Raw genomic sequence first — 71,589 nt, 5'->3', positions numbered from 1 at the left:
AATATGTCTTTATTGCACATGTGCTGGAAGCAAAAGGAATAAAATCATCTTTGGGCCCTCATGTGTATATTTTGATCCATTAAGGAATTTTAAGGAAAAGAAATATCCAAAGGATCAATCTTTATCAACAAGATACATGACATCATCAAATGACATCAACAAAAGTCATCAAGTGGGCAGCAAGTTTCAAAAGGCTTGATCACAGCTCATCACCAACTAGCAAGCACATGCTCTACAATTTCGTTCAAGATTGGCTGGGACTGAGAGAACGTTCTGGGCAAAAGTGAAGAAACATTCTCTACATGCTTTCTCCCCAAGTTTCTTTGGAGCCAAAATTCGAATTCAAAATGGAAGCACAACAGCTCTTTGACAGCTTACTTTCCAAGGGATTCCAGCTCTATAAATAGAAGAGGTCATTAAAGGAAAGAGTTTGAAATACAAAGCAATTATCTCTCTCAAAAGCAAAAAGCAATCAATCTCTTCATCATCACTTTCGACATTCATTTTTATTTCTCATTGAGAATATTGTTCTAAATTTGTACAAGGATAGTTTGTTTGACATATAAAGTTCCAAACAACATCCTACATATCTTTTGTTTGAGACATTCGATCCAAACAATTATCTTACAAAGAGATAACTAGATCTCAAGTCTATTGGGCTTAATAGTTTGAGATAGGAAGAGTTCCAACCTTTCTTGTGCGAAAGCAAAGAATTGTAGAAGCCTGCTGAGGTTGATAATACAGGGATTACGGACTGATCTGGTGTGATCAAGACCTTATAGTGTTGGTTAGAAGTTTCTACCAACTGTATACTATAGTGGACAATCTCACACGAAGTGTGGGGACTGGAAGTAGCCGGGTTTGGTGAACCAGGATAACTCTCCTGTGTTATTCTTCTTTCTCTCTACTCTCTTTTATTTTTACACAATATACACACACGATCACAAAGCTTTAATATTTATCTCCAGAACATTCTGGTCCTAATTAATCTCAACCATATTAATCCAGAGTTCTCTGGTCCTAACTTAAACTATACTTAATTGATTAATTACACTGCTTCCAGAACATTCTGGTCCAAGATAAAACAACTGCTTAATATTTAACTAAAGTTTAAATTCAGTCTATTATATTGTTTTATCATTCTACCTTTATATCTCTCCAGAACATTTTGGTCCTTGCTAATTTAACCTTATAACTTAAGATCAAATATCATATTATTATTCTACTTATATTATCTCTCTCCAGAACGTTCTGGTCCTTTATACATCAATTAATTATTTATCTGCCTAACTAATACTAACCAAGAATTTTCTTGAGTATCTACAACCTAAATTAAAGTTTCAGGAATAATTTTAAAGGGTCACAATTCAAACCCCCCCTTCCTTGTGACATTTATTGCTACTTCAGTATGGATTAGTACACCAAAAAAAAACTTGTATGGATTAATTTGACAATAGTATGATAACTATTAATTTACTAATAAATGATATAGTTTAGAGAATAATTTGCTAGTAAATTAAATAGAAGCAGGGCCGGCCCACAGCCCGTCGAGGCTGGGCTAGGCCACCGGACCTCAAAATTTTAGGGGCCCATAATATTTTTTTTATAATATAAACCCCAAATTAAAAATATTAGCTATATACTAGCAAAGTTAAGATATAATCAGAAGCGCTGCTATGCTCCAGTGGTATAGCATCCTGGATTCTGCTGTTAGGTCTTTGGTTCGTTCAACACCCACGAGGTACTTTTTTATAATTTATTTATGGGTCATGTTAACTTGTGCCCTAAGGATCTAAAAAAAGAAATAAAACATGAGTTTCGTAGTGAAAAGATAAGTTTTTAAACTTTCAAAGCATTGAATGCACAATTGCCAAAAATTAGTTTCTACAATTGGCTTTTGTAACATCCCGCTCTTTGCTTAATGGAATTTTATCTGTTAAATGTATCAGAGGACTGATGTTCATGGAAAGCAAGCATGATGAAGAATTATATGTACGATGGAAGATATTAATATGTTTGTCAGACGATATCAATTAAGTATGGACTTATGTACCAGAGTCAAGCTAAATTCGACTAAGACGAAGGTCATTTAAGTATTTACGCACAAGGGAGTATATAAGCATTTTTGGGGTGGAAATCTTCATAATTTCCTTCACTTTCTCTATCTAGGTTTTTGGGAAGAAAATTCTCTCCTCCTTCTCTCTATGAACCGCCCTCCCTCTCCTCTCTAAGTCATCCAATCTTCCTTCAATACATGATCAAGTATGGTTTTGGTAGCTTAACAAGCAAGAAACAAGTGGAGGAAGAGATTAAAGCATGGTTTGGTGGAAGGGCTAAAGATCAAGAATGAAGAGGAAGCTAGGGTTTGATGATTGATGCTTGAGAAGTTGCAAGAAACATGTTAGGTGAGTTCCATAGATAGTTTACCTACCTTTGATTGTGTAAATTCATGTTAGAAATGATTGATTTATGTTTATGAGGGATTTAGAACCCTAATGTTCTTTTGAGCAATTCTTGTTGATTCCATGTTAGTTTGCCATGAAATATGTTATTTAAAGTCAATATATGTTGCTGGATGATTATGGTACATTGCAGGATCAAACTGGATGAGTTTTTGGGGTCAAAATGACAAATTTAGTACCACAGACCCAAAGAACCACGCTATTAGCGAAAATTTCGCTAATAGCGAAATTCTTCAGGCAGGCCACGCCCCAGGTGCGCTAATAGCGCAAGGCTCTGTGTTGACCAACATGCTTTTTGGTTGTTGGCTCATTGTAGGGTCGGTGGTGCGTTCCGATGCTTTTCTTTCATCGTTTTACAACTTTATAACCCCGAAACAACATCTAGGCAATGCACATAACATCAAACGATTCTTGAAATGAAAATCATGGCAAACTTAATAAGAATGGCAAGAGTGAATCAAGAGAGTTTAAGCTGATATTACTCGGGTGGCAATGATTTAAGAAGGGAATAAATGTAGAGCCTCGACATAGTTGTTGAGAACTTGTAAGTTAGCATGAATCCCTAAGTATGTCAAGTATAGGAATATGAAAGCATATGTAAGTAAGACGCGAAGGATAATCTCTTTGCACATGAGCTAGAATAACTTAGCTAGTATGTAAGTTGTGGATTGATAAGTTAATTCTCTCCACCATGTTAAGTATGAATAAGTATAAGTTACCGCTAATCGGATCGATCAAGGTTCCGAGGTAAATAAGCAAGTATGTATATGTTTAACTTATGTGTACGACAAGACTATGACTTAATAAGTGTAGGTGACATGTCTCTTGATATCCACAGCAGGGGGATACAAGGGGTTCTCGTAATGGGAACGATTCAAGCCGTAAGGGATCTGCATGTCACTGAGTAAACAAGACGTAGGTGCTCGTGTCTCTTGTTATCCACGCCAGGGGGATACGGGAGGTTCTCGACCTAAGGGGAACGGTTCAAGCCGCAAGGGACCCGCACGACACCGAGGGAGTCCGATGTACGTACATCGGTCAATTATATGGATTCCGTGCATTGTCCAATGGCCAAAACTTCTCTCTTGATTAACAGCCATCCATCAAATTTTCTAGACTAAAGTCTTCCGTTTTATTATGATCAGTAAAATCCGTTCCTATCAAATTTGTGTCAATTCATATGGATGTCTCAATGATTTTAGTGAACATTTAACAGTTATATACTTATGACTGACCGGAATGGGTAGAGGCTGGAAACAAAATGTTTGTTTGCCCAGGAAAAAAATTCCATAATGGTTTTCGCGTAGTACAAGAGGAGGGTCAATGTTTTTCTGGTTTTGCAACAAATTTGCTGCTATTTCTCTATGTCTTGTTATAGAACTGGCAGATGAGCACTCTACCAAGTTCAAGTTTAGGCCTAGAGTATTCATCAATGGCAATAAACAGTCCCCTAGATGTCAGAGAGTTTACGAGTTCATGATAGAAACGATCATATTAACAATAACAACAAGATCTCACTAATTTTGCTCCCACAGAGTTAATCGACTGTGTTTGTACTTAAGTATTTTGGGTTCTGTCTTTGAGGGGGATTGGTAATTTTGTCTTGTCATTTAGCTATTTGTGGTTTTAGATCACCATTCTTGTATTCTCTTGTTGCTATGGGTGAACACTTTCTGGTACTTTACAGTCAATTGGCATTTTTAATAAATTGCTTTTTTTTATGCTTAAAAAAAACAACAGTGATCGATCAAAAACAAATTATCCACCACAAAAACAAATTCGAGTTAAGCAAGAAGTTGGCAATCATAAAGTAAGCTATATAATGTTTCTCAGCTTCACAAAAAACAAACAAGAAAATAAGCTTGCATTGTAGCAAAGAAATAATGATCAAATATCACAGGATCATTATATAAGTACAGAAAAAGAGAACGTACTAGTGTTTAAATGCAGCACATAAACTACACATGGATCAATGCATGTATATAATTTCCAAAATATTAGAGTAAAAAAAATTAGCTGAATGACGCAAATAAGATGCAACACAAATATCAGATCATGCACCAAATTTTCTTCAGTTACAGCTACCGGAATGGCTGTAAAAAGAAGCTTCAAGTTCAATAACTTTTGGAACCGGACCTGATCGATCATGTGTGCACAGGCTGGTAACGTTATCAATAATAAACATCGTCGGTAAAATAAATTATTGCATAGAAGACGTGGACGTTTGGAGTAAAATCCAATAAAAAAAAAAACTTCCAACATGCTAAGACCATAACTATGCATCCATAATAAGTAATTAATTAATTAATTTGGGAATTTTTTATAAAGGGAGCTGCAGAATCAAAGTTCTATACTACACTTTTGTCTTTGTGACAAACGAGATATGAGGTTCCTTCCTTGTATTCTTGGACTGCTTGATAAACTTTTTAGTTAACTATCTAGTTCTCGTAGTTTGACTTTCAATATGATATACATTTTGTTGATATAGTTGGTGCTAATCAATTCCTTTAACAAAATTAGACATAAATACTTTATTTCTGACTTTCAATTCCCTGATAACCGATATGGTTGGATGCAAATCAGAATCTAGTTAGTACTACATAAAATTAACAATAACAAACATGCAGGAAGTACAATCCAACATAGAGCCCAGCAAACACATAGCATAACAAACAATCCACTAACACACATGATTCCAACCTTTGATTGAAAGTACTTTATTAGTAACTAATCCAACTTTCAATAATCGTCATTCTTTCTCTTTTTCCCTCTTCTTTTTCCCATATCAGTTGCCACAGCCCTATCAGCCTCCAACTCTTCCTTCTTCTGGTTAGCTAAAGGTCTTGCCACGAACCAGTCATCGTCCGAATCTTCCTCCTCCTCCAGCTTAGCTAAAGCTTTGTTTCGCTCATTTTCATAGTGTGCCACAGCCTTTAACTTTTCCTTCTCCTGATTAGCTAAAGGGCTCATATTAGTTGCCACGGCCCTGTCAGCCTCCGAATTTTCCTTCTTCTGGTTAGCTAAAGGGCTTTCCACGAACCAGTCATCGTCCGAATCTTCCTCCTCCTCCAGCTTAGCTAAAGCTTTGTTTCGCTTATTTTCATAGTGTGCTATTATATCACGCCTTCTCGCGGCCTTGCTATTCCTGTTCACTTCATGTTTCTCCTGCAGGTATAGAGATTGATATACTTAAGAATTCAACTATGCACATAGAAACTAGTAAATTTGTGAACCTTGTATCAAAAGCATTACTTGCCTCGAAGTATTTAGGATCACGTTCCCATGACGTATAATACTTAGTGGGGCTTTCTACTACGAATGTAGCATCTTTATCCAGAAGCAAATAATCATCAACACCATCTGTTTTGGTGAATGATAAAAGCGCAAAGGGTGAGCTCGTTGTATTAATATTCAGCAAAATAGAAGAGAGACAGAACATGAAAAAATAATATAGGGTTGATTTCCCAAACAAGAGTTTGCAGATTCATTCATCATATAATAGGTAAGTCAAAACAAAAGATATGTATGGTTCAAAAATCAAAATCATGAGAGATGGGTGAAATGCATGCTAATTGAAATGGAAAGAAGATATTAAATACATGAATATTCAAGAAAGACAATAAAGAACATAGAATTGAGTTTACCCGTTGGCAAAATGACTTCTTCAATTTCCTCATATGACATGATACACTCGATCGGCTGCAGCTGGAAATATGAACTATCAAAATTCATAAAAAAAAAAAAAGAGAGAGAGAGAGAGAGAAGCCCTAATTCAAAGGTTTTAAACCCTAATCGGACAAGATTTGATTGAATATTTCCAACCATCAAATAACAAATTCGAATATTTAGGGTTTAATTTCATCAAAACACACTCAATCAATTTCTCAATTCATCAAAGGCAAAATAATTATGAATCAACTAAAATTGAAAATACCTGAACGTGAGAATGCAAACAATGATTATTCAAAGATTTGATCTCAAAACGAACGAGGGAAAGGATAGAAGAAGAAAACGCTATGAATGACACCCGTTACCATATTTTACACATCCCACATAATTTCTACCTCATTATACCATTATAATATTATTATTACCATATTTATTTAATTAATATTTTTTTTTGAAGGATATTAATTTAATTTAATTAATATGACGTCTTAATGTCATGTAATTATTTTACACATGCAATTCAATAATTTTTTGTGACAGTTAATTAATTATAAGAATTAGATGGAGTACTTGAAGAATTCATGTTGACTTAGGACTTCTCTCTTAAGGTCTTATATTCAATTATTATATGTCTCTTTTTCGATGAAGTAGTTGATACATACTTCCTCCGGTCACATTTATAAGCAAAAAATAACTTTTTAGGTACATTGAACAATTAATGTACCTGACCTATAAATGTGACTAAATACATTAATTATTCAATATATATAAAAAAGTGTTTTTTGCTTATAAATATGACCGGGGGGAGTAGTTTTGTCTTGCTTTAAATGGGATCTTCAAATGAATGGTAAAATTTTAACCGATCGAATTAGTCGGTTCTTGGACTAGATACCGATTCATACATATTTAATTTTGAATCTCATATGAATAATTTTCACATACTCATTTGTTCAATTTAGTTTTTACCCAATTTTCTTTAATTTATTAGTTTAACAATTTTTTTAGTTTAGGACTAAATCATGAAAGAATTTCAAAGTTGCTTCTTTCAACTATATTGAGAGAAATTTGCATTGAATACTACAATTTACCTATGATATAGAGAAAATTTTATGTACCAACTCTTTTCTTAGAACTTGATTCTCTAAAGATGAACTTACCTATTTTTCTTTACTGTCCAAAAGTCGTAAAAACAATTTAAATTTCGAAACCGTTCTTCAATATTTTGACTATGTTTTTTGTGCCAATCATGAAAGCAACACTTTATCCTTCTAAATTTTTCCTTCAACACAAAACAACCCTCACCCAAAAACTTGACAATCATTTTAGATGTCTTTTATTAAGTCCTGATACCAAGCAAAATAGCCCCAACACTTAACCGTCCTAAAATGATGTTGTCCCAAATCCCCAATTAAGTTGAAACTTTCACCACTTAGTTTCAAGAAACAAATTATAAGTTTGTTTTTCTCTTGTTGTTTTTATACTATGAATTATTATTTTTTCCTTTCAAAAATGAATTACTCACGCACATGACTGGATTTTCTACAAACTTTGTTTGTGAGTAGAGTTTTGTGGAAGAAGGAAATAGGTACTTCGAAAAAAAAAAGACAACGTAAAATATTTTTAAAAACAAACAAGTACGATTGAGATATTATATGATCAATTCCTATATTGTCGTTTTTTTCTTCCAAATGCCAAATATATACCAAATTATACACTTAGTCCTCCAAAGCTCTCTCTTCCAAAATTCAACTCACCTTATTGAATAACTACAGGGTTTAGTAAAATTTTAGCCATGGAAAAGATAAAAATGTGAAAGAAAATTTAAATGTTAAAATATGAGAGATAAGATATTAGAGTGTGTAGATTTTCAAAGGAGAGTATTTGTTTTCATACAATATAACCCCCATTCCAACTAGTTATGCTATGATTGTAAGTTTTTCAGCATCCAAGCCTATTTCCTATATAAAGGGGGCGAAAATAATGAAGAAGATAGAAAATTTTGATAAAAAAGTCACTTTATGTGAATTTGGAAGCTTTGCTTCTTTTTGGTTCTGGATTGAACCATGCATTGATCTTATCAAGAAACCACGTTTCTTGTGACGATCTTCTACCAAATTAAACATCTTCCTTGGATTGGGAATTTGTTTGGTTACCATTTCAGTCTATTTCCACCATTCTTCACTTTTTATTATCATATTTTATCCAACATTCACAAAAATACAAAATTAAAATTACAACATTTTTTATCCTTCATCAACTGGTATTCAGAGCACGGTTTCGTTTGGAAAAAAAAATTGTTTCAGTTTTGAAATCTGTTTCCATTGTTATGATTTATTTTCTTCATTTTAATCCATCTTTGTTTGTTAGAAAAAAAAATGGAAAGATATAGTGACAAAAAAATCAAAGTTCTATTTTTTCGAGGTCAAAGAGATCCGGATGCATATTTAGAGTGGGAAACAAAAATTGAACAATTTTTTCAATGCAACACTTACTCTAATGTTCAAAAAGTGCAGGTTGCAGCTCTTGAATTTAAAGATTATGCATTGGTGTGGTGGGATCAAACTATCAAGGAAAGAAGGAGGTATGGAGATCCACCGATTGAAACTTGGGAGGAAATGAAAAGAATGATGAGGAGGCATTATGCACCTTCTTATCATCTTAGAGAAATTCAAAGAAAGAAGGTGGAAAAGATAGAAGGTGAAAAAATATTGCAAAGAGAAAGGGAAAGACAAAAAAGAAAGAAGGAAATGATGGCAATAATTGATAGAGGAATGACTGATATATCTAAAATACTAGAGGAAAATCTCCTTCAAATCCAAAATCGTTATATAGAGCCTAAAATAAATGTTGAAGAAAAAGAGAGTCTCATTGTAAAGGAAACTCGCGAAGAAGAATGTGAAAAGGAAAGAGAAGAGACAAAAGAAAGTGATGAAAAAGAAGTAGAGGAAAAAGGAGAAGAAAAGGAGAATGAGAAGGAAAAGGAAGAGAAAAATGTTGGGAAGTTTTGCCCTACTATCACATTAGTACCTTTTTCTAAGTTGGTTTGTGTTTTCAAATGTTGGGATTCTTCTTCTAATATTATTCAATTGCCTAACATTTCTTTATGTCATGAAGGAAACAAAGTCAATGAAGAAACTTTTTCTCAACAGGTGGAAGTAAATTATGAGATTTGGAACGATTATTATGTCCATAAATCAAAAGTTGATGAAAAGCAAACAAATTCTTCCAATAAAAGTGAAGAGCTCTCTAAAGTTAAAGTTACATGTGATGGATTCTATATATTTGTTTTTGACCCAAGAGGTATTCAAGCTATAAATTCGAGGTCGAATTATCTTGAAGAGGGAGAGTATGATGTGATCCTAAAATTCTCTCTCTTGACAGGAAGAATAAAGTCATTGTGGAATAAAGGAACCGAATTAATTTTGGGTTCAATGTTTTATTTTCGTAGGTCATGATATGTCTGTCTTGTTTTGGCTATATCTGGAGCTCTGGATGTCTGTTTGAGGTGATCTTTAACTCGTTGGAAAGCTTACGAAATTCTTTACATTTGGTCTGTTTAACTCAAGAGCAAATTCGGAATATTTAATGGTGTAGAATGATCTGTAAGTTGAAGACGTGGTTAAAGTGTGTAAGCTAAAGAATTAAAGGTGGTGTTTGTGGAATTGTAACGTCTAGACATAATAAACCTTCCCAAATCAATGTGCAAATGAATATGTAACCTCCTCATGCATTGATTAGCCACCAACTTTAAAGATCCAATTAAATTGTAACCTCTTTTGTTATAACACTAGTTATGCTATGATTGTAAGCTTTTCAGCATCCAAGCCTATTTCCTATATAAAGGGGGCGAAAATAATGAAGAAGATAGAGAATTTTGATAAAAAAAAAGTCACTTTATATGAATTTGGAAGCTTTGCTTCTTTTTGGTTCTGGATTGAACCATGCATTGATCTTATCAAGAAACCACGTTTCTTGTGGCGATCTTCTACCAAATTAAACATCTTCCTTGGATTGGGAATTTGTTTGGTTACCATTTCTGTCTATTTCCACCATTCTTCACTTTTTATTATCATATTTTATCCAACATTCACAAAAATACAAAACTAAAATTACAACCTTTTTTATCCTTCATCAGAATAGATGTAGATTAGCTTCATATGAGAAGTATGATTGATAGGAAGAAACATAGGGAAAACCCTTAGAATTCATTATGAATTGTATTGAAAAAGATTAATGAATGAGTACATGGTTGGTCCTTTTATATACCTCAATTACCCTAACTACTTGTAACTAACTGTAGTTCTCTCTAACTAACATTTAACCAACTCTAACTACCTTAACTTACTCTAATTATCTCAACATACCCCAAAACCCATCTTCCGTCTTTCATTCTTCAAGCAAATTTACCCCTTCTATGCAAGATTTCAAAGAAAATTCGAAGCAAATAAGGTTAGAAAGTTGTGTTCTTTGATCGATTATGTTTTTGTTGTTATGGGTTCCTAATTCTAAGCTTTTTCTGAGTTCAATTTATGTTTTTCTTGTTTCTGGATTTTACTGTTTTGCATGAATCATTGAACAAGGTTGAACTTTTAATATTATGTTTTCAACCTTGTTGAATTCTTTCAATCTTCATTTTTCTAACTCATTAGTTCTTAATTTTTTATTTATTTTTGTTGGAAAATACATTAATTGTTTATTTTCCTAGGATGTTGTTCCCTATGTTATTTTCTCTAGTCAAGTCTAGAGAATTCCATTGTTATTTTTCCAATGTAACAAGTTTGTAGGCTAGTCTAGAAGAACATTAATTGTATTCTCTCTATAAAAACCAGCCTTTGGATGAGGAATAAACCATAAAAGTATTCACCCATTAATACTTTCAAAGAATGTCTTCCTAGTACTCGTTTTTCAACTGATTTGACATTAAAAATCTTTGGTTGCACAGCCTTTGTTCATGAACATAAAAATGTTGGAAAACTTGAACCACGTGCTATAAAATGTGTTTTTGTTGGATACTCCCCAACCCAGAAGGGATACAAATGTTTTGATCCAAAAAACAAGAAAATGTTTGTCACTATGGATGTTACATTCTTTGAAAATAAACCTTTTTTTGATGACCCTCATCTTCAAGGGGGGGTTATAATGGAAGACTCGTTTCAAACTGAGGACATGAATTTTTTAAATAGTTTGCCTGTATCACAAAGTTCTAAGACTTCTACTTCTGCACCAACAAAAAATGGCCATGATTCTATATCTAATCCTACTCCTGTTATGAGTAAGGAACTGGGTGAATCCTAGCCTACATTTTCTCATGTGGAAAACAATGAGAATCTTGAAAACGATTATAGTGATGATCTAGTTGAAATGCCACAAAATAATGAGTCACTTGAAGATAACAGACTTGAACTAGGAAACAGGATTTGGAAAGGGAAGGTTTTTGTGAAGAAGCACCACAAAGAAAGGGATGAGTCCACATCTCAACACTGTCATGAATCTGAACCGGGGAATAATCAACCTCCTAAGAAAAGGAAAGGTAAGTGTAACACCCTAAATTTTTCATAATATATATTCTATATGTTCATTCTCTATTTATTATTTTAAGCTGTTTTAATTTGACATGTATGATGCTTATTATTGGGACATCGTGTGAATTAATAAGAATTGTGTGCATATTTTATTTTAACTATTTTTAACTATCATTTTATTTAATTATTTATTTTATAAATAATTATATTGGTGTCTTAGTAGTATTTTGATTATTTTTCCTTATATGCGTAGTTGCTATGATGTGATAATGTTATACGTATTTATTTGATTTATAAATAATATAAAATGTTAGAAAAATGATAGTAGTTTATAATAAGTATTTTTGGGATAATTTTAATTATGGGTGAGTAAAATAAAAATAGAAGAGTATAATGCGGATTTTCAAATGGGCCTAATTGCTTATACGATGTAAAGGATCTAGTAAAATCTAATAGGTATAATCTTGATATGTACCTATACTAGTGTGTTAACCCGTGCAATGCACGGGTGCTAGGCTATTTTTTTTTTTAGTCTCTTAAATATATTATATTTTTTGCATAGTAAAAAAAACAATGGTGTCCTTAAAAAAACGATGTTTCAAATATTTATTTAGATAAGCACGGGCTATAATTTCGTCATACTTAAAATATTTCAAGAAGATGTAGTATATTCTCATTTGTTTAGTTGATTTTTGTATAATAGGCTGGTCCACACCAGTGTTGACTTCCCCGTAAAGATCAACGATGGTATCATAGTTCGGTTTGATCTCGGATGCATAAGGCATGACAATGGGGTGCAATTGAGAAGGGTTTTATATTTCCATTCCAATGAGGATCAGAAATTGAATATTATCCCCTTCTCTGGCGGGTTTGGGTATCCACGCCTTATCCTCATCCCCGTTGTGAATCATTTTTTTAATACAAAAAGAAGTTTTTTCGAGCACCGCGGGTAATGTTATATTGCATTATTCAACAATATGCCAACATTAAGTAATAAAGTAATATCGAGAAATTTGGTTGCTCCTTTAAATTTCAATAGCAATTATTATAACATTGAAAATCTCAATAGGTAATAAAGTCATTTTCTTCGTTTGAAATGAGTTTGAATTTGTGTTCGGGTGGGTACTTATATCCATGTTACCCGTGTTGAGAAATCATTGATAACCTAAACCTATACCCAAACACACTCAAATCGGAGGACCCCGTCAAATCATGGTGGGTTTGGGCGGGTAACTGCGGGTACGTGTTTTGTTGTCATGCTTAGTAGAAAGTCTTATTATTTAAGGAGAGATGTTAATGTGTCAAGTTTAAGTTAAAATTCTACATTGAATCCAAGAGTGGATGTTGAGAAACATATACTCCCTCCGGTCTCATTTATAAGCAAATTTCTACTTTTTAGATCCATTCAATAAATGATGTATGTAGTCTACAATATAGACCACATACATCATTTATTGAATGAATCTAAAAAGTTCCCGTGAGCTTAGCTCAGTAGGTATGGACAATGCATACTATATGCAAGGTCCGGGGTTCAAAACCCGGCCACCACAAAACAAAACAAAATGAATCTAAAAGTCAATTTGCTTATAATAGTGGCTAGAGGGAGTAAGTGATATGACCTATATACCTAATACCTTAAGGTTTATGGCGAAGATGTGGCGTCAAACTCACTTGTGTGGATTCTCCTAGTTTGATGTGATGATCAAATTCAGTGTAGGATCCCCTGAAAGGCACAATATTATGATGAACTTTTTTTTTTTAGTTTTTGGATGTCATTCTTTTTCCTATGAATTTGTTCATTCAACCTCTATTGTTTTAAATTCATTAATTTTTTATTTTTGGTGGCAAGTCATCATGGAAATTTGCATATGTGTTGCGCTAATTTGACAAAATACATGTTTATTATACATTTAAAATTATGTGGCGTTATTTTTAATTGAATCTATTTCTTAGTAAAATAACTACATAAAAATTTCAAACTCTATCAACAAACTCATAAAATTACCGACAACTCACTATTTCCTATACTCTCACGAACAAACACACAATACTTATTTTTTTCTCTTATCTTGTTTCATGTCCAAATTTCCTTTTCATATATGTTATTTTTATTTGAATATACTTTCTTTCTTCTCTTGAAAAGAATGAACAAAAATCTCCCTCCATGAAACACCACCAACCAACCTTTTTGAACATGTTGTGCCTCTGTTTGACCTTATACGACTATGCCACATGATTATAGACGCGGAGAATTACACAGTTGATTAACAAATGTTAATGTATCAAGTGTGAATTAAAGTTCTTTAAAAAAAGTATGAATTAAAGTTATATATTGGATGAAATAATAGAATTTGAACAACAAATAAGTGAGATGACTCATATAACTAATGTCTTAAGATTTAGGGTGACTATGTGATATCAAACTCGATGTAGGATACCCAGAAAGTTCCAAAATTATGATGAACTATTTTGTTAGCTTTTAGATGTCATTTGTTTAATTTTTCATCTTAAATTTTAGTTATTAGATGTCATTCGCTTTAATGCAAAAAAATTTTATTCTACCTCCATTATTTCAAGTTCATTGGTGGAATCTGACAATGAAAAAATATAGATGTGTTTTGTTGAGTTGAAAAAATATACGCTTGTTTGAAATTTTAAAATGATGTGACGTTTTATTAATTGAATCTAATTATTGATAAAATAATTATCTCAAAATCTTCAAATCCTTAAAAAAAAAACTGCAAAATTATCATCAACTCGTTTCATTCCTTAAACTCTCATGGTTAAAACACACTTTTATTTTCCTTATCATTTTTCTCATGTTAAATTTCTTTTTTCACCGTCTTTATTTTTCAAATTTAATTTCTTTACTCTCATGAAAAAAAAGAAACATAAACCTACCACCTTAAAACCATCACCAACCACCTTTTTTAGTATATTGCGACTCAGCTTAACTTTATTTGGCAATGTCCCTAGATTAAGAGAAATGTGTTACGTCCCCGAATTAAGTTCTACATTGGATGCAATAGTAGATGGTGAGGAAAATATAAGAGAAATGACTCATATGCCTCTTGTATTTCATTGATACTGACTCAAAAATTATACATGATAAAGATAACCTCCTTTTTCAAAGAAAATTCGAACTTGTTAAAAAGTTCACTATCAACCATTGCATGTATTTTGTGACCCTGCATGTGAAAATAATTAAAAAAAAACAATCATGTAACATATTAATCTTTTATAATTGACGAAAGCATAATAGTATTATAATAAAAAATTTAAAAATCTCACATAGTTATCCGTTAAAATTAAATGGATTGTCATTGGTTTTTCAGAGTTAGTCGAATCGATTGATGTCCATCGTCTGACAACTCTTGCAAAAAAGAACCACTTGGTTTTGTTGTTGTTAATGTTAATGACAGAATCATAGTTGGGAGCCATTTAGAAATTTAGAAAAGAAAGGAATTCTATAAGAATGTTTGAGTGGCACAAAATCTTAAAGTACGAAAACTACTTATAGCGTGAGTGATAGATAAATTTACGTTGACAGAAGATATATCAATGTGCATTTATTAGAAATATGTATGTTAACATATGGATTTGAATGGTTTTCTGCAGTAAAAAAATTGATCCAAAAAAATTTGTTTGCCTGCCTGAAAAAATTTGTAATATAATAGTCAACTGTTAATTATTGTTATAACTCCAAATCATAGGAAATCTCATTCTATTTTAATGTTAATTAATAGGCATAGTCAACTGATTTGTAGAACCAAAACTTGTATGTGATTTGTTTTCTTAAAATAGGACACGTGGCATTTGTATGTATAGAGGATGCCATGTGGATTATGCATTTTGAACATTTGCATTTGTATGTATAGAGGATATATCGTATATACAATCAACTTAACCTAATAGCCAATACACATGAGATCAAACAAAAATAGAATAGTGCCGCCTATGTAAATGAGGAGAAAAACAATTATCAACGTTAAAGAGAAGAGTCACGGTGAGGAGAAACAAAGTTAGCTACTTCATTGGATAGGTTGCCTTTATGGGTTCGTTGCTGCTACGCTGACCAAAAAGGAGATGTGAAGTTGCAGTTCAGTTTGTTATATATTGTGAAAGCTCCAATTCAGGTATTGGGTGAGAGAGAAGAGTTCGAGATCATGAGTGTAAATTAATTGGGATGAACGGGAAAGTCGTATTTCCCAAAGTTCATTCGGGGCTCACCGCGACGGTTGTAGCCCTTTGAGGGAATAATTAATTAATGTGCAAATTTAGATGTGGGAGGTTAAAAGAAGAATTAGAAACATTATTAAGGTGTTGTTTGATTTAAATTATGTGAATATGTGGTATTTGAAGTCATGGATAAATTTGTGGGTGCTTATGCTTGATTTGCTGCAACTATTTGGATTGATGACTTATTTAATGATTGATATAGATGTGATGTTATGTATTAGAAGTTGGAATTGTAGTGGTGCCGTATGCCTAGTATAAATAATAGTTTATTTTTTTAAGTGATTTTATAGAGATAATAATTGAAATTATTCTTACTATCTTTGAATGTGTTTGAAATAAGATTTATTCTCCTTATAGATGTGTCTTGGATACCATAGTGCTTAATGTATTATTTTAAGATGTGTAAATGAAATATATTATTTGACTATGTGATATTTGAAGATGTATATGGTTTAAAGATGTGGTATGTAAAGATGTGAAATTGATGTGTTAATTGATGATGTATAACTGAAGTGCTATTTAATGATGTGTATTTGATAATGATGCTATTTAAAGATGTGTTATATAATGAAGTGTTATTTGGAAGATGTGTGATTTAAATATGTGTTATTTATGATGCTTATGTTGATGCGATGTTTAAGATGTTGATGTTTGTCGTTTGATGCTGTTGACCATTAATGTCATAAAGTTGTAAGTGTCGGTCTAAGTTGTGAAGTCGTAAGAAGTTGTCCAAATTATTGGAATCATATAAGTTGTTTAAGAAGTTCAAGATGTCTAAGTTGTAGGAGTTGAGTCCATTGCATGCTCATTAAAGTTGGGGGCTTTAGGCCCGGCAGCCTTGTGCTCATTAAAGTTGGGGGCTTTAGGCCTGGCAGCCTTGTGCTCAAATACGTTAGGGGCTTTAAGCCCGGCAGCTTTATGCTCACTTGTTGAAGAGCCTAATTACGCTCATATATGTTGTTGAATGGTACCACATGCATTTGCATATCAAGAAGTTTCACGATGATTTAAGTTGTTAAGTTGTTAAGAGTGCATTGTCAAGTTGAGCCGTGTTGTCGAGTCAAGTTGTTAAGTTGTAATGTTTTAACGAATTACTTTGTGATGTCTATTAATGTAATTGTGTGAGACGATTAAGGTGATTATTTGTTGATGTTCTTATGAAGATGGTTATTGGTGACTACATGTGTTGTTACTAGTTGGAATTGAATTGTGACATTGTGTTTGTGAAGTTTTTTTTTGGTTCTTAAGTTGTAATGATATTTTCTACTAATATAGATTGAGATGATATAGTATATTCTTCAAGGTTCTGAATATTATGTTTGTGATGTGAAACGACTTTGACTTAATTGCTTACGTGTTCTTCTCATTTTTTTTATATCATTACATGTTCTCGGAACTCACCCCTTCGTTGTTTGTGTTTGCTGGCTTGGCCCTGCGGTTGCGAAACCGTAGTTATATAGGTTATGAGTCTTGGAGTCAAGTGCATGCCTTTCGTGAGGACTTGTCTTGTGTCGTCGGTTATTTTGGGGAAAAACACCGCTCTGATAGTGACACGGGAAAAGGGATATGCTTACTTATTTAATTTTGTGCAAGAAAACCATTGTCTATGATGTAAAATGAAATATTTTCAAAAGAAAAAGATTCGATGTTATTATTACTATAATTTTTAATGAAGTGAAATATGAATTATGTTTGTTATGAGTCAATGTGATATCCTAAATTTTGTGGAAGAATTCCTATATCATTAGAGAAGTTTTTATTTGACATTTTCCGCTGCGAATCAAACTCTAATTTTAATTGAATAATAGTAATAATTATTTTTGGGATTTAGGGTGTCACAGTAAGTCTGTCTCTGTTTCTGAGAGTCGTATTTTGTATCCTGATATAGATGATCTTGTAGCCATTAGAAAACCTGTTAGATCTTGCACTAAACACCCTATGTCAAATTTTATATCATATTCAAATTTGTCTTCACCCTTGTCTGCCTTCACCTCAAAATTGTCTAGTGTAGAAATTCCAAAAAGTGTACAGGTTGCTCTAGAAACTCCGAAGTGGAGGGAAGCTGTACTTGAGGAGATGAAAGCTCTTGAAAAGAACAAAACTTGGAGTGTCACAACACTACCAGATGGCAAGAAGACGGTTGGATGCAAATGGGTGTTTACTGTGAAGTATAATTCAGATGGGTCAATTGAAAGGTACAAGGCTCGCTTGGTGGCTAAGGGCTTTACTCAAACCTATGGTATAGACTACTCTGAGACATTTGCTCCTGTTGCAAAATTGAACACTGTAAGAATTCTCTTATCTCTTGCTGCTAACCTGGATTGGCCTCTACATCAGTTGGATGTTAAGAATGCCTTTCTCAATGACAATCTAGAAGAAGAAGTGTATATGGACATTCCTCCTGGTTTTGAAAACAAATTTGGATCAAATGTTTGCAAACTAAATAAGTCTTTGTATGGATTAAAGCAGTCTCCTAGAGCTTTGGTTTGAAAAATTCACTCAATCCATGAAGAAACAAGGGTACATTCAAGGACAGGCTGACCACACCTTGTTCACAAAGTTCTCCCACGATGGAAAATTCGCTGTCCTGATTGTTTATGTTGATGATATTGTACTTACTGGAGATGATACAGTGGAATGGGAAGAGTAAAAGAGAAATTAGCAGTAGACTTTGAAATCAAGGACTTGGGATCCATGAGATATTTTCTTGGTATGGAGGTTGCTCGATCAAAGAAGGGTATTGTGATTTCTCAGCAAAAATACATTCTGGACTTATTGAAAGAAACAGGAATGAGTGGATGTCGTCCAGCAGATACCCTATGGATCCTAATGCTAAACTTTGGGGAGAAGGCAGTGTTCCTATTAATACTGGAAGATACCAGAGATTGGTTGGGAAATTGATTTATTTGTCGCACACCAGACCTGATATTGCCTTCTCAGTTAGTGTTGTAAGTCAGTTCATGTATTCTCCTTTTGAGGAACATCTTGAGGCAGTCTATAGGATACTGAGATATTTGAAGGGGAATCCTGGAAAAGGTTTACTTTTTAAGAAGACTAATGAAAGAAATGTGTCTATCTTCACCGATGCTTATTGGGCAGGTTCAGTCACAGACAGAAGATCAACCTCTGGATATTGTACCTATGTTTGGGGTAATCTTGTGACATGGAGAAGCAAGAAACAAGGAGTTGCAGCAAGAAGCAGTGCAGAAGCAGAGTTTAAAGCTATGGCGCATGGTATTTGTGAAGGATTATGGATCCAGAGAGTCCTAGAAGAACTTAAGATGAAAATTGAGCTTCCATTAAAGTTATACTCTGACAGTAAAGCCGCTATTAGCATAGCTCATAATCCAAATCAACATGATAGAACCAAACATATTGAGATTGATCGACATTTCATAAAAGAGAAGTTAGACGCTGGAATCATATGTCTACCTTTTGTGACTTCGAGTCAGCACACTGCAGATATCTTGACCAAAAGCTTGGCAAGACCAACCTTTGAGCATTTAATAGACAAGTTGGGCATGGTAGATATCTATGCACCAACTTGAGGGGGGGGGGGGGGGGGGGGGGGGGTGTTGGAAAATACATTAATTGTTTATTTTCCTAGGATGTTGTTCCCTATGTTATTTTCTCTAGTCAAGTCTAGAGAATTCCATTGTTATTTTTCCAATGTGTCATACTCTAATTTTGGACCTAAAAATACTAACTCATTTCCCTTCTTGCATTTTAAGTCATTTGATATGTCTCTGATCAAGTTGCATCTTTCTCTGCATTTTATTTCAATGTTATTTGCAAAATTCATGAAAAAGGGCATTTTAGTCATTTCCTATGTCAAAATTCCCTTCAGTCTTTTAAAAATTTGTTTGAGTCCTTTCAAATAGTTTGAATAAATTTTCATTTCAATTCTATGTCAAAACCCAGTTCAAGAATTGCATTTGAAGTCATTTTGAGTCAGTTTTGCCCCTAGGGGCATTTTAGTCTTTTCATGTGTCAAAGCTCTGATCAATCTTAAAAATTGTCTCTGAGTCTTTCAAATTGGTTCAAATAAACTTTTGTTTCAATTCTCTGTTAAAAATCCTTTTTAAAATTTGTATTTGAGTCATTTTCAGTCGTTTCAGCCCCAGGGGCATTTTGGTCATTTCACACGAAATTTCGGCAGAGAGAGGTTACTTTAAAGTACCTCATTTAAGTCATTGGTTCGTTTTAGTCCGTTTTGTCAAATTTTAATCGTTTCACTTTACGTTATTTTCATTTTACCAATTTTAATTCAATTTTATTTTAAATTTCATTTTAGCCCTAAAAATTCTAAAATTTGCATTTTGGTCCTTGTGTCATTTTATTTTAAGTCTTTGTTAATTTTAGGTCAATTTTCGTTTTAAGTTCTTTTTTTGGTCAATTACATTTTGGTCCCCAAAGTTTCAAGTATTGCAAAATGGTCCTGACTTTTGTCCAAGTTCTTTTTTAATTTCAATTTTTTGCAGGTCAGTCCTTAAGAGTTTCCAAAATTGCAAAAAGGTCCAAACGGCCAAAATCCAGCAAAGGCCGAATTGCTCACAAGTTCAAATCCAGGTGTCACAGTTTTACAGGTCCACAAATCCACATGTCAGCCTATAAATAGCCAACTCATCAGTGTGCAGAGGAGGGATCAATCATTACACGCCACATCACGAACAGAGTTCAACTTTCTCTCTCTCTTTCCAAAAGATCAAAATCATAACTGTTTTTTCCCCAATTCTCCAGAACTCAAGAACACGTAAACCCTAACCGTTTCAATTGAACGAAGATTCAACAAATTAGTGTGATTCTCAGTGATTTCTTGCGAATTCATCATCATCGAATCAAAAGGCTTTGCAATTCAAGCTTGAATTCATCACGAAGGTGACAAACTCAAACGATCACAGAGCCGTAATAGTGAGAAGAAGAGGAATTGAAGTAGGCTTCGAATCAGTGAAGAAGAAGAAGAGAATACCGATTTATTTTCGGTTTTTCAACTTACCAGAAAGCTCTTAAGGATCTTTGTTCGAACCTCCATATTAATTCAGGTATTCATCAAAAAATCTCTTCGTTTTTCATTGCAAGAAGCTCAACGAAGCTCAACGAACACAAGTAAACGGTGAATTGAAGGAAAGCTTCGGAAAATTCGAAGGATTTTGAAATGAAACCCTAAAAGATGTGAACCTTCAAAGATTCACCGTTTATTTCTTGAAACGAGGCTTGAAATCATCATAAGTAAGTAAAATACTTCAGTTTAGGGTTTCGTTTCATCATATCCCAAAAAAAAAACTTTCAAAAAGATTCGAAGTGAAACCCTAAGATGCAGATCTGCAAAAATTCACCGTTCATTTTACAAAATCAAGTTCAAATCCATCATCAGCAGAGAAAATAACATAGATTAAAGCCTCGTTTCAAAAAGTGCGAAGAGATTTGAAAAATCTGAAAAACCGTAAAGTTTGAGTTTCGATCTACGTAGATCCAGGTCTCATTTGCAATTTCTGATGCTTGATTCGTGTTTAGACTGAGTAATGAACGGTAAAAAGTCTTAGATCGTTAAGGTTTGTTGAGTTTAGGGTTTCATCGTCACCGGCGGTGGCTGTTTCCGCCGGAGAAGACGGTGGAGGGTTTAGAGAGAGAAGAGAGAGTCTGGGAGTTAGAGAGAGAAGTAAAAGGGATGAATGAGGCCTAGACCGGCCTCTTAGAATATATAGAGGGAGTGAACCAGACCGGTTCGCCTGAACCAGACCGGTTCGCCTGAACCAGTCTGGTTCATCCTTGAACCTTCGTCCTGACCGTTTGATCTGGTTCTGTTTCGCATGTACGGTGTAGATCTAATCTTGTTGTGTTCCTGCTTTAGCTTGTGGTGTGCCATACGCCCTCAGCCCTTGGATCTAGGGTTTTCAGGATCCTGGATCAATCCAACGTCCCTGATGCGTTTGGATAGTCCAAGATCCGTTTCCCCTTTGAGCCTGGGCCTCTCTTCAGTTTTCTTTCGTTTTCTTGCTCATTGCACCACTGTCTTTGATATTTGTACCCCTGGCATGCTTAAAATGTTTTAGAAAATCCTAGAAAAATTCATAGAGTTTTCTTAGTATTTTTGTGATGTTTTTGTGTTGATTTTACACTGAAAAACTTGATAAAAAATGTTGAGATAGTTTTAGTGTTATTTCTTGAATTTTATGTTAAAAATTGATGAAAATTGGTTTAATTTTGTTTCTTATCTTTGATGTACACTTGTGATACATGATATGTGTTTCTATGAATCTTTAACCACTGTTTGAACATGATTTTGATACTTGTGTGTGGAATTTAGTTAGTTGCTTGACTTACAAGTCACATTTGTGAATAAATAGTGAAAATATGTCTAAAATTCACTTAAGAATGTAGGGCTCATCATGTGGCTTCAATTCTCATTCTTTAAAATAGAATGTATACTTTTAAAAGTGTATAAGACTATGAGAGTTGTGAGCTCTATGATGCTTGCATCCCATGAGTGAATTTTTAGTCATATTTTGCACTTGTTTTGGTTTTATTTTGTGGTTAGATTCCATGCTTTTATTATAGTATTTTTTTCTTGCCTTATTTTTCTCCATATTATCATGTGTTACTAACCATTTCATTTCATGCCTCATAAGCATTCCCATTTCATTCCACACCCATCTTATTTCTTGCACTTTAAGTTTCACCAAATTTAGAATGTAAAGACTTAGGATATTTTGTATTTTACTTTTATGCAATTTTTAAATTTCTTGCAAGACCATAGAATGTATCTAGGCCAATGATGTAATAAGGACAATGGACTCTAATGATGTACACCGACACAAGCACCGACACATGCACACACCTCACTTTAGATGTATGGCTAGGATATGCATGTTTAGATGTATGTTTAGGATTGTATGTTTAGATGAATGTTTAGGCTCTATACTTAGAAAAATCAATTTTCCAAAAAACTTGAACAAACTTCACTCAAATCCTTTTCAAAATTAACCTTGGGATCAAAATCCCATTGAATTTTCCTTTTATTTTCTTAATCAAATTTCAATGAATTTTAACCATACTTAGACCACATTTTGCAAAATAACTAATTCAACCTCACAATTTCATAATCTCATGCCCTTGAGGCCTTTCTCTCTCATTCTTCAAAATTCCAATTTTCAAACCTAAAATCAACCAACAAAAACAAAAACATTTTTGGAAGAGAACTACGATGGATTTGATCCCTTAAACGGGTACGTAGGCAAGGAACAAAATTCCTTCAATTCAAATAAAATAAAAATTCAAACACATCCTTCTCCCTCCAATTCTTCACTTAGGAACTCTTAGGCTTAAATACCACTTTCAAATAGCATTTAAAAATAGAGCGCGCGCGTAGAAATTAAAGATGGTTCCTATAGGATACTATAGTCGTTATGGGTGCCTAACACCTTCCCGTAGCGAAAACAACTCCCGGACCTCGATTCTCAAGGGTTTTGCTTACTTTTTCCCTTCCCAAGAAAAAATAAGATATCACCGGTTAAAAAGGTTCAAACATAATCAATGTTTGACACCCGAAAAACCAAGATAAAACAGCTGGCGACTTCACTGGGGATTTTCGAGAGTTACGCCTAGTCTTTATTTCCACGCTTGCACTTTCGTTTTTACTTGCTTCTTTTACTTGCTTTCCTATGTGAATAAATGTTTAAATTCTTGCAAACGTGTGGGGTGAGAATATCAAAAGTCCTGCACCCGGGCTGAGTGAACTTAGGATTTAGGAGGGATATAATCGACAATTCATTCCGGGGGTTGCCTCGTGTTTTGGATTATGCGATCAATCCCACATAGCTGAGGCATTTTAGGGGTGATGTTGTCGGCGCGTGTTGTCGCGTTTAGGCACTTTACTTCTAATTGTTCTATGACGCTATGAACCGTAGATAACCGAACCCATCCATGGCCATTTTTAGGACGTAGTGCGGAGGCTAAACCGAGTGTTGTCTCGAGTTTTAGTCGTCACGCGATACTACACTCAAGCTAGACCTTCTTATGTATAATCATGGAGCGAGTGTTGTCTCGTGACACCGTGATGTACGTCGAAGAGGTTGCAACTTGGGAACCTTTTTAGAACCCGGTTACTATTTCCTAAAGCTCTAGTTTCACCGGACGCCGTGTCCACCCATGACTCCTCGACTTTAAACTTCAAACCCACCATGTTTTCTCCGAACTTGAACATAATCATGCATTCATGCATACATGCATACATGCATAAACTTCTTCCATGCATTGTTATCGAAGGGCTTAGACAAGTTGAATTTGTAAACATTGTAGGAATGAAGAAGACTAAGTCCTACAAGTTCAAGGAAGTGGATTTAGCTAGTTTAAGAGATTTGGCACTCAAGGTTGAGGATCCGACTGGTTTCCGATGCCGTTACGGGGCTTTACTTACTATTCTCCAGACTAATGTGGATGAGAAACTTGTGCACACTCTAGTGCAATTCTATGATCCGGAGTATCGATGCTTTACTTTCCCCGACTTTCAGTTGGTGCCTACTCTAGAGGCTTATTCTTCCTTGATGGGTCTATCTATTGCTAAGGGGGTGCCTTTCTCAGGACTTGAGAATCCTCCTACTCCATTGGTTATTGCTAAAGATCTCTATCTCAAGACTACCGATGTCTCCAAGAATCTTATCACTAAGGCACGTATCCGAGGGTTCACTTCAGAGTATCTTCTTGGGAAAGCCAACCTCAGTGCCACTTGTCAGGACACTCTCGAGGCTATTCTCGCACTTCTCATCTATGGGCTTATTCTCTTTCCGAATCTTGATGACTTCGTGGACATGAATGCTATTATGATCTTCCACTCCAAGAATCTGGTTCCTACTTTGCTAGCTGACACATACCATGCTATTCACGATCGTTCCGACAAAGGTCGCTGATACATTCTTTGTTGTGTGCCTCTCCTCTATAGGTGGTTTATTTCGCACCTTCCGCAGTCTTTCCACGACAATCCGGAGAATTGGTCTATTTCACAGAGTATTATGGCTCTCACTCCTAATGAAGTGGTTTGGCTCACTCCCGCTTCTAGAGTTAAGGAAATTATCTTTGGTGGTGGAAAGTTTCTTAATGTACCTCTTCTTGGTACCCGGGGTGGAATCAACTATAACCCGGAGCTCGCCTTGCGACAATTTGGTTTCCCGATGAAAGATAAGCCCATCAATCTTGCTACAGCTCCTTACTTCTTCCACTACTCCAATGCTCCCACGGGAATAAAAGAGGATTTCATGGAAGCTTGGTCCAAGCTTTGGAAGAAAGAGGTGAAACACATGGGTGTAAGGTCCGGTGTTGCTCATGAGGCCTATACACAGTGGGTGATAAACCAAGCTGAGGAGATTGGTATGCCTTACCCCTCTATGAGATATGTGTCTGCATCTGTTCCTACTATGCCTTTGCGTCTACTCCCACCTACCCAGGAGATGTATCAGGAACATCTAGCTATGGAGAGTCAGGAGAAGCATCAGTGGAGGGCTAGATACTATGAGGCTGAGAACTTGATCATGACTTTGGATGGAAAGGATGAGCAGCAAACTCATGAGGTCTTAACATTGAAGAAAGAGTTAGCTAAGGCTAAGAGAGAGATTGAAGAGAAAGATAGATTGCTTATGAGGGACTCCAAGAGAGCTAGGGGTGCCCGTGACTTCTATGCACGATACTGCAGCTATGAGTCTGAGTTTGAGGATGATGCTTCCACTTCCTATGCTTGAGGATTTCTTTTTCCTGTTGTTATTTCCAGTTGTCTATGTTGTTTTACATTTCAAAGTCTGTCCCTTGGCTTATCATTTCAAAGGGAATCGTCTTGTAAAACTATATGTTGGTTGTTTGTTTCCCGTTTATGTTAATTGTTGTTTAGTAATGTTTACAAACTTCTAATTTGTCTAAAAACCCTTCGATAACACAAAAAAGAGTCTTTTTGCATATGCATTAGCACATTTCATGCATCATATGCATTCATTGGTCACAAAAAACTTCTCTCGTGCTCATTGCCTCATGGTTTTGTCCGCCGCAGTCTGAAAAGTGGCTCGTGTTCGCAAAGTTTATCAACCAGATAGAGTTCATCAAACAAGATTTCACAAGAGAAGAATTATGGCTAACTTTGAAGAAGAAAATGCTCAGCTCCGTGCCGAATTGGCTGCTATGAAAGAAGACTTGGCTAAGGCTCATGACGCTATGTCCGCTATGATGGCTACACAGGAACAACCAGCCACCTCTATTCCAGTTTCTACTGAAGCAATCCCATCTATCCCGCTATCTACTGTGGCTACTGATGCTCGGTTTGTTATGCCTAATGGGCGTCCTTATGGGCTCTCAGCTTACTATTCTCCTAATACTGCTACTGGCGTCTCTGGTTTTGCTGGTCAAGGACAGATTCCCGTATCCACTACTATGCCTCAGGTGACTACTGTTGTCACTGATCCTATTGTCCACACTGTGCAACAAGTGATTGATGTCTATACTCCGCATGGACAAGATCCCGCAATGGAAGCTATGAAAAGACAGTTAAGGGAGTTGGCTGGAGAACTCCGTGAGGTCAAGGCTAGCCGGGGAAACAATAGTGTTCCTGCTAAAGCTCGTGATCTATGCTTGGTATCCCGATTTGAGGTTCCTAAGAAATTCAAAGAGCCAGAATTTGACAAATATAATGGGACTTCTTGTCCACACAACCATGTTATCCGGTATGTCCGAAAGATGGCTAACTACGCAGATAATGACGCACTAATGGTCCACTGCTTCCAGAGTAGCTTGACAGATGATGCAGCAAATTGGTACACTAGTTTGAGCAAAGACAACATCCATACTTTTGAGGAACTCGCTGCTGCTTTTGAAAGTCATTATGAATTCAATACCCGTCTGAAGCCGAATAGGGACTCTCTTAAAGCTATGTCTCAGAAAACAGATGAAACCTTCCGTGAGTATGCCCAGAGATGGAGAGGGGCAGCTGCCCGTGTTTCTCCTCAACTTGATGAGGAAGAATTAACACAAACATTCCTGAAGACTTTGAAGAAGGAATATAAGGAAAGAATGATAGTCTCTGCTCCAAACAACTTCTCCGACATGGTCACTATGGGAACCCGTCTAGAGGAGGCTGTCAGAGAAGGCATTATTGTTCTTGAAAAGGGTGAATCTTCAACCGGTGCCCCAAAGAAGTATGGTAATGGCCATCACAAGAGAAAAGAATCTGAAGTAGGGATGGTATCCGGTAACCCATCTGCAGCTGCTACACAATTACCTCTGCCCTACCAATACATGCAGTACTCTCAACATCCTTTCTTCCTGCCATTCTACCAGCAATATCCTCTGCCACCGGGTCAACCACCAGTGCCCGTTAATGCCATTGCTCAACAAGTACAACAACAGCCTCCTGCTCAACAGCAACAGCAGCAACAACAGGGTCCTCGACCCAGACCTTCTTTTCCACCAATACCAATGCGGTATGCTGAGCTGCTCCCAACCCTACTTGCTAAGGGACACTGTGTCACTAGACCAGGCAAGCCTCCGCCTAATCCATTGCCTCCCAGGTTCCGACAGGATCTTACATGTGAATTCCATCAGGGCGCTCAAGGCCATGATACTGAAGGTTGCTATGCTTTGAAATATATTGTGAAAGATCTGATAGAAAAAGGAAGGTTGACCTTTGAGAATAGTGTTCCTCATGTTCTTGACAATCCACTGCCAAACCATGCTGCTGTTAATATGATCGAGGCTTTCGAAGGAATCCCCGTTCTTCAAGAGGATCCCGTGTTGGATGTCCGCAACGTTGTTACTCCCTTGGTGCCACTACATGCCAAACTTTGCCAAGCTTCATTGTTCAATCATGATCATGCTTCTTGTTCAGAATGTCTCCAAAATCCTATGGGCTGTTGTGTGGTGAAAGATGATATCCAGAGCCTGATGGATGACAAACACTTGATCGTCAGTGATGTATGTGTGATTGTGCCAGTGTTTCATGATTCCCCTACCAGAAGTGCATCCCAAACAAGGAATGTTGAACCTTTGGTGATCAGGTTACCTGGTCCGGTATCGTATGCCTCTACAAAAGCAATTCCTTACAAATACAATGCAACCATGATTGAGAATGGAGTGGAGGTGCCTCTGATATCCCCAGCTACAGTTGATAATGTTGCTAGTGAAATTACAGCTCTGAGAAGTGGAAAAGTCCGTCCACCCTTGTTTCAAAGGAAGGTGGTCACACCTATTGCCACCATAACTCCACCAGTTGATCCTCCTATTGACAAGAACACCGGCCCAACAGGCCAATCTATTGAAGAGTCTAATCTGGATGAGATTCTGAGGCTTATTAAGAAGAGTGATTATAAGATTGTTGACCAGCTGCTGCAAACCCCGTCAAAGATATCCATCTTGTCTCTGCTCATGAGCTCAGAGGCTCACAGGAAGGTGTTGATGAAGATACTGGAGCAAGCGTATGTTGATCATGAAGTCTCTGTGGATCAGTTTGATGGGATAATGAGTAATATCACTGCTTGCAATAACTTGGGGTTTGGTGACGATGATCTCCCCGAAGCAGGAAAGCACCACAACTTGGCTCTGCATATCTCGGTACACTGCAAGTCTGACATGATATCCAATGTGTTGGTGGACACTGGATCATCCTTAAATGTAATGCCTGAATCTACACTAAGGCAATTGAGCCATCATGGAATCTCTTTGAGGGGAAGTAGCTATCTGGTTAAAGCTTTCGACGGATCTCGCAAAGATGTTCTTGGGGAAGTAGACTTGCCAATTACCATTGGTCCTGAGACATTTCAGATCACTTTCCAAGTCATGGACATCAATGCTTCATACAGTTGTCTCCTCGGAAGACCGTGGATTCACGACGCTGGAGCAATCACTTCTACTTTGCATCAAAAGCTCAAATTTGTGAGGAACGGTAAGATTGTCACTGTGCATGGTGAAGAAGCATATCTGGTTAGCCAAGTGTCATCTTTCTCTTGTGTTGAAGCAGGGTCCGCTGAAGGGACATCATTTCAAGGCTTGACTGTTGAGGGTGCAGAACCCCGAAGAGCTAGTGCTAGCATGGCTTCATTGAAAGACGCCCAGAAGGCTGTTCAAGAAGGGCAAGCTGCCGGCTGGGGCAAAGTGATTCAGATTTTGGAAAACAAGCGTAAAGAGGGCCTTGGATTCTCCCCAACCTCTGGCGTTTCAACAGGAACTTTCTACAGTGCTGGGTTTATCAATGCTATCGCTGAAGATGCTGCTGAGAGTAGTTATGTGCCTACATTTGTTGTACCAGGAGGCACTGTGAGAAATTGGGAGGCCATTGATGCTCCTTTAGTCATGCATGCTTCCATGTAATGTGTCTTGTTGCTCATGTTTTCTTTGTTTTCAAAATAACAATCCTTTCGCTCTGCCCAAGGCGAAAGTGATATCATTGTAAGGGCGTGTTTGTTTCGGCATTACCGTTATCAATAAAAGTTGTCGTCTTTGTCACGACTCTTTGTTTTCTTTACTTTTTAGTGCCTTTTTCTTGGAAATAATGGTAATGCCAGAAAAAACCAAAACATCTGTATTTTTCTTATTAATTTCAAAAATCTGCATGAAAAACATTTTTCTAAAATCATCCCAATCATATTATGCAGATTGAACCATAATAAACCCGTTGAACACAGTGACCCTATGGTTCCTCCAAATTTTGAATTCCCTGTATATGAAGCTGAAGATGAGGATGATGATGAAGAGATACCATACGAGATCACTTGACTGCTTGAGCAAGAAAGAAGAGCCATTCAGCCTCACCAGGAAGAAATTGAGCTTATCAACCTGGGTACTGAAGAGAACCAGCGAGAGATCAAGATTGGTGCTGCACTTGAGCCAGAAGTGAAAAAGAAGATTATTCAGCTTCTCCATGATTATCCAGATGTCTTTGTATGGTCCTATGAAGATATGCTGGGTCTAGATCCCAAGATTGTGGAACATCGGATACCGACAAGACCTGAATGTCCTCCTGTCAAGCAGAAATTGAGAAGGTCTCGTCCAGACATGGCTCTTAAGATCAAGGCTGAAGTACAAAAGCAGATTGATGCAGGTTTTCTCACGACAGCTGAATATCCTAAGTGGATTGCCAACATTGTACCAGTACCAAAAAAAGATGGGAAAGTTCGAATGTGTGTTGATTACAAAGACCTGAATAAAGCCAGTCCCAAAGATAACTTCCCATTGCCTCATATTGATGTGCTTGTTGACAGTACTGCTCAATCCAAGGTGTTCTCCTTCATGGATGGCTTCTCTGGCTACAACCAGATACGAATGTCACCTGAAGATAGAGAAAAGACGTCCTTCATCACTCCGTGGGGAACGTTCTGTTATAAAGTGATGCCATTTGGCTTGATAAATGCTGGTGCTACCTATCAAAGAGGTATGACAACTCTATTTCATGATATGATCCACAAAGAGATTGAAGTATATGTTGATGATATGATCGTGAAGTCAAGTGATGAAGAGCAGCATGTTGTGTATTTGAAAAAGATGTTTGAAAGACTGAGAAAGTACAAGCTGCGGTTGAATCCTAACAAGTGTACATTCGGTGTACGATCTGGGAAGTTGCTAGGCTTCATTGTCAGTCAAAGAGGCATTAAAGTTGACCCTGACAAAGTCCGAGCCATCAGAGAGATGCCAGCCCCTCAAACTGAGAAGCAAGTCAGAGGTTTCCTCGGACGTCTGAATTATATTTCAAGATTCATATCTCACATGACCACTACTTGTGGACCAATTTTCAAATTGCTCAGAAAGAATCAGCCTGTTGTATGGAATGATGAATGCCAGGAAGCTTTTGATTGCATTAAAGAATACCTGTTGGAACCACCTATCCTTGTCCCGTCAGTGGAAGGAAGGCCTTTGATTATGTATCTGTCAGTATTAGATGATTCAGTGGGTTGTGTTCTCGGTCAACAAGACGAAACCGGGAAGAAAGAACATGCTATCTATTATCTGAGCAAGAAGTTCACCGACTGTGAGACTCGGTATACAATGCTTGAAAAGACCTGTTGTGCTTTAGCTTGGGCTGCCAAACGCCTGCGTCATTATATGGTAAATCATACAACTTGGTTGATATCCCGAATGGATCCAATCAAGTACATCTTTGAGAAGCCTGCTGTTACTGGAAAGATTGCACGTTGGCAAATGTTGTTGTCTGAATATGATATTGTGTACAAAGCTCAGAAAGCAATCAAAGGAAGTGTCCTTGCTGAGCATCTTGCTTGTCAGCCTCTTGATGATTACCAGCCGATTAAATTTGATTTCCCTGATGAAGAGATTATGTATCTGAAAGCAAAAGACTGTGAAGAACCACTGATCAATGAGGGGCCAGATCCCAATAGCAAATGGGGATTGGTGTTTGATGGAGCTGTTAATGCTTATGGTAAAGGAATTGGTGCCATCATTGTAACTCCGCAGGGGCACCACATTCCTTTCACCGCTCGAATAACTTTTGAGTGCACAAACAATATAGCTGAGTATGAAGCATGCATCTTGGGCATTGAAGAAGCTCTTGATCTGAGGATTAAGCACCTTGACATCTATGGAGATTCTGCACTTGTTATTAATCAGATAAAGGGTGAATGGGAGACTCATCATGAGAAGCTGATCCCTTACCGTGACTATGCAAGACGTCTGTTGACATACTTTACCAAGGTTGAGCTGCACCACATCCCTCGGGATGAAAATCAGATGGCTGACGCTCTGGCTACTTTGTCTTCCATGTTTCGTGTGAACCATTGGAATGATGTGCCTGTGATCAAGGTGCAGCGTCTTGATAGACCCGCTCATGTGTTTACTATTGAAAATATGCCAGATCAAGCCAATCAAAATGTGAATGATAAAAGGCCTTGGTATTACAACATCAAACAATTCTTGCAGAATCGTGAATATCCGCCTGGTGCTTCCAACAGGGATAAAAAGACTTTGAGACGATGGGCTAGCCAATTCCTTTTGGACGGAGAAATCCTATACAAGAGGAACTACGACATGGTCTTGTTGAGATGTGTTGACAAGCAAGAAGCTGAGAAGTTGATGCATGATGTACATGATGGTACCTTTGGGACCCATGCTTCGGGTCACACCATGTCAAGGAAACTGTTAAGAGCCGTCTATTACTGGATAACTATGGAGCGTGATTGCCACAAGCATGCCAAGAGATGCCACAAATGTCAAATTTATGCTGACAAGATCCATGTGCCTCCACATGCCCTCAATGTTATCTCTTCCCCATGGCCTTTCTCTATGTGGGGCATTGATATGATCGGAAGAATTGAACCAAAGGCTTCCAATGGACATCGTTTCATTTTAGTGGCAATTGACTATTTCACCAAGTGGGTTGAAGCTGCCTCCTATGCCAATGTGACCAAGCAAGTGGTTGTCAAGTTTATCAAGAATAACATCATCTGTCGATATGGTGTTCCCAACAAGATCATCACTGACAATGGTTCCAATCTGAACAATAACATGGTGCAAGCTTTATGTGAAGAATTCAAAATTGAACATCACAACTCCTCTCCTTATAGACCTCAGATGAATGGTGCAGTTGAGGCCGCTAACAAGAACATCAAGAAGATTGTTCAGAAGATGGTCACTACTTACAAGGACTGGCATGAAATGCTACCTTTTGCCTTGCATGGTTACCGTACTACAGTGCGTAGCTCAACCGGGGCAACTCCTTTCTCTCTTGTGTATGGCATGGAAGCAGTTCTCCCTCTGGAAGTGGAGATTCCATCTCTTCGAGTGATCATGGAAGCAAAATTAACTGAGGCTGAATGGTGTCAAAGTCGGCACGATCAATTGAATCTGATTGAAGAAAAACGCATGGATGCTATGGCTCATGGACAGTTGTATCAAGTACGAATGAAGAATGCTTTTGACAAGAAAGTCCGACCTCGAGAATTCAAGGAAGGCGAACTTGTATTGAAAAGAAGGATAAGTCAGCAACCCGACCCAAGGGGCAAGTGGACACCTAACTATGAAGGTCCTTATGTTGTCAAGAAGGCTTTCTCTGGTGGTGCTTTGATCCTTACACACATGGATGGTGTTGAGCTTCCAAATCCTGTTAATGCCGATATAGTCAAGAAATACTTTGTCTAAAAAGAAAAGAACAGCGTGGTAGGTCGAAAACCCGAAAGGGCGGCCTAGGCAAAAATGCGCTTCCCGGTGGATCGAAAACCCGAAAGGGCGATCCAGGCAAAAGTTAGGGACAAAAAATGAATATGAAAAAGCTCGCTGAGATTGTACGCAACTCAGGCAAGAATGAGCGCCTCGATGAGCCGAAAACCCGAAAGGGCGGTTCATGCAAAAATGAGGTCAATAGAAGGCAAAGTAACTATATCTGGCAAATTACTATCACTCCTTGGGGCATCTGCAACTGTCAATGATCATCTTCATCAGAAGCTTCTGTACTTGTGAATTCAAAATTTCTATGAAATGTAGCGGTCATCGTGTTCAATGTATCACCAACCAATAAAATTACCATTTTCCAAGCTTTGTAAATCTGTGAAGTCATGCCTTTGGCTGGCTCTCATTCTTGTACATCAATTTGAGCCAGTGCTTTTGTTTGAAACTCTATTTTTCTTTCTAGTTTCAATGCTATATACAAAACATTTTCTTTTTATTTGACAATGTCAATGTCTGAGACAAACATTTTTGAAAATTGAAAAATCTTTTTCTGTCTATTTTGAAAGCAAACCTGAGCAACAGGGTACATTTCAATGAAACATGCATGAATGAATGAATGTCAATGTCTATTTCAATACATGTTACAAGCAGGTTACTCCCCAGGATGATCTGTGGTCAATGGCAAGAATGAAAAAACAGAATGAAAAGGAAAAATGAAAAAATACAAATGAAAAGCTCGCTAAGTTGAAAACCCGAAAGGGCGGCTTAGGCAAAAATGAGCACCCCGCTGATTGACAACCTATGAAGGCAATTCAGGCAAAAATGGGGCAGTGAAAAGAATTTTATTCCCCGGTGAATCGAAAACCCGAAAGGGCGGTTCAGGAAAAAATGGGGTTTGAAAATGAAAGAATGAAGAATTGAAAAGCATTGACCACAGATGCGAATATCCAATGTTTACCCAGCACTGACACGCCTAGCAACGGCGACTTGTACCCAAGAATCTTCCAAGGGTCTCCCCTTTACAAGTTTTTATTGCCCTCAGTCGTGGTTTTGATACGTCTCTCAACGACGGTATCTCCAAAGAGGTTTTCCCCTGTAAATATGTTGCAGCACGAGCCACTACGTGCCCAATCTTCCAATGTTTTGTCTGCCTTTGTGAAACTTCTCTGTCAAGTTACAAACCAATCATGCATTTCAAGCATTCATACATGCATAATCATGCATTTTATGTGCTCATACATTCAATAATCTTGTTATGCCCTACATACATATTGCATATTCAAAATCTCAACTGTCAAGCTCAATCCCAAATCTTCAATTTCAACTCAATCCAAATTGCAACTGTCAAATTCAATTTCAATTTCAATTTCAATTCCAACTGTCAAATTCAATTTCAATTGTCAAATTCGATGCAATTTCAACTCTCAAATCTCAATTTCTAATCATTTCAACTATCAAATTCGATGCAATCTCAACTCTCAATTCCAATGTCAATTCAATGTCAATTCGAAGCAATTTCCAATCTCAATTTCAATTCAATGTCAAATTCGAAGCAATCTCAGTTTCAATTCAATGTCAATTCGAAGCAATTTCCAATCTCAATTTCAATTCAATTCAAATTCGAAGCAATCTCAATTTCAATTTCAACTCAACCTCCAATGTCAATCCAATCTCAATGTCAAATGTCAATGTCAATTTTCAATTTAATTCCAATCCAATCTCAATGTCAACTTCAACTCTCTAATCCAATGTCTATGTCTATGTCTCTGCTCAATCTCAATTTCAATCTCAAACTTCCAATTCAATTCAAATCAATGTCAATTCACTCTCAATTTGCTTTTGGGCCAACAAAATGGTCATGTTTATCTTCAAACCAAGTCAATGACAATTTACCCTCAATAGGTATCTTGTCAAGTCAGACTTCCAATTTGTATCTTGTCATCGGTCAAGTGACTAGTTCGATCCAAAGAACAGCTTGTACCTGCTTATATACCTATGCTTCCGGACAAACGACAAGTTCGACCCAAAGAACAGTTTGTACCCAGCTTATGCTTTGTTATCGGTCAAACGGCAAGTTCGATCTGAAAGAACAGTTTGCACCTACCCACATGATGTGGTGATGATCCAACAGCAAGTTCGATCCAAAGAACAGTGTGTCTCTACCCTTCTGTCTATATCTCCGGCCAAACAGCCAGTTCGATCCAAAGAACAGTTTGTGTCTGCCTATCTGTTTGTATTTTCAATCAAGTGTCAAGTTCGATCCAAAGAACAGCTCGTATCTGCCTATATGTCTATGTTTCCGGTCAAGTGCCAAGTTCGATCCCAAGAACAGCTTGCACCTATCTCTTGTCTTGTATTCCTCGGTCAAGTGGCTAGTTCGATCCAAAGAACAACTTGTACCTTATTTTCTATCCCCTGGTCTGTCCACCCTGTCAATGTCCACCTGAATCCCCAGTGACATGACATGTTCCATGGACTCCAGTTGTTTGTCTTGCATTCATAATCAAAGTATTGCATGGCATTCATACTTTTGAAAATCTGAAAACGTATTTTTATGTCCAAAAGCAGTGCAAATGTTAATATTTAAGTATCTTCGTCCCGTCAACTCTAAGACTTCGTCTCTTGACTCTCCGGACAAAGAAACTTAAATAGGGGCAGCTGTCATACCCTAATTTTGGACCTAAAAATACTAACTCATTTCCCTTCTTGCATTTTAAGTCATTTGATATGTCTCTGATCAAGTTGCATCTTTCTCTGCATTTTATTTCAATGTTATTTGCAAAATTCATGAAAAAGGGCATTTTAGTCATTTCCTATGTCAAAATTCCCTTCAGTCTTTTAAAAATTTGTTTGAGTCCTTTCAAATAGTTTGAATAAATTTTCATTTCAATTCTATGTCAAAACCTAGTTCAAGAATTGCATTTGAAGTCATTTTGAGTCAGTTTTGCCCCTAGGGGCATTTTAGTCTTTTCATGTGTCAAAGCTCTGATCAATCTTAAAAATTGTCTCTGAGTCTTTCAATTGGTTCAAATAAACTTTTGTTTCAATTCTCTGTTAAAAATCCTTTTTAAAATTTGTATTTGAGTCATTTTCAGTCGTTTCAGCCCCAGGGGCATTTTGGTCATTTCACACGAAATTTCGGCAGAGAGAGGTTACTTTAAAGTACCTCATTTAAGCCATTGGTTCGTTTTAGTCCGTTTCGTCAAATTTTAATCGTTTCACTTTACGTTATTTTCATTTTACCAATTTTAATTCAATTTTATTTTAAATTTCATTTTAGCCCTAAAAATTCTAAAATTTGCATTTTGGTCCTTGTGTCATTTTATTTTAAGTCTTTGTTAATTTTAGGTCAATTTTCGTTTTAAGTTCTTTTTTTGGTCAATTACATTTTGGTCCCCAAAGTTTCAAGTATTGCAAAATGGTCCTGACTTTTGTCCAAGTTCTTTTTTAATTTCAATTTTTTGCAGGTCAGTCCTTAAGAGTTTCCAAAATTGCAAAAAGGTCCAAACGGCCAAAATCCAGCAAAGGCTGAATTGCTCACAAGTTCAAATCCAGGTGTCACAGTTTTACAGGTCCACAAATCCACATGTCAGCCTATAAATAGCCAACTCATCAGTGTGCAGAGGAGGGATCAATCATTACACGCCACATCACGAACAGAGTTCAACTTTCTCTCTCTCTTTCCAAAAGATCAAAATCATAACCGTTTTTTCCCCAATTCTCCAGAACTCAAGAACACGTAAACCCTAACCGTTTCAATTGAACGAAGATTCAACAAATTAGTGTGATTCTCAGTGATTTCTTGCGAATTCATCATCATCGAATCAAAAGGCTCTGCAATTCAAGCTTGAATTCATCACGAAGGTGACAAACTCAAACGATCACAGAGCCGTAATAGTGAGAAGAAGAGGAATTGAAGTAGGCTTCGAATCAGTGAAGAAGAAGAAGAGAATACCGATTTATTTTCGGTTTTTCAACTTACCAGAAAGCTCTTAAGGATCTTTGTTCGAACCTCCATATTAATTCAGGTATTCATCAAAAAATCTCTTCGTTTTTCATTGCAAGAAGCTCAACGAAGCTCAACGAACACAAGTAAACGGTGAATTGAAGGAAAGCTTCGGAAAATTCGAAGGATTTTGAAATGAAACCCTAAAAGATGTGAACCTTCAAAGATTCACCGTTTATTTCTTGAAACGAGGCTTGAAATCATCATAAGTAAGTAAAATACTTCAGTTTAGGGTTTCGTTTCATCATATCCCAAAAAAAAACTTTCAAAAAGATTCGAAGTGAAACCCTAAGATGCAGATCTGCAAAAATTCACCGTTCATTTTACAAAATCAAGTTCAAATCCATCATCAGCAGAGAAAATAACATAGATTAAAGCCTCGTTTCAAAAAGTGCGAAGAGATTTGAAAAATCTGAAAAACCGTAAAGTTTGAGTTTCGATCTACGTAGATCCAGGTCTCATTTGCAATTTCTGATGCTTGATTCGTGTTTAGACTGAGTAATGAACGGTAAAAAGTCTTAGATCGTTAAGGTTTGTTGAGTTTAGGGTTTCATCGTCACCGGCGGTGGCTGTTTCTGCCGGAGAAGACGGTGGAGGGTTTAGAGAGAGAAGAGAGAGTCTGGGAGTTAGAGAGAGAAGTAAAAGGGACGAATGAGGCCTAGACCGGCCTCTTAGAATATATAGAGGGAGTGAACCAGACCGGTTCGCCTGAACCAGTCTGGTTCATCCTTGAACCTTCGTCCTGACCGTTTGATCTGGTTCTGTTTCACATGTACGGTGTAGATCTAATCTTGTTGTGTTCCTGCTTTAGCTTGTGGTGTGCCATACGCCCTCAGCCCTTGGATCTAGGGTTTTCAGGATCCTGGATCAATCCAACGTCCCTGATGCGTTTGGATAGTCCAAGATCCGTTTCCCCTTTGGGCCTGGGCCTCTCTTCAGTTTTCTTTCGTTTTCTTGCTCATTGCACCACTGTCTTTGATATTTGTACCCCTGGCATGCTTAAAATGTTTTAGAAAATCCTAGAAAAATTCATAGAGTTTTCTTAGTATTTTTGTGATGTTTTTGTGTTGATTTTACACTGAAAAACTTGATAAAAAATGTTGAGATAGTTTTAGTGTTATTTCTTGAATTTTATGTTAAAAATTGATGAAAATTGGTTTAATTTTGTTTCTTATCTTTGATGTACACTTGTGATACATGATATGTGTTTCTATGAATCTTTAACCACTGTTTGAACATGATTTTGATACTTGTGTGTGGAATTTAGTTAGTTGCTTGACTTACAAGTCACATTTGTGAATAAATAGTGAAAATATGTCTAAAATTCACTTAAGAATGTAGGGCTCATCATGTGGCTTCAATTCTCATTCTTTAAAATAGAATGTATACTTTTAAAAGTGTATAAGACTATGAGAGTTGTGAGCTTTATGATGCTTGCATCCCATGAGTGAATTTTTAGTCATATTTTGCACTTGTTTTGGTTTTATTTTGTGGTTAGATTCCATGCTTTTATTATAGTATTTTTTTCTTGCCTTATTTTTCTCCATATTATCATGTGTTACTAACCATTTCATTTCATGCCTCATAAGCATTCCCATTTCATTCCACACCCATCTTATTTCTTGCACTTTAAGTTTCACCAAATTTAGAATGTAAAGACTTAGGATATTTTGTATTTTACTTTTATGCAATTTTTAAATTTCTTGCAAGACCATAGAATGTATCTAGGCCAATGATGTAATAAGGACAATGGACTCTAATGATGTACACCGACACAAGCACCGACACATGCACACACCTCACTTTAGATGTATGGCTAGGATATGCATGTTTAGATGTATGTTTAGGATTGTATGTTTAGATGAATGTTTAGGCTCTATACTTAGAAAAATCAATTTTCCAAAAAACTTGAACAAACTTCACTCAAATCCTTTTCAAAATAAACCTTGGGATCAAAATCCCATTGAATTTTCCTTTTATTTTCTTAATCAAATTTCAATGAATTTTAACCATACTTAGACCACATTTTGCAAAATAACTAATTCAACCTCACAATTTCATAATCTCATGCCCTTGAGGCCTTTCTCTCTCATTCTTCAAAATTCCAATTTTCAAACCTAAAATCAACCAACAAAAACAAAAACATTTTTGGAAGAGAACTACGATGGATTTGATCCCTTAAACGGGTACGTAGGCAAGGAACAAAATTCCTTCAATTCAAATAAAATAAAAATTCAAACACATCCTTCTCCCTCCAATTCTTCACTTAGGAACTCTTAGGCTTAAATACCACTTTCAAATAGCATTTAAAAATAGAGCGCGCGCGTAGAAATTAAAGACGGTTCCTATAGGATACTATAGTCGTTATGGGTGCCTAACACCTTCCCGTAGCGAAAACAACTCCCGGACCTCGATTCTCAAGGGTTTTGCTTACTTTTTCCCTTCCCAAGAAAAAATAAGATATCACCGGTTAAAAAGGTTCAAACGTAATCAATGTTTGACACCCGAAAAACCAAGATAAAACACAATGTAACAAGTTTCTAGGCTAGTCTAGAAGAACATTAATTGTATTCTCTCTATAAAAACCAGCCTTTGGCTGAGGAATAAACCATAAAAGTATTCACCCATTATCTTTCAATAATTTTTAAGCTTAATTGGACATTTGGTCCCTTAAGTTTCATTTCGGGTTTGAATGTGTATGAAGATGGATGGATGAAGATGAAGAAGAAATAGAAGGAAGAAGTTGAAGAAAAGGAAAGAAAAATCATGTGTTGATGGGTCGTTATTAGATTCAATGGTATTGCATGATCTAAAGGTCTATTTTGCTTCAAAATGATCAAAGGGCTAAAATTAAATAAGTTAATAAGGTCTATGGTGGACCATCTACAATGTTGGTCCACCTAAGACATTATAAGTTAAAATTAACAGAGTGAGACCAAATCGGCTGACGAAAGCATATTTGAGGGATCAAAACGTAATTTTTATTAATTAGAGCACATAAACGAAACTTAAAAATTCATTAAGATATCAAATGTTCAGTTGAGTCTTATTTTTAATATCGAACTCTTTTCTAGTTCTACAAAGTTAAAACTTACAAGTTAGCTTTTATTGTTGACCTTATTTACAAGTTGTTTCAGTGGCGGAGTCAGGAAAAAAAATGTTTGAGTGGGCCACTAAAAAAGAAACTATAATTGATATACACAATTTATGTTTTGTTAAACATTAAGGACAAAGTTGACCATCATAAAATTAAATTACATACCTTACAAATTCAAAATAATTATCTATGTGTATTTTGAATGACTTGAGAGTATGATAATAAAATGCACTGAAATGGAGAAAAAAGTGAACCGCAAAGTAATTTATTTTACTTTTATGGGTGTATCTAAACGACCCAATTGAGTTTTTAAATGTATATAAAATCTATCCCTAAAAAAAAAAATTGTATATAAAATCTAAAATAGCTTTTTCACACCTTAAAATTGAACACTCTTTTCATTTGATTCATGTACATGTTATATACTCCTACTGTCCTACAATTGAAGATGACATAACAATTTTGACATTCTCTCAAAAAAAAAAAAAAAATAACAATTTTGACATTTTCAGTTGAACTAAATTTTACCAAGTAAATTCATGATTTACATGATAAATTACTATATCTTTAAATATAATTGTTTTTTAATTTATTTATTTACGTTCTTTTCTCTTTCCTCTTGTTCATAGGGATGGCAATGGATATACCCTATGGGTAGGGTAATACATTATCCTTCTCCGTACCCGAGCCCGTACCCTCGTGGGCAACAACTTTAATGCCCTTATCCATACCATATGGGTACCTTAGTGTCCATACCCACACCCATTACCCACATTTTAACTATGAAAAGACAATAAAAATATTACAATTGAAATAAAGCTATGGTTCAAAAAATTTTAAATCAACTCATAAAATAGTACGAATCCTAGTATTAAACAAAATAAAAAACATCTAAAACATCTTTAAAAAATTGTATGCCAGCATGAGGGATCGGTTATTATATGAAGTAGTTTTTAGGTTTAGGATTATGCTTAAATAACTAAATTAATTAATTAATTATACACCAAAAATAAATAAGTTATTTATCATATTATATAAATATGTATATGCGGGTTGCATATAATACCATTACCCGTACCCATACCCATTTAAATTTACGGGTAATATCTGGCCCCAAACCCGAAACCATGAAATCAGGGTCTTACCCTATTCATTGTAGATATTTTTTGCGGGTATCCATTAGGTCTAGATTCAATTACCATCTCTATGTTCCTCCCATCCCATTTCCTCTCCATTACGGATCTTATCCTACTTATTTTATTCTAGGGTTAATTAAGTAAATGGTCCCTATAAATGTTCAGAATTTTGTTTTTAGTCCCTACAAAATAAAATCACACTTTTTTGTCCCTATAAAATTTTCCATCTGCTTTTTTAGTCCCTATAAAATTTTTCCATTAGCAATTTAGTCCCTATAAAAAAATTTCATCAACATTTTTGATGCCTAAAATGCTTAAGGAAAATGTCACAAGGATTAAAAAGTGTGATTTTATTTTGTAGGGACTAAAAACAAAACTATGAATATTAATAGGGACTAAAAACTTAATTAACCCTTTATTCATTCCAGGGGTCACTCTCGGTCTTGTATATCTTTTCTTCAGCTTGTATGGCTTGTGTGCATATGGCTAGTTTGGTCCGAACGTAATGATAGGATATTTAATAACATCCACACTCCCATGGATCAAATTATGGCAAAGGTTAAACAGCATTCCTTTTGGTGGGTGAAAGCACACAACGCCACTTTTGTTTATGGTTCCCATAGTTGGTGGTCGGACCCTTTGACATGTTTGGATATCGGCTGACCTTTGTTGTTGTTTTTGTTTTGTTAGACAGCTTGTAACCTTTTTGTGGTACCTCAAGTACACCTTGTGCTAAAGGGTATCACCGTTATTGTTAATATATTCCATTTTGATTTCTTAAAAAAAATTTGTACTTTACTTCTTAATGTAGTTCTATCCAAAAACATTGAAACAACACTCACCAACTTCTCTTTAAAAAAAAAAAAAAAAAAAAACACTCCACCAATTTTCTTCATTTCGTTTCTAATCCTAACACTGCCACTTCAAACGTAGACCTTGCGACATTTTCCCCCTCCTATAATAAAATAAAATGTGTCAATACTTAATTCTCCCCAACTCTTACTCTCAAAAAGAGTGTTTCAATAGCCGAAAAATAAGAAAAAGTACAATAAACATATTGGTGCTAATCAATTCCTTAAACAAAATTAGACATAAACACTTTATTTCTGACTTTCAATTCCTTGATAATAACTGATATGGTTGGATACAAATCAGAATCTAGTTAATATATTACCTAAGGGCTAAGAATAACAATAAACAAACATGCAGGAAGTACAATCCAACATAGAGCCCAGCAAACACATAGCATAACAATCCACTAACACACATGATTTCAACCTTTGATTGAAAGTACTTTATTAGTAACTAATCCAACATTCAATAATCGTCATTCTTTCTCTTTTTCCCTCTTCTTTTTCCCATATCAGTTGCCACAGCCCTATCAGCCTCCGACTCTTCCTTCTTCTGGTTAGCTAAAGGGTTTGCCACGAACCAGTCATCGTCCGAATCTTCCTCCTCCAGCTTAGCTAAAGCTTTGTTTCGCTTATTTTCACAGTGTGCTATTATATCACGCCTTCTCGCGGCCTTGCTATTCATGTTCACTTCATGTTTCTCCTGCAGGTATAGAGATTGATATACTTAAGAATTCAAATATGCACATAGAAACTAGTAAATTTGTGAACCTTGTATCAAAAGCATTACTTGCCTCGAAGTATTTAGGATCACGTTCCCATGACGTATAATACTTAGTGGGGCTTTCTACTACGAATGTAGCATCTTTATCCTGAAGCACATAATCATCAACACCATCTGTTTTGGTGAATGATAAAAGCAAAGGGTGAGCTTGTTGTATTAATATACAGCAAAATAGAAAGAGACGGAACATGAAAAAATAAACTAGGGTTGATTTCCCAAGTCAAGAGCTTGCAGATTCATTCATCATAAAACAACGCAAGCAAAAACAAAAGAAATGTATGGTTCAAAATCATGAGAGATGGGTGAAATGCATGCATGCCATTAATTGAAATGCAAAGAACATATTAAATAGATGAATCTTCAACAAAGAGAATAAAGAACATATAATTGAGTTTACCCGTTTCAGGCAAATCGACTTCATCTATTTCCTCATCTGACATGATACACTCGGCTGCTGCTACTGGAAATATGAACTATCAAAATTCTTAAAAAAAATAAAAAAAAATAGAGAGAAGCCCTAATTCAAAGGTTTTAAACCCTAATTCGAGAATATTTGATTGAATATTTCCAACCATCAATAACAAATTCGAATATTTAGGGTTTAATTTCATCAAAACACACTCAATCTCTCAATTCATCAAAGGCAAAAGAATTATGAATCAACTATAAAATGAAAATACCTTCAGCAAATTAATAATGTCGCGCGTGCGTAGATAGATACAATAGGAACGCGAAAATGTAAACAATGATTATTCAAAGATTTGATCTCAAAACGAACCAGGGTAATAGAAGAAAACGCTATGTTAATATTATTATTATTATTATTAACATTATTATTAACAATAGGAACGCGAAAATGTAAACAATGATTATTCAAAGATTTCATCCCACGTAATTTCCACGTCATTATACCATTATAATATTATTATTATTATCATATTAATTTAAGGGTTAAATATGTTTTTGGTCCCTATAAATATGTTAATTTTTTGTGTTAATTCCTCTAAAACATTTTTTCAACTTTTGGTCCTTCAAAAGATTTCTATCTTACTTTTGGTTTCTACTTTAAAGTAAACTCATATGTATAAATTATACTCCATCCGGTCCTTATTATAAGAAAAAATTGACTTTTTAGGTTCATAAAATAATTAATGTATCTTATTGTAAATATAGGCTAGATACATCACTTATAAAATGAACCAAAAAAATCAATTGTTTCTTATAATAAGGACCGGAGGGAGTATTTTTGAATACAAATATGTAGAAAAATTCATGATATTATAAGAATTTGTAAAAAAAAATAGATTTTTGGGTTAATTATGTTTCTAGTCCCTATAAAATAGCGACCTTGTAAGTTTAGTCCCTACTTAATTTTAATAGCATTTTTAGTCCCTATAAAAAAAAAATTACTTATAATTTTAGTCCTTGCTAAAGCAAAGTTTGATTAATTATCCTTAAACTCTTAAATTTTTGAACGATTTTTTTGAGACAAGATTAGAACACTATGAAAGGTTCATTTACTAAAATTTAGAATTTTCTGACATGAAATGAATTAAATATGAATTTTTTAAAACGACAAAAGTTAAAGATAAAAAGTAAAAAAATCTGGATGTAGAAATCAAATTTTGCAATAATTTTTTGCGGACGAACTTTTAGTAATGTTCTAAACATGTCTGCAAAAAATTGTTCAAAAATTTAAGAGTTTAAGCATAAATTAAACAAATTTGAATTGAGTAGGGACTAATACTCAGTGCAGAAAAACAAAATTAGGGACTAAAAATGCTATTAAAATTAAGTAGGGACTAAACTTACAAGGTCGCTATTTTATAGGGACTAGAAACATAATTAACCCTAGATTTTTTTAACAAAACATGAATTTTTATATTTTTTGCGGTTAAAAATTCATATTTAATTTGAATTTTGTTAAAAATTTCTAATTTTTTTTATAATATTCTACACATTTCTGCAAAATTTGATTTAAAAATACAAAAAATTACTTAAAAATAGGGACCAAAAGTAGTGATTGAAAATTTTATAAGGATTAAAAGTTGAAGGAAAATTTTAGAGGGACTAAAACAAAAATTTGGTATATTTATAGGGACCACAAACATATTTAACCCTTAATTTTAAGGGTTAAATATGTTTTTGGTCCCTATAAAATTGGAAACTTTTAAATTTAGTCCTTATTTAATTTTAATAGGTTTTTTAGTCCCTGCAAAAAAAAATTACTTCTAATTTTAGTCCCTGTTACAACAAAGTTTGTTTAATTATCCTTAAATCTTAAATTTTTGTACGATTTTTTTGAGATAAGTTTATAATACTATGAAAGGTTCATTAACTAAAATTTAGAATTTTTTAACATGAAATGAATTAAATATGAATTTTTTAAAACGGCAAAAGTTAAAGATAAAATTAACAAAATTTGGACGTAAAAATCAAATTTTGCGACAATTTTTTGCAGAGGATCTTCTCATAATGTTCTTAACATGTCTGCAAAAAATTGTTCAAAAATTCAAGAGTTTAAACATAAATTAAACAAATTTGAATTGAGGAGGGACTAATATTGAGTGCAGAAAAACAATTTAGAGACTAAAAGAACTATTAAAATTAAGTAAGGACTAAACTTAAAAGGTCTCAATTTTATAGGGACCAAAAACATATTTAACCCTAATTTTAATTAATATGACGTATTATATAATTATTTTACACATGTATTCAATATTTTTTGTGAAGTTAATTAATTACTCCAATAAGATGGAATATTCGAGGAATTGGTGTTAATTTGGGACTTAAAGTCTTAGGTTCAATTATTCCATATTTTTTTTTTTGATGGATTAGTTGTTACATAGCTTTGTCCTGACTTTAAATGAGACCTCCAAATGAATGACAATATTTGAACTCATCGAATTAATAGGCTCTTGGACTAGATATTGATTCATGCATATTTAATTTTGAATCTCTTATGAATAATTTTCACATACTCATTTGTTTAATTTAGTTTAGGGTTAATTATGTTTTTGGTCCCTACAAATTTGCGACCTTGTAAGTTTAGTCCTTACTTAATTTTAATAGCATTTTTAATCCCTACAAAAAAAATCTTCACTCGATATTAGTCCTTACTCAATCCAAATTTGTTTAATTTATGCTTAAACTCTTAAGTTTTTCAACAATTTTTTACAGGCGTGTTAAGAACGTTATTAAAAGGTCCTCCGAAAAAAATATCGCAAAAATTTGATTTCTACGTCCATATTTTTGTTACTTATATCTTAAACTTTTGTCGTTTTAAAAAATTCATATTTAATTTATTTCATGTTAAAAAATTATAGATTTTAGTAAATGAACCTTTCATAGTGTTCTAAACTTGTATAAAAAGAATCGTTAAAAAATTTAAGAGTTTAAGGATAATTAAACAAAATTTATTTTAGCAGGGACTAAAATTATAAGTAATTTTTTTTTGAAGGGATTAAAAATGCTATTAAAATTAAGTAAGGACTAAAGTTACAAGGTCGCAATTTTGTAGGGACCAAAAACATAATTAACCCTTTAGTTTATACCCAATTTTCTTTAATTTATTAGTCTAACAATTTTTTTCTAGTTTTTGAGTAAATCATGAAAGAATTTTGTGTTTGCATCACCTTCTTTCAACCATATTGAGAGACATTTGTCATTCAATACTACAATATTTACCTACGATATAGAGAAAATTTGATGTACCAGTTCATTTCTTAGAACTTGATTCTCTAAAGATGAACTTACCTATTTTTCTTTATTGTCCAAAAGTCGTAAAAACAAATTAAATTTTGAAATCGTTCTTCAATATTTTGACTATGTTTTTTGTGCCAATTATGAAGGCAACACTTTATCCTTTTAAATTTTTCCTTCAACACAAAACAACTTTAGATGTCTTTTACTAAGTCCTGATACCCAACAAAATAGCCCTAACACTTAACCGTCTTAAAATGATTTTTCTCTTGTTGATTTTATACCATGACTTATGTTTTTTTCCTTTCAAAAATGAATTACAGAAAGATTACTCACGCACGTGACTGGATTTTCTACAAACTTTGTTTGTGAGTAGAGTTTTGTGGAAGAAGGAAATCCATACTTAAAAAAAATAAAAATAAAGACAATGTAAAATATTTTTAAAAACAAACAGGTATGATTGAGATATTATGTGATCAATTCCTATATTGTTGGTTTTTTTTTTTCAGATGTCAAATATATATATATATATATATATATATATATATGTATATATCAAATTATACACTTAGTCCTTCAAAGCTCTCTCTTCCAAAATTCAACTCACAAACAAAGTCTTATTGAATGAATAGGGTTTAGTAAAATTTTAACCATATGGAAAATATAACAATGTGAAAGAAAATTTAAATGTTAAAATATGAGAGATAAGATATTAGAGTGTGTAGATTTTCACAAGATCGAGTATTTGATTTTATATAACCCCCTTTCCAACTCACATATATCTTTGTCCTTACCTTGAGTGTTCGCTGTGTAGTTTAGATCAGTAGAGATGTAAAAGTATTTGATTCAAGGATTAAGATCACATGCATTTTGTTTGATACGTGGATGATTCCGTGAAAATATTCGACCTTATTAGATTAAAATCACACACATTTTGTTTGATTTGGATGATTCCTTGAAAATATTCGATCCTATTAAATATAGTTTAGATTGAATCGATTTTTGGATGATTTGATTTACGATTGTATGAAATTTTATTAAATGTTGATATTATAAAACCAGGATAAATTAGCATTTTTTACATATACCATATTAAAAGTTAACATTACAATGAACAATTATGTTTAAAAAATACGAAATCGTTAAAGAAAGAATAACTTCAACCTTATGTTCTTTGGCTCAAGACTCGACATTTTTAGAGAATAAGAAATTTAATTACCACCATTTTGCCCTCTCTGAGCATAACTTAGTTGACAGAACATTACAATATACAAGGGTCGGAGTTTCTTCACTTATTCACCTTAAAAAATGTGAATTTCTAACCAGTTACTTGACCATAAATTACAGAGCTATTTGAAGTATTAACCCTAAATAAACCTATAACATACAAAATCAATTTAACTCTATTTTATCTTTTCCTAAGGAAACTAGTTACAAACCCGTGCTTCGCACGGGGGTTAGCTACTTTTTTGACAAAATATTATATCGGACGGATAGATTGCGAAATGACAGATTATGTGTCTATAAATTGCTATCATCTTATTTCCAAAAGCTCTAAAAGATAGTTTATGAAAACAATTTAAGCTTATATGAAAATAGTTTGACTTTATTTCATATATAATTATAGAAATATATTTATACACACACTTATATGATAGAAGTTATGCCATATGGATATATTTAAATTGTTTGTCCAGCCCAGACATTAGACAAAGCTAACATTTCAAGACCAATGCCACCTCTTGTCAATATTTTGTCTTGGAGAGCCTTGCAACCATGTACATTGGCATACTTATAACGAATGCAACTTATTCCACACTGTCAGTACGTGGGGATGAGACTTATGAAGACCTGGAAATTCTCAAAGATGTTGATGCTACTATGCTTCTCCATGACCTGCCTTATACAGAAGACAGAATTAGTAGAGTGCACGCAGCAAGGCGGTGAGAATACTTCACATGATTAACAATTTGCTGCATCAATAAGGCAACATGAATCCAATTAGTATATAAATTCTGTCTTTGCTAATCTCAATATCTTATTGGCTTCAGGTTATTCGAGTACCTATCAGACAACTCTCTAGACTTTCTTGTCATTCACCACATTCAATTTCCAAATGGGATTCACAGGTAATTTTTTAACTATGTTGAGATTAACAGATATGTAGTTCATGTGAAGCCTAATCAGCCCGTCTTACAGGGATGATTTAGTGATTGGTGCTGGTTCTCATACTGGAGCTCTTCTGGTTGACGGGCTTGGAGACGGTCTTCTTTTAGAAGCCTCAGACAAAGATTTTGATTTTCATAGAAATACATCTTTCAATTTGCTGCAAGGCTGCAGAATGAGAGATACAAAAACAGTATGTAGTTCAAGCACTAATGGCTTGGTATGTCATCAAATTCATTTTCAGAGTCATGGTTGCTGATTTATTTTCAAATGCGATTAGATTCGGTCTCAAAACATTGAAGCAATGAAGTATAAATGCAAAATAGATTCCTTGCTATAAGAAGAGGGTATGCATATTATAATTATCCATGCTATAAAATATATTGTTTAAACTTGTCAGAGAAGTCAAATACTTAAATTAACTCTTACACAAAAACATATACAATAAGTCATCTGTTAACCCTCTCCTATTTCTGGTTCTAGTCCAAAATACATGATATAATAGCATGAAAATGTGAAGTTTCTTACATCTATATGCATCAAAAGCAGAGGAAATTGCATCATTTGTTTCCCTTCCACCCATGCATGCTACATCTGCTATAGATTCACCATTTGCTGGATTATAAACCTACAATAGCATTGCATATATAATATTATTATGTCTTGCAGACAGTACTACCATGGAACTTATAGCGATAAAATTAGAAGAGAAGAATAAGCGGCAGTAAACAGACTATGACAAATAAATTATTATAAAATAATAGTATTAAACATGTATAACTTAGTTTAATTTTATATAGAAGATTTCTAGCATCCAAAGAGATATGGGAAGAGGACATTATGATCAGATAAGTCTAAGCAATACAAATCCGACTTCACAAATCAATAACTTATGGAGACTCATACTTATGGAGACTCATACATAATTCATAAACTCAACTGAAGCATACTCAAACTCAACTTTGATTGTCACAGCTAAAAGATATAGTTCAAAATAACAAATTTGATACATATAATAGAGGAGACAACAACAGGCATAATTAATTAGAAATCTTCATTGTTCTGAATTAAAAGAATAAGCTAGATTACTAATCATCTCATTCTTTCCCACCCATATTTACAACCCCACCTCTTATCCACACTATACTTTCATTCTTCCACACAACTGACTTACACATACATTTCTTGACACAAAATCTACTTCTGATTCTGATTTGGTAAAATCCAATTGCAATCACCTATTATTTAATACATATGCTATCATAATGATCATGTATCAAAAAAGGCAATAAAAATCTCTTGATGAAATTAATGTCATGCTAAGGATTTCTTTATTGGTCATAGATGCAATGTTCATGTACATTTATCAGTACTGCTATTTCTTTAGTAGAATTCTTCATTCAGATGTTGCAAAAAAACAAAAATATTTCTGTCCCATCAAGTTTTATCCCATCAAGTAAACAATTCAAGCATCACCAATTTTACTAACACCAATGATATAACCAAAAAGCTAATCAATTTTATATCTCATCAATTATGCCAAAACACCATCTGTGTTAGAGAATTAGCATCACATCAACCATAAGTGTGCTAAGAAACATTTAAAAAAATCAGTGTCGAAAAAGTACTTGTTAAGAAACATTGTCCAAAAATCCTACCTCTGCACCTTTTCCTGCTATATCACTCTTCAGAACCTGTATGTGATTTTGGGCTTCTTCGAGGCTTTTCTCTTTTTCATCTAAAAATCTACATGAGTTAAATAGTTTTTAGAGATCATCCCTGCAGATTTGCATATGCTTATGAGATAGAAACTATCTTTAGCTGAAAAGAAACGGCCAAAACATTTTTATATCATCATTGGCATTTCTTAGATTTTACATCTGATCTTTTAATGCACATAGCTCCATTTCTAGATCTTCTCTTTGCAGCCAATGTCGTTCTGCTTCTCCTTTAATGAAGTCAGCCTGACAAAATAATTAGTGAAGCATAATGTCAATGCAGGTAGTCAAGCTTCCAGTTAAATCTTACCAAAAATAACAACTTACATTGCTTTCTAGTACATTTACGGTAGTTTCCAGCTCTTCAATAGATCTCTCAAGAAGTTCAACCTCTGCTTGCCTGTCTTCAGCATAAACTTTTCTTGCTTCTGCTAACTTCAATTGCTTAAAAAAATTAGTCACAAACAAAGAAGAAAACCAAATCAATGGACGACTAAGTTAAGTTCATCCCTGGAGCAAAACCAAGTCAATGATAATCATTGAAACAGTAAAATTTCAAAGGTTAAACATTTATAGTTACTATCATTTATTAAACATCATAACTGCACTGGAGGTTATTCTAGCTTTGGTACATCAATGGAGTTTGAATTCTCAACTCCTGCTTAGTTACCATCTCTACAAACTGTACAAAGCAAGAACAAATCCTACATTGATATGGTTTACTGCATTATTTTACAGCGAAAATAAAAATTAGTATCTTAGAGCCGCTTAAGATCCAAATGGGTTGTGTTGCTTAGGACATGACACCACAGAACAAAGCTCCTAATGTCCAGTCATCATTTCTTCCCTAATAATGATATAAATGGAAAACATGCAGCATAATTAATCGATAAAAGTGTTACCTTCTGAGCATATTGATGTGTTAATGTATACCTCCAAACAATAGATGCAAAGATCAATATTCCTACACCAAAATTTAAAACAGAGTCGGAAAAAAAATAGAATACATGTTGATTGAACTAAGTTAGAATGAAATGTTATTGAACCTAAACATAAGACTAATAGGCAAGTCTCATAAAGCCAAAGGATTCAGGCCTGCCTCCCAGAATAATAGCACCACAAAACCAACTACACTAAAATCACTTCAATGAAATTCCATCTAACTCAAGCATAACTTGTAAAAAAATTCCAAGTAATGAACTAAGAATAAACATCAAGGAATAATGCACTTCTTACTAAAGTCTTAACAGGCCAAAACCAGAACTGAAACACCTTAAACTGTTATGTAATGCACCCCAATATTGAGATTTCTACATGTATTTAAGATCAAATATATGAATGGTTATTTCCGCCGATAAGGAAGTATACACTAAATAGGTTATAAAAACACAAACTCAAACTCAAACACAAAATCTTCATCAGATGCTCTATCAGATGCAACCTAAAACAAACTCACCTGGCCCTAAAAGTCTCAACAATTGGATGCTTCAAGTTAATCAGCAACCTCGAACCCAACCAGTTGTTGCAGAGATTAGGCTTACCATTATGTACACAATAAAGACCAAATAAATAACACAAATAAAATATAATAGCCAAAATAACACATGCACACAATGTCAACCTGCAAGTTTGCATTGAGCATGAGTTAATATGACAACAACAGGACCGGTGTCCTTCCGATCAGCAAGAAATTTCATCAAAGCCAGAGAATATTTTTCCAACAATGTGACATCGATCAGCTTTCCACTACATAACCAAACAAATTTTCAAATACATATCAAATCTACCAAACAATCTTTCAAACAATATCGAAAAATTATAAAATCATACCTCTCGTCTTTCAGCACAATGTTAGTGGATGGTTTTTTACCACTTCCACCAGTTGTTGTTTTCACAATTTCATGAAGCAGCCCAATTATTTCTAATAAAATAAATAAGGCACCCTTAAAAAATTCATAAAAGGAATAATAAAGAAGAAAAAAATGCAAACAGTAAGGAAGAATAGCTATACCATACAAAACATCCGTCTTAAAGTTTCCATCCTCAATTTCCTTGAAGGGCTTGAAGCGGAATTCATGAGCAGGAATGTCGATAAGGTTATCGTTCCTTTGCACCTTTGTGCCAAAACCAAACACCACCTTAAAAGGATGATCTACATGCTTAAACACAACATCATTGTCAAAGACGTGACAATTATACAAAGTGTAAGTTTTGCATTCTTCAATCAACGACCTCCACTGCTCAAATTCCTTATATCGAGTAAGCACATGAACACAGTCACCCTAAACCCACAAACAAAACAAAAATACGGATGTAAATCCAAATATATAACATCGATGAAAAAAAATTATTTATTAATAGATTTGCAACAAAAAATAAGTAAATTTCTGCAACCTTAGCATCTCCGATAATGAACTCCATATGTTGGTTCCCATTGCTAGCACTAACATTCCAAGAATCCAACACTCTAAACCCAATCTTGTACACGTCCAGATTTTTTTTGAGATGCTTGATATAATTGTAACCCCTCGACATCGAAAACCCTGTAAAAAAAATAGACAACAATAATAATAACTGAGCATTCTCAAAAACATCTATCACCAAAGATTCAGCCCAAAAAATTGCAAACAGAGAAGAGTATTCAAAGCGAGAGACAATCGACAACATTCAAATAACTGAACAGCGATCAACAAATCTTGACTGCCAAAACTCCAATTAATCTATCAACAATACATCTAAACTCTCACTAAACAAAGCTCAGCCAAGTTTAATCAAGTCATCTCATCAAACTGTTTACCAATACAAATGCAAGCAATCTAAAATATCTACAGTAAGCAAAGCAAGGCCAATTATGGACATACGAAAGTTCACAAAAAAAATGTAAATCTGTATAGAATTGGAAAGCATCCACAATATCATTTTCAACTCTTTCATGAAAATTTCAAGGCTTTGCAATAAGCAAAAGTTAAACCGAAGCTCTGTCGGGTTCTTATCAGAAAAGTGGCAGCTCAATATAGTGAAGATCTCATGGCACTCATTTGACGAACCATTTCTCGCTACAAATAATTATGTAAAGGTATTAATACGTCCATTTATCATCAAATTTGTCAAGATATATATAGCTCAACAGATTCATATCAGCTAGGATAGCAAAATTTAAGCAAAAGCTAACCAAAGATAAAAAAACACATTACGAAGAAGACCAATCAGTTACTTGCTTCCAAAGTCACCAATTAGATCACAAAAACTAAAGATTTTCAGCAAATTTCTCAGGTAACAATCAGTTCAATACAATGTATCAAAGAAGCAAACCAACACTATACCAGCAAATTTTTAACCATCAGATTTTAACAATTCAAATCAATCAATTTTATAAAACCAAAGTGGTCCAATAGCTCATAAACTACAAATGGATAAACTTGTATGGAATTTGAAAAAAAATAGAGACTATCTTTCACTCAAATATTGTATCAAACACCATCATTATAACTTTATTCTCAGACAAACACTATCTGTCAAAGTCACTAACTAAACCACAAGAACTTAAGATTTTCAGCAAACTTCAAGATAACAATCCTTTCAATATATCGAAGAAAGTAAACCAAGACTATACCAGTCCCAATATTGGTTCCAAATTCTTCATCAGAAGTCTATACCAGTTTTTCACACCTTATCATACAGAATTTAAAATAAAAAACTATCATCTTGAAATGCAAATTTATAAGCAGGAATCCAATCAGTGTATGCAAACTTTTGTCAGAACCAAATGTCATTCTCATTCAAATTTCACACGTAGCCATATCTATAAGCCCTACACCTAATGAAATCAGTTCAATATTCCAAAGAATTTAGCAAAAATCTCCCTGTTTTCAAAAAGAAATAACAAAATCATGATTCAATAGCAAAAATTACCATGGCCATCTTTAACATCAATTGGTCACAAACACTGATTCAAATGACTTATAATCTATTTATTTGCAACTTAATCACAACTTATTGCTTTTCTCTAACAAATTAGAAATCTAGGCACAGTAGCATATAACAATTTTGTAATTTCAACATTGCAGCTAGATGAGAATTGATTTAGTTACATAAAGGTTATAACAATGGTTCAAGGTTTGAATGTAGGACTTATCAAAAATGCAATCTCTTGTATAATGCAACAGAACCATTGTTAGTCATGATATCATTGTTAGTCATATATCCCGTTGTTGATTCTAGTTGACAGATATCTAAGACAATAAAAAATTAAGAATCCCAATATGGTATCAGAACCATTGACTTATCAAAAATGCAACAGAACCATTGTTAGTCATATATCCCGTTGACAGAACTATTATAAGATATTCCAATTAATTCAAAACATAATCAAACATTCAATATCATAAATTGTCCAATTCAAAACCTTATACAGTAACCAAAACACCAATCACAACAAACAGATCAAGCAAATTCCAATATTAAAATCAAAACCCATATCAGAAAAATTCTCAAATTTCAATAGTAAATCAGAATCAACCAAAAACAAACCAAAACCTCTCAACCAAAAAATCAAATAATAACAACAACCTCCAAAAAAAATGCAATCTAAACCGATTAAAGGGGAAAATAAAACCTCGGTCAATTGAAAGAAAAAACCATCACACCCACCGTTGATTGTGATGATATCGCACAAAACCAGAACAAAACAAACAAAATAAGAAAAAACAGAAAAAAGGAACATGCATGCGGAATCAAAATCAAATACCAACCTTTTATATAACTGCAGAAAAAGAAAAACTGAAGAAGAAGCTTAACATGCAATCTAGAAAACCTGAAGAAGAATATTGGTGTGTTCGACGGCAAAATCGACGGCGAGCTCGACCCTCTCTCTCTCTGTAGTTCATCTTTTCTTATTTTTTTTTTGTTCTCAACAACACATATATATAGGGGTAAGCAAGGATTTACTAATTTACCAAAATGCCCCTCAAAAGGGTAAAATGGTAATTTCCACAGACATTTATTTTTATATTTAGTTTAGTAGACGGCTAACATAAGCTTGTAAATAAGTGTTTATTACGATGAACGCTTGTGTTACAAATTGCAAATAATTTTTTTTTATCCAAACAAGGCCTTGGATTGGTTTAGACAACCATAACAGAACTTTGTAACAATCATAACATAACATTTTTAACAACCGTAATATACTTTTTTTTTTTACTTTGAACACTTATGGAGCAAGTGCATGATAAAAAAATTTCAAACTCCAAAGATTTTGTCTAGTATTAAACAAATAAGTCTTAGATGCAAAAGTTAGAGTTCAAGTCTCGTTAATTTTTCTGAGGGTAATTGTAGTAGTTTTTTTTATGGGTTAATTATGTTTCTAGTCCCTATAAAATAGCGACCTTGTAAGTTTAGTCCCTACTTAATTTTAATAGCATTTTTAGTCCCTATAAAAAAAAATTTACTTATAATTTTAGTCCTTGCTAAAGCAAAGTTTGATTAATTATCCTTAAACTCTTAAATTTTTGAACGATTTTTTTGAGACAAGATTAGAACACTATGAAAGGTTCGTTTACTAAAATTTAGAATTTTCTGACATGAAATGAATTAAATATGAATTTTTTAAAACGACAAAAGTTAAAGATAAAAAGTAAAAAAAATCTGGATGTAGAAATCAAATTTTGCAATAATTTTTTGCGGACGAACTTTTAGTAATGTTCTAAACATGTCTGCAAAAATTTGTTCAAAAATTTAAGAGTTTAAGCATAAATTAAACAAATTTGAATTGAGTACGGACTAATACTCAGTGCAGAAAAACAAAATTAGGGACTAAAAATGCTATTAAAATTAAGTAGGGACTAAACTTACAAGGTCGCTATTTTATAGGGACTAGAAACATAATTAACCCTTTTTTTATTAGTATTCGTTAAGCTTTGAGGTCTTCTCTATCTTCGATAAAGACACCACCATCTTACGTAAATTTTTCAAAAAAGAAATCAAATAATTTACCTAAACATTGTCTACTGAATTCTTTCAATCTTAATTTCTCTAACTCATTAGTTCTTAAATTTTTTATCTATATTTTTAGGCTTAATTGGACATTTGGCCACTTAATTAATTTCCAAGTTTCATTTCGAGTTTTAATGTGTATAAAGATGGATGGATGAAGACGAAAAAGAAATAGAAGGAAGAAGATGAAGAAAATGAAAGAAAAATCATGTGTTGATGAGTGTTCTGGACCGGCCAAAAGGACATTAGGCCCGTTTACTTAGGCTCAATACAATCTCAAGCCCAAACTCCATGTTTGGCAAACTTACTTGCGACATACCCTCTCTCCGCGAGGGGGGTGCACGGAGCAAGCAGGACTGGTTCAAACGAGCCAAAACGTCTCTTTGCACGTTCTTGCAATTATTTCTCTGGCGGTTACACTTCCCACGATTTCGTAACCGCCAGACCCAGGTGTGCCATTACAACGACTATGTAGCCCTCCACCTCTATAAATAGGGGACTCTCAGCAGTCCTTAAGGTAGAATCTATCTCTCCCTCTTAACCCTCACTCTCTGATCTCTACTGACTTGAGCGTCGGAGTGCCTGCAGGTACACCCCCCCGCCCCCCTGCGTCGTTAAAAGAAGCATTCTTGACGCATTCTACCACCATTCCAACCACCGCATTTAAAGCACCGGCAGTCACCTTCTGATCAGGTACGATCAATGAGTCATTATTAGATTCAATAGTGTTGCATAATCTTAGGGTCTATTTTGCTTCAAAATAACCAAAGGGATAAAATTAAATAAGTTAATAAGGTTTACGGTGGACACCCTTCGATGTTGGTCACCTAAGACATTATAAGTTAAAAATTAACATAGAGGGACCAAATCGGCTGACGGAAGCATATTTGAGAGATCAAAATGTAATTTTTATTAATTAGAGGACAAAAACGAAACTTGAAAATTCATTAAGGGATCAAATGTTCAATTAAGTCTTATTTTTAATATCTAACTCTTTTCCAGTTCTACAAAGTTAAAACTTACAAGTTAGCTTTTATTGTTGACCTAATTTACAAGCTGTTTCGATGGCCGGGTCAGAAAACAAAAAAAAAAGGTTAGGATGGACCACTAAAAAAAAGTTAGGATGGACCACTAAACATTAAGCACAAAATTAAATTAAATTAATACCTTAAAAAATTTAAAATAATTATCTACACATTTCGAGTGACTTGAAAGTATGATGGTAAAATGTACTTAAATGGAAAAAAGAATGGGCCACAAGATAATTTGTTTTATTTTTGTTTAAAGGAATGTAATTTTATTTAAAAGTCAAAAATATTTTAATAATTTCCTCTATAAAAAAAAATAAAAAAAATATCGGTGGACCTTGATCCACCCATGCCCTAAGGGAACCCCATTGAGTTTTTACATGTTTATAAAATCTAAAATAGTTTCTTCACACCTTAAATTGAACGCTCTTTTCATTTGATTCATGTACATTTTATATACTCGGACATGTGAAGAGGAACGGATATTCCCAATGTCCGTTTGGTGTGATACTCAAATCAACTAGACACTGTGTGAAGTTGAAGGTGCTCACACCTAGTGGCAAAACCCAACCCATACTGGTTGAATGAAGTTGAGAAACAAGTACACACAAAAACTCATGTGCATTTGCAATTTGCATGTGCGTACCATCACTTGGATAGACCTCATACCTCATTTCTTACTACACTCTCTCTCCCACCTCTCTGATAACATTACCCTAAATCACCCATTCACTTTCTGAATTTATTTAGTCGAATATCTATTTTTCTGATATTTATGAACAAACAAAAAGATCTTGATTTTGAATGATGTCAAATAACTTTATCATTATTTTAACTTGCAAGGATTAATTTGTTAGCAAATTAGATACAAGTTAACAGGAGATTAAATTGTTTGACATAATTCAATATTGGGGGTACACTTTGCTATTAGCAAATTTGAGAACGTGAATCTCCTTTGGAAAAAAAAAAAAAAAACGTGAATCTCCTAACCTACAATGTAAACATGTAAATTTATAATTTTTTGTGTACGTCAACAAAGTAACAAACATTACGTAAAACTTACATACATAACTATACGATCTTAAATTCAAATACAATTGAAGATGTTTAACATAATAATATTGACATTTTCCGTTGAACTAAATTTTACTAAGTAAATTCATGATTTACTGGATAACATTACCATATTTTTTAATACAATTGGTTTTTTAATTTATTTACGTTATTTTCTCATTCCTTGTTCCTCCCATTTCCTCTCCATTACGGATCTTATTCTACTCATTTTATTCTATTATTAATTTGTACTTTACTTCTTAATGTAGTTCTGTCCAAAAACATTGAAACAACACTCCACCAACTTTCTTCATTTCGTTTCTAATAATCCTAACACTGCCACATCAAACGTAGACCTTGCGACACTTTTGCCCCACTTGTTCTAAAATATCAGTACTATAATAAGATGTGTCAATTCTCCCCAACTCTTACTCTCAAAAAGAGCATTTCAATAGCCGAAGATTAAGAAAAAATACAATAAACATGTTACATTATTTTTCCTTTCACTTTGCAATTTTTATGCTGGACTTCCGGCTATCTTATCAACTTGTAATTTTGTATCATATTGTGGCATTTTTTTTTCTTCGAATCTATAATTTAAAATTAATAAAAACTGAATCATCCATATACATTGTAAAATATAAATTCTTTTTGACAAATATACGTATTCTAAAATAACAATGTTTTTTTATTCGTAAATCATTTATATACATAACCAAGTAAAATAATAACAAAACAAAATTAATTTGTATCTTTTTAAGCGTGTAAAACTTTATTGTGTAATAGTCGTTTTGATCCATTACTTTGTAACGATCAGTATCGAAATTTCAAAGTAATTTTTGTTTGTGTGCTATGTTAGTCAAAATAGTTGTTTAGATTAAAATTAATGTTTCATTAATTCATATTTATCTCTCAATATACTTACTTACTGTCATATCAGTAACTAAACACACTATTATATACTAACTTTCGAACATACACATCGTGTCCGTATGTCTGTTATTTTTATTGTGTTAATGCGTATAAATTATGAACAATACTTTTTTATGAAATTTTGATTTTAATTAAAAGTATAAGTATAAATTTTTATCTTTTTGAATGACACCAACAATATAACAATTTTATAGACAAATTTATTTAAGAGTGTAATTAGAAGTAAAAAAGTCACTCCAAAACCATATATTTTCTTTATATATAATTGTTTGTGTATACACATGTTAGCCATTTTAGAATAAGGTCAAATATTCTTTTTCAAAGTCTTAATTACCCAAAATATACATTTAGCTGGAAGATAAGTCAGACCAAAGTTTTATAAGAGCATCCACAAGGAAACATCCATTTTTTGGTTCTTAAATGGGTCTCACGTGTACACATCACTTTTTTATAATTTTTTAATAGTACTTCCTCCGTCCCTATATGTAAACCCCTTTTGCTATTTTCACATTTTTTAAGAAAAGTTGTTAGTGTAATTAATGTGTCTAATTTTTGTGTTAATATTACCAAATTGTCCTTTGTCTCTGTGTATTAAATTTGACTTTTCATATTTCAAGATAAGTTAATAGTATTAATTAGGGGTATGTTTAGGAAAAAAAATAATAAATGCGATCTAGGAATTTGAAAAGGGGTTTACATTTAGGTACAAATTTTTAGTCAAATGAGTGTTTACATATAGGGACGGAGGGAGTAGTACTTAATAAGCACTCAATCACTCCAACCCAGATCTCACACAAAGTTCTTAAATGAGACCCACTAATCAACTATCAATAATTTTATATCATTATATTTCAATTTTTTAATATTAAAAGAGTGCGGATCCCGTTTAAAAGCGGGGGTCTAAAGTAAGACCTCGGGTCTTATAAGACCCTGAAAAAGATTCTCCCCATTGGGGGTACCTAATAGGCTAAAGGCTATATCAGAATTAAAACAAAGTATTTGAAAATAATATGTCAAACAACTTTACTTTTTTTAAAATAGGTTTGACCTATTTAAACAAAGTCTGATCTTAGCTATTTTGACCTCCAGTGAATATCAATTCATCTTGTCTTAATGATAAATCAATCTTAACATTTTTAAAACATCAAATAATTAAATATAATATTTTATGTTTTTAAATTAAAAATAATTATACGATAATATAATAACTTTTGAAAAATGTTAAAGAGCGTATTGTGACATTTGTTAAAAATTAAAGATAAGAATATTCTCATGGAAAAAGGTGAGAAAATTTAAAAGTTGTTTTCACATTAAAGTTTTTACATTTTGCTTTCTTAACAAGTCCTCTCGCGATGCTTGTTAGCAAAACCCTAAATTTAATATTAATCAATTTTCTTAATTATCTTGATTTACTCAAGATACTTATGTCTAAGACGACTGTGATAACTATTTCCTTAATAAACATATACACAACTTAAATAACACATTTACAATTAACCCATTTGAATTAGCCTAATGATATTGACTTAGAATCTAAAAGTGTTGAAAGTGTGCTCTTCTTCATGATCTGTTCAATTCTTAAGTGCGTTAATTTTAATTTGGGTGGATTAATTTACATCTTTAGAAAGAAAAAAAAAAAACACATTTATAACAATGACATATTTTACATGATTATGAAAGATGTTGGTCAAGAAAATAGATTTAAAATGATAGTAGAATCTTAATAAAGAATCCATCCATCCATCCATCCACATTAAAAGCATGCATATGCATGTGTAGTGAAAAAAATGAATTAAGAGTACAAAAACATTGATTGAAACATAAAAGAAGTAAAAGTGTTGGCATAGTACTATTTCATTTCATTTTCATTCTCTCCCTCTCTCTCTCTCTCTCTCCACTTTCATATAATAATTCCACTTTCCTCTTCTTTTCTTTCTCTTCTTCACAGAACAAAACCCTCTTTCTCTCTCTTTCTCTGTAGAGAAAAAAGGTGAAAGTTTTGTTCTGAATTTTCTTCCAAGGTTCGTTATTTACTCTACTCATTCAATTTTCAATTTCACTTTTCATTCTTCATTCTTCAATCTTCTTCTTCTTCTTCACTCCATTTCGAAAATTCAGAGCACTTTCTAAATTAGGGTTCTTACTCTTCTTTCCTTTTCCCCCAATTTCTAACCTAGTAAACTGAATTTTGATTTTGATTTTGTTTTTCATTTTTAGAAACAAGAATTTCACTGTTTCTCAGCTCAATTCAGCTTCGGATTCAAACTCGTTACAATTCTCGAAGCAGTTTTTGGATTTTAGCGTTTCCACGTTCTAATTCAGGTATTGTTTTCTAGTTAATTTCTCATTCTTGTTTTCAATTTTGATGGAAATTTTGGATTTATTCACATTAATACTATTGTTTACTAGTTTATGGAGTAATTACTAATCATTATATTATATTTATTACATTATTTCTCATAATTAAGACAGTGCTAATTCCTCTCTCAGCTTGTGTTAAACGTTATTGATATTGTAAATTGTAACGTAATTAATGTGTACTTTATTTTAATGACAGGATTTAGTGTGTTTGGTTTGTTGAAAAAGAATTGAAATTTGTTGTTTTTTCAAATTCAATAATCATGTGTTAAATTTCTTTAACTTTTGATTGATTTTGATTTCAATTATAAATACCCTAAACAAAAAAGTTTCGTATTTGATTGATTTTTTTTTCATATGCAATAATCATGTGTCAAATTAACTAATTATATTTTAATGACAGTATTTATTTGATTAATTTGGTATTGGGTAAGGAAAATTAGTTAATTTGATACAGTAGAAGAATATAGTGATTTAATTTGTTCTATTTTGGGTTTGGGAAATCTTGCTTTCCTGGTTCAGAGCAGAGCATCATGAATTTGCCGAAATTTAAATTTGCTTAATTAGAAACTTTTTCTATTGAAATTTATGTTTATTGTTTGTTGTATTTGTAAAAGGATGGAGCTGGGTTGTTAATATGGTGCTTCTGATTATTTTTGTTTCCATTTAAGTGCTTTGGAAATTATGTTTTAGTTTTTGAGGCGTTTGCGCACGAGTCATCATTAAGTTTTGTTCTATTCCCCTATGAAAACGAAATATCTAAATTTTTGTGGCTGTGAATCCATATTTAGAACTTTTACTGGTTTTATGTGTTTTTTTATTTTTTTTTATTTAAAGGATTTTGTTTCTGGTTGTGATATGCTTTGAGCAGAACCCATATAATATATATGATGAGGCGGATGAAAAAGGAGATTGAGGATGAGATGCTCGACGATGATCGGATTGGGTCAGAGTTTAATGATGAGGAGTATGACAGAAGTGCCCGTGGAGTTCTTCTAAAGAAAGGGCCATGGACATCTGCTGAAGACGATATTTTGGTCAATTATGTCAAGAAGAACGGAGAGGGGAACTGGAATGCTGTTCAGAAGCAGACAGGCCTGCTACGTTGCGGAAAAAGTTGTCGATTGCGGTGGGCTAATCACCTTAGGCCAAATTTAAAGAAAGGGACATTTACTGCAGAAGAGGAGCAGTTGATTTGTGAGCTTCATGCAAAATTGGGAAATAAATGGGCACGCATGGCAGCACATGTAAGCATATTGTGTATTGTTTCTCTTTGCCTTGCATATTTAGTTGTAGTATTTATTTTTTCTTCAGGTTTTACTGCAATCTTTGAATTCCATTCATTCTCCATTAGTATGCCATCATTATGTCTTCCTTGTATTTTGCAGTAAGGAACTTCCACCTAATGACTTCTTTTTTAAATTCTCTAAAAATATGGAGCAAGAACTTCCACCTAATGACTTCTTTTTTAAATTCTCTAAAAATATGGAGCAAGCTAGTTAGATTTGTGTATTCAATAAAGAATGTTAATTAAATGCTGTGTATGGTTTGGGATATCCTAGTAGGCGATAAGATGACGTAGAGATTCACACTAACAGATGTGGTAGGATAATGTTCACTTGTCTTTTGTTAGATTCTTAATGCATAACGTCACCCACTGTGTATAAGAATTGAATTCTAAAATTATTTTTCTGTCAACTTTTACGCAGTGAAGAGCTTTAAATGTCGTGGTACTTATGATTAAAACATAAGTATTGAGATTCACAGGATTTTATAATTGTGGCAATCAGTAATTTCTTCCATTTTGTACTTACAATATTTTGTGCTTATTTTCTTTATCCATTGAAGTGGTTTATTTCTTTGGCTTGCAGTTACCTGGTCGTACAGATAACGAGATAAAGAACTATTGGAACACTCGGATCAAGAGGCGTCACCGGGCTGGCTTGCCACTTTATCCTCCTGAAGTATTGCAACAGACTCTTCATGGCCAAAGCACCGATGGAATTAACAGCGGCAACAAAGTGCATCCTGATTTCTTGCAGAAAAAGAATTTTGATATACATGATGCAATATATGACTGTATGAAGGATCACCAGGGAATGTTACCTTATGTTGCTGAGCTTCCTGATATTTCTGCTTATAGCAATATGCTAAATGGTTTTGATTCTTCTCAGTATTGTAGTTTTGGGCAATCAACATCATCTAACCACAAACATTTTCGAGATTCAACAATTCCATTCCTGGATTTCAGTTGTATCGACAGAAATGGTTATTATCCATTTGATCATATTCAGGATGATACTTTTTATAAGTGGACACAATCATTTGGCATGCAATCACCCCTTCATCATCCTGGTCCCTCCTCTCACAGCTCAATGTGTTACAGCCATTCACTAAAAAATGGAAATTCCTCCACTTCTATGCCTTTCGAGGAGCTTCCTTCAATCCAATATCCAGAAACTGATTTAGGTAGCTGGGGCACATCTCCCCCACCTCCTTTACTTGAGTCAGTTGATGATTTCATTAAGTCTCCTACACCAATTAGTACACTGGAGTCAGATTGTTCTTCTCCACAGAATAGTGGCCTGCTACAATCTGTACTTTATCCGCGGAAGACTCCAAGCAGTTCAAAAAACCAATTTTATGTCAAGAGTTCAAATTCATCTACTGCAACTCCTGGTGAAAGAGCAGGCAGCTCTGCTTTGAACATGTATGAGACAGAATTGGAAGAATGTGCTGACCCTGTATCTCCATTTGGCACATCTTCAATATTGAACGAGTGCCCTGCTGCTAGTGCCAACAGAAGTTCACTGGATGAGCAGCCACCAGTTCATACCGTTAATGGTTAGTTCCTTTTAGCATGTGATATGATGGTTGATCATTGAAAAGATTCACACTCATACACTTGTTTTTATGTGTCTTTGGCACAATCTGATAATCTTTCATTATCTTGGAGATTTCATGTTCCTATGTGTAGTTTGTTGTTTAATCAAGTGCCAAATTTCAAAATAATGTTTAAAGTGTTCTATAGAAAAAGGCTTAATGAAATTCTTTTTAATTCACAAAGCATAGAAGTCTTCATGCACACCACAAAAATATTTAACCGTCTCCTGGCTGATAATTTTGAGAAGACAGTTCATTTTATTTTTTATGATAAAGTTGGAATATCCCAACATATTCCTTCATCAGTTTTTCGAAAATCCATGTTTAAGATTTTTCCCATTAATTCCTTAAATCATTTGCAGGCAACACTGTGAAAGTAGAGTATGTTGACCCGGTTTGGACCCCTGACAGTGGAAATCAAATCACGTCTCTGTCGAACTTTAGTCGGCCAGATTTCTTGCTTGGTTCAGATTGGTATGAGCAATGTTCTGGGAATGACCAGAACCAATCCATCTTCTATGATGCTGCATCGATGTTTCTTGAAGATCAATCAGCCACCAACTATAAACACATGATTGCTGGAACTTCTAACCCAAGTCAGGTAAGGGAGTTTGGTTCGTGTGCATGGAACAACATGCCTGCTGTCTGTCAATTATCTGATCTTGGTTAAAAACACCTGAGATGCGGGATTTGAAACTCCTGTACTAATTGCATTTGTGTTGGTTTTCTTAACACGGTCGTTAGGTGTTAGTATCTCCTCGGCTGAGAAAGATGTTATACGTGTGTGAATTTTTAGTACCGTTACACTGGTTTATAGACTTTTGCTGTCACGTGACTTAGTAATTTTGTTAGTTTCATGACTGTATACCTCCATGAATCTTTTGCACACTAATTTGTGCAGAACAACATTGCATTTGAAACAGCATGTAGCTGGATGGATTGAGATTGAGTTGTAATATTTTGCTTGTTTTTCGTTTGATCTGATATTTTGTAGTGTTGATATGATTGGGGATAAGGAATTCTTGGCATGTCTGACCTTTTATCAAGTTTCATTAATTTTGCGTTAAAAAAGGCAATTTTTAAAATTTCAATAAATTGAGTGTATAATTTCCAATACAATATTTTTTTATTTGGTTTACTAACAAGTACCCAAAGGGTATATGTTAGCATAAAAACAGAAAAGGAGGGAAATTATTATTTAGTGATCATTAATTAAAGTGATACTAATAGTAATAGTTATTTTGCACAACCTTCTTGGATGGGGATTTGAACTCCGTCTCTGGAGGTAATGTAATCAAATTTTTATCACAGAACTAAAACCTCATGGAAAATTTCATTTATTTGAGTTATGTCTAGCTATCAAAATTTTATACGGCGAACCGATAATCAATAAACACTCTACATTTTATACACTCACCACCTATCAAAGTGGTCCTTAGAATTTGTCTCTCATTTGTTAATTTATTCATCAAAGCAAGCTTGAGATTAGTAATATTACACCCTCAGTAGTAATTTGCTCATCTTGGAGGAGCTAAATCAAGAAAACTATGCTTTACAAAATGTTGGAAACATTTTTATTTTTGTGGATTGAAGGAACATACAAAATAGGAGTAACATTATTTATATAATAAATTAGAAAATTTCAGCCTTGTTATTCATTAGTTCATCAGAATGAGATTCATTCAGCCTTGTGAACATATATGCTTTGAAGTACTCCATGAAGTGCTTCCTAATGGAGGAGAAGGTGGGGGTCTTAAATTAACTGTTGTACATCCTACACAGACGATTCCATCTTCTTCATCTTCTATTTCTGGAGAGACATCTGATACAGGGGATTCTGACATGTCATAAGAGGAATCTGACCGTGCTGGGGAGCAGTCTCTTAGTACCATGCTGCATGTGCTGCCTTCTACTATATGAGTTAATGCACTAACCACCTATACTCAATATAACAACAAATTACCACCATATCTAATATTCACATTTGTGAAATTAATTGGTTGTGAATACAGTATAATTGTAAGGAAGAAAATGCCATCTTCTATAATTCAAGTCAATATTTTATCCAATGTAGGATATTTTCAACACTACCCCTCAAGTCCAATGGAAGTACGTCTAGTGGTCCAATTGCTACTTACCTTACCTATCATCATATTTGTCTCATTTTTGCACTCAATAATGGAGCCAAGCTGTATAGCTACCCGTACCTTGTCTTTGTGTTGAATCAGACAACCAATTTCTTAATTTTAGATTCTTAGGTTTGGATCGTAGTACATGTTTTTAGGGATAATTAGGCAATGATTCCAAGTTAGAAATTTTAACTCATACCCAAATAAAGGAGTGTTTGCAGGTTGGTTTTAGTGCTAAAGACTTGGGGGTCTATGGTCCAAAAGGTCTATATTTATTTCTCGTATATTTCTTCTACCGAAAGTAATCTTATTCGATATGTATCATTAAATATGAATATCTCTCCAGCGAGACACATCATTGGTATAAGTTTCAAAAGAAACAATCAAATATTGAAATTGATGTAGTTAGAAGAATTCGACGTAGTTATTATGGTTTTGTTTTTTGACGCAATGTAGTTATTATCGTTTAAAATTGAAGTAATTTTTATTTTTTTGAGTAAAATTGAAGTAATTTGTTGTTTACTAAGAAACTCACTGATATACTTACAGTATCCATTGGTAATCGTTTTTGAGGATCCCTAGTGAGACATTTTTCTGCTAAACGAATCATCCAAAAAAGCTGATGGCAATCATAGGTATCCATCATCCTTTCATCAATTAAATCTGGATAGTTCCTTTCCTTCAGTAGTGGCCTAGCCTGAAAATTAAGCAAGAGATAGAAAAAATTGAAAGGAACATGCAAATTGCAATGAATTTAATGTGGCACTTATTCACTTTATAACATCGACACTTCATATTGAAGACATGTCTGATGCCGAAATGATACTAACACACGTGGTTACATTCAATCATTTTCATTTTCTTAAATTATTACTAGTGTTTACGTGTCAGAATATATGATTGCAACATGACATTGAATATATGTATCAATAAAAAACCAACTCATTGTATTTTGATTGAGGAGAGTAATGGAACAAAAATGCATGCTAAATTCATTCATTAAACGTGTTAGTTTGATAAAGATTATTACCCATCCCACAAGACTTTTGTGTCCAATCCTTTTGTCTGTGGTCCTCATTCCTGTGATTAACTGAAGAAGCACCACTCCAAAAGAATACACATCTGACTTGGTTGAGACTTTACCAGATTCTGCATATTCTGGTGCCATATACCCTAATGTTCCAACAACATCTGTTGAGTACACTGAGTCCATTTGTTCAGTCCTAGCTAGACCAAAATCTCCAATCTGATAAATTTATTAGAAAGCAAAAAAAATATTGTTTAGGGTAGTAAATAATAATGATATTAGTTTTTATTTTTTTTATTTTGAGGAAAATAATGATATTGTTATATCTTTACCATTGCTTCATAATCATGTGTAACAAGGATGTTACTTGGTCTCATATCTCTGTGTATGATGTTATTCGCATGCAAATACAACAAGCCTTTTGCAGCCCCCATTGCCACTTTGATCCTGGCTGACCAATTAAGAGGTTTCCTGGAGTGTTCTGCATGAAAGTAGAATGTAGAAAGAGTTAGTATATCCTAAATGTAATAATCATAGAATTGAATTTTTATAGACGATCGATACAAAAAAGCTTTACGCATGCATTTAGTCATATCTTAATGTTATTCAACTTTGTTATATAAGTTCCTAAATCATCTCCACAAATATCTACCTAGTGAAATATGATTCGATGCATGTGTAAAACTTGTTTACATTGACAGTGCTTAACCAATTAAACTCATAATCATATCAAGAGATTCATTACGCTAATTTTATTCATTGCAAGAACTATTTCAAAGTTCATTTTTCTCTTACGCGATAAATGTTGATCAAGTGAGCCATTGCAAACAAATTCATATACAAGAAATCTGTTCTTTCCCTCCGAACAAGATCCTAGCAGCATGACCACATTTTCATGTATTGCTTTGTTGAGTGCATTAACTTCAGATTTGAATTCCTTCTCTCCTTGAAGGCTTGCAAATTTATGTTTCTTAACAGCGATCTTGAGCCCTTGCATCTTTCCCCAATAAACAGAACCGAAACCACCTTCTGACAAATAGTTCTTTGCCGAAAAACCATGCGTTGCTTCATGCAACTCTCCATATGTGAATTCTTTCATCAATTCAAATTTTGGCCTTTTGTTCTCACACACTGAGCACACAGAATTTTTAAAATTTTCAACGATCTGATATGTTTTATGGTTTCTGATATGTTTAAATGTTGAATCTTTGTGATGCATTTCAAGAACTCTTGTCTTTTGATTATCAGGAGTTGGTAATATGCAATAGCCTCTTGCCATATCTAGATCTTTATCTTCAGGTGTTTGTATTATTTGACAATGAAGTTGATGACAAACAATCTTTGTTAGATTAGAACTCGATTTGGAGCGGAAAACAGCGTTTTTCATGCTCCACAAACTTGGTGAGGATTCAGGACCTGTTGATGATTTTAATCACATTGGTTACAATCAAGGAAATTAAGATTGTACATGTTTTCATTGATATGAACCTTTTGATCAAAGGACTGACTCTAAATCTGATGATATATCGACGACTTAAATACGTTTTTAGTCCCTGCATATACAGTGCTTCCTATTATAGTCCGTAAAAAAAAATTGCGAGCTTTTGATATTTAAGGATTTAAAACTCAACAAAAACCCTGGAGGGACTAAAAGCAGGAGACACAATATTTTTAGGGATTAGAAACACATTTATGCTTATATTAATTTTGGGATTGAAAATGAAGAATATGAACATTGGCTAGCTTACTTACTTTTTACTGTTCTTGAATCATCATATCTTCTAAAAGAAATCTTTTCTTTTCTTGGCCCTCTCAAGTGCTTAATGGAGTTATCACTTTTCATTACTAGCAAAGCACAAGAGAGACTCTGCATGAAATCCTTCTTATATTTCTTCATGTCTCTGCATATCATACATAAAGCCCTAAAACTCATTAAGATATAAAGGCATATATATTCATAACTTTTAACTTTTTGATTTATCTTGTTTATAAGGTTGAAGATCATTGAAAATAAATGTTTGAAAGAGTTGGAGCAGTGACCTATCAAGTATAACTGATGTTGCATTCAAACGGATGGCGGCATTTATAGCATGCTCCGGTATTTTGCCTGGAATCACTTCTATCAAGAACTGAATCTGAGTAATTTCATTCATGAAAAGGATTCCATTAGGCAATTTATCAAAATCTGAACAAAACTAATAAATTATACTAATTTACTATAGTCTTGCTATAAAATACATGACAACAACCAAGCTTTAATTACCTCACTCACCAGGTGAGGTTGGTACATGAATAAAACGATGTCATAATATTCTATCATATATATCATATCTTTAGTCAAATCATTGTTCTCAAAAGTTTTTCTTACATACAGTTAAAACTCTATAAATTAATAATGTCAGGACCGGAGAAATTTATTAATTTAGAGAGTTATTAATTTATCGATAAATTAATAATTATTAATTTAAAGAGTTTTTAAGTAATTATACTGTACATACCAAACAAAAAGGAAAATTAGTCTATGCCTCTTAGAATTACGTTGCAGCGAACCTTAGGACTCAACGTAAATTAGTAACTGCTGTGTTCATATGCATTGGAAATTAATAATGACTTTTGAAGTACAGTAAATGTAAACAAGAGGAACAAATGTGTTCAATGTATTCTTAATATATTTTTTTTTCAGTTTATATGAATTATTAATTTATGATTTTCTTGGGACCGAAAATTATAAAGGGATCTCCCGAAAAATTATTATCTTATTATTTTATCGAGTTTTTCAATTTTTTACATTGGCCCAAGTCGGGACCGCTCAAATTTATTATTTTAGAGAGTTTATTAATTTACCGAGTATTAAATTAAAGAGTTTCTACTGTATATCTATGGAAAGGAGAAATGATAGATGATCTAGCTCCAAGTTATTAATACCTTGTGTTTTTCACAGTGCTCAGAAATTTTCCTGATGCATGTATTATTATACAGCTTTTCTTTCTTCTTGGCAACCTCTTCCTCAACAATATTTTGGTCTGTCCCAAATATTGCACCTAAAGACAAGGTCAAACATGTCTATAAGTAATTTTTCAGCAAAACCAAAGTGTGAAGTCTATAATCTTAATCTTCTTTATAAAAAAACAACACCAAAATGAAATATAAAGAAGGAAAAGAATTAAGGTTTAGACACTCACGAAATCTAGCACTAGTGGGACTATTTACATGGCGAAGAATTGCAACAAGTGTAAGGTTATCTCCATTCTCAAGTGAAAAACCATTGAGGGCCCATTTAAGAGCTCTTGCACTGAAATTTGTAGATGCATGGTGGATTACCACAACCCTTTGTGATTCATGAGACATCATCAACTATACTTGGTTTAGTGTTCAAATCAATTTTCAATACAATATGTAACTTTAATTTTCAACACTTTATATGATTTTTTTTGAAAGGAACACTTTATATGATTTTCACTACTAAAATAGGATTTTGTACTTGCTTTTGTTTTTCTCTATTGTAATTGGTTAATGATGTCTTTGATGTGTTTATATTCATGTAAATTTGGGAGAACTCTGGGTATCTCTAGTTGGGGACTAATCATTTATGATACGGAAATATATTTAAAGAAGTGTTCGAGAGATTCTCTTCGGCACGAGTCTTGGAAGATATTTTTAGGTGTAAGTTAAGACTAATCCTTCGAAATACTG

The 71,589-nt window shown here is 34.1% G+C and overlaps 5 protein-coding genes across 14 annotated transcripts; 1 reads left to right on the top strand and 4 right to left on the bottom strand.

Annotated features, from left to right (window-relative positions):
- Positions 1-4,968: 4,968 nt before the first annotated feature.
- Positions 4,969-6,515, bottom strand: LOC146898532 (uncharacterized). 2 transcript variants are annotated; one of them, XM_085733754.1, is made up of 4 exons: positions 6,397-6,515; positions 6,107-6,167; positions 5,719-5,822; positions 4,969-5,627 (listed from the first exon to the last, which is right to left on the bottom strand). In XM_085733754.1, exons 2-4 carry the CDS (start codon positions 6,144-6,146, stop codon positions 5,202-5,204), a joined length of 570 nt encoding a protein of 189 aa, XP_085589880.1. In that variant the 5' UTR covers positions 6,147-6,167; positions 6,397-6,515; the 3' UTR covers positions 4,969-5,201. The 2 variants fall into 2 exon arrangements, with proteins under 2 accessions (XP_085589880.1, XP_085589882.1); XM_085733756.1 differs by having other exon boundaries at positions 6,107-6,161; positions 6,397-6,504.
- A 35,829-nt stretch (positions 6,516-42,344) lies between these two features.
- On the bottom strand, positions 42,345-43,662 carry LOC146898531 (uncharacterized). Its single transcript, XM_085734380.1, has 4 exons — positions 43,589-43,662; positions 43,306-43,368; positions 42,919-43,022; positions 42,345-42,827 (listed from the first exon to the last, which is right to left on the bottom strand). The coding sequence occupies exons 2-4, from the start codon at positions 43,346-43,348 to the stop codon at positions 42,591-42,593; spliced, it is 384 nt and encodes a 127-aa protein (XP_085590506.1). The 5' UTR covers positions 43,349-43,368; positions 43,589-43,662; the 3' UTR covers positions 42,345-42,590.
- A 4,533-nt stretch (positions 43,663-48,195) lies between these two features.
- Positions 48,196-55,388, bottom strand: LOC146898530 (uncharacterized). 9 transcript variants are annotated; one of them, XM_085732374.1, is made up of 12 exons: positions 55,308-55,388; positions 52,889-53,037; positions 52,506-52,776; positions 52,325-52,415; positions 52,116-52,240; positions 51,397-51,458; positions 50,822-50,929; positions 50,655-50,740; positions 50,435-50,522; positions 49,305-49,404; positions 48,675-48,944; positions 48,196-48,583 (listed from the first exon to the last, which is right to left on the bottom strand). In XM_085732374.1, exons 1-11 carry the CDS (start codon positions 55,378-55,380, stop codon positions 48,892-48,894), a joined length of 1,206 nt encoding a protein of 401 aa, XP_085588500.1. In that variant the 5' UTR covers positions 55,381-55,388; the 3' UTR covers positions 48,196-48,583; positions 48,675-48,891. The 9 variants fall into 9 exon arrangements, with proteins under 9 accessions (XP_085588500.1, XP_085588505.1, XP_085588502.1 ...); XM_085732379.1 differs by lacking the exon at positions 48,675-48,944 and having other exon boundaries at positions 48,196-48,506; positions 50,435-50,555; XM_085732376.1 differs by lacking the exon at positions 48,675-48,944 and having other exon boundaries at positions 48,196-48,506.
- Positions 55,389-61,443: 6,055 nt separating this feature from the next.
- On the top strand, positions 61,444-65,724 carry LOC146898529 (transcription factor MYB65-like). The gene is made up of 5 exons (XM_085739395.1): positions 61,444-61,520; positions 61,717-61,821; positions 62,729-63,104; positions 63,729-64,701; positions 65,103-65,724. The coding sequence occupies exons 3-5, from the start codon at positions 62,745-62,747 to the stop codon at positions 65,408-65,410; spliced, it is 1,641 nt and encodes a 546-aa protein (XP_085595521.1). The 5' UTR covers positions 61,444-61,520; positions 61,717-61,821; positions 62,729-62,744; the 3' UTR covers positions 65,411-65,724.
- A 567-nt stretch (positions 65,725-66,291) lies between these two features.
- Positions 66,292-71,389, bottom strand: LOC146898528 (proline-rich receptor-like protein kinase PERK10). Its single transcript, XM_085739393.1, has 9 exons — positions 71,079-71,389; positions 70,822-70,937; positions 69,937-70,031; positions 69,649-69,797; positions 68,692-69,312; positions 68,229-68,377; positions 67,900-68,115; positions 67,417-67,566; positions 66,292-66,677 (listed from the first exon to the last, which is right to left on the bottom strand). Exons 1-9 carry the CDS (start codon positions 71,245-71,247, stop codon positions 66,423-66,425), a joined length of 1,920 nt encoding a protein of 639 aa, XP_085595519.1. The 5' UTR covers positions 71,248-71,389; the 3' UTR covers positions 66,292-66,422.
- Positions 71,390-71,589: the final 200 nt, after the last annotated feature.

This window comes from Medicago sativa, chromosome 8, assembly GCF_051527215.1.
Source record: "Medicago sativa cultivar Bolivia chromosome 8, Bolivia_mono, whole genome shotgun sequence".
NCBI lineage: Eukaryota > Viridiplantae > Streptophyta > Magnoliopsida > Fabales > Fabaceae > Medicago > Medicago sativa.
This window is presented reverse-complemented; position numbering and strand designations above follow the sequence as displayed.

What these genes read in the sequence shown, in the direction of transcription:
- LOC146898532 (XM_085733754.1), bottom strand. Translation starts at nt 6,146, where the DNA reads ATGTCATATGAGGAAATTGAAGAAGTCATTTTGCCAACGG. An exon ending in AGAAGTCATTTTGCCAACGG is followed by an intron (nt 5,823 to 6,106) that starts GTAAACTCAATT and finishes TCACCAAAACAG; the next exon opens with ATGGTGTTGATGATTATTTG. An exon ending in GTGATCCTAAATACTTCGAG is followed by an intron (nt 5,628 to 5,718) that starts GCAAGTAATGCT and finishes CTATACCTGCAG; the next exon opens with GAGAAACATGAAGTGAACAG.
- LOC146898531 (XM_085734380.1), bottom strand. Translation starts at nt 43,348, where the DNA reads ATGTCAGATGAGGAAATAGATGAAGTCGATTTGCCTGAAACGG. An exon ending in AGTCGATTTGCCTGAAACGG is followed by an intron (nt 43,023 to 43,305) that starts GTAAACTCAATT and finishes TCACCAAAACAG; the next exon opens with ATGGTGTTGATGATTATGTG. An exon ending in GTGATCCTAAATACTTCGAG is followed by an intron (nt 42,828 to 42,918) that starts GCAAGTAATGCT and finishes CTATACCTGCAG; the next exon opens with GAGAAACATGAAGTGAACAT.
- LOC146898530 (XM_085732373.1), bottom strand. Translation starts at nt 55,380, where the DNA reads ATGAACTACAGAGAGAGAGAGGGTCGAGCTCGCCGTCGATTTTGCCGT. An exon ending in ATTGTGCTGAAAGACGAGAG is followed by an intron (nt 52,241 to 52,324) that starts GTATGATTTTAT and finishes TTGGTTATGTAG; the next exon opens with TGGAAAGCTGATCGATGTCA. An exon ending in TAGCAGGAAAAGGTGCAGAG is followed by an intron (nt 49,405 to 50,434) that starts GTAGGATTTTTG and finishes ATGCTATTGTAG; the next exon opens with GTTTATAATCCAGCAAATGG.
- LOC146898529 (XM_085739395.1), top strand. Translation starts at nt 62,745, where the DNA reads ATGATGAGGCGGATGAAAAAGGAGATTGAGGATGAGATGCTCGACGAT. An exon ending in GGGCACGCATGGCAGCACAT is followed by an intron (nt 63,105 to 63,728) that starts GTAAGCATATTG and finishes TTTGGCTTGCAG; the next exon opens with TTACCTGGTCGTACAGATAA. An exon ending in ACCAGTTCATACCGTTAATG is followed by an intron (nt 64,702 to 65,102) that starts GTTAGTTCCTTT and finishes AATCATTTGCAG; the next exon opens with GCAACACTGTGAAAGTAGAG.
- LOC146898528 (XM_085739393.1), bottom strand. Translation starts at nt 71,247, where the DNA reads ATGATGTCTCATGAATCACAAAGGGTTGTGGTAATCCACCATGCATCT. An exon ending in AGCACTGTGAAAAACACAAG is followed by an intron (nt 70,032 to 70,821) that starts GTATTAATAACT and finishes GAAATTACTCAG; the next exon opens with ATTCAGTTCTTGATAGAAGT. An exon ending in ACTTGATCAACATTTATCGC is followed by an intron (nt 68,378 to 68,691) that starts GTAAGAGAAAAA and finishes ACTTTCATGCAG; the next exon opens with AACACTCCAGGAAACCTCTT.